The sequence below is a fragment of the Fundulus heteroclitus genome, chromosome 15, assembly GCF_011125445.2.
Source record: "Fundulus heteroclitus isolate FHET01 chromosome 15, MU-UCD_Fhet_4.1, whole genome shotgun sequence".
Taxonomy (NCBI): Eukaryota; Metazoa; Chordata; class Actinopteri; order Cyprinodontiformes; family Fundulidae; genus Fundulus; species Fundulus heteroclitus.
This window is the reverse complement of record NC_046375.1, coordinates 1,081-73,169: the sequence shown is the minus strand read 5'-3', so window position 1 is coordinate 73,169 and position 72,089 is coordinate 1,081. Positions and strand designations below refer to the sequence as shown.

Here is a 72,089-nt window from a genome sequence, read left to right as displayed (position 1 = left end):
ATAACTATTTAAGATATTAAGATATTAAGATAATCTGTAAAGCTTTTGCAAAAAGATTAGACAAAGTAACTCCTCTCATAATACATCCAGATCAAACTGGTTTCATCAGAGGAAGGCAGTCATCCACAAATACACGCCGATTACTTAATTTAATTGATTATTCCTACAGTAAAAACATTAAAACCAATATATTGTCTTTAGACGCAGAAAAAGCATTTGATAGAGTAAATTGGAAATTTTTATTCGCTACTCTTCATAAATTCGGTTTTGGCGATTTATTCATAAACTGGTTAAAAATTCTATACAATTCTCCAACAGCCTGTGTCAGGACAAATAATCAAATATCTTCCAGTTTTTGTCTACAGAGGGGCACCAGGCAAGGATGCCCTCTTTCTCCATCACTTTTTGCCATCTTTATAGAACCTCTAGCAGCAACAATCAGACAAACAAAAGCTGTAAAAGGTATAAAATGCATGAAAATAGAACACAAGATTAGTCTGTACGCGGATGATGTATTACTTTATCTCCAGCATTCAAATAATTCTCTTTTACAAGTAATTAGAATACTAGAATCTTTCTCTAAAGTATCAGATTACTCGTTAAACTGGTCTAAATCTACGGTACTGTCAATTAATTGCTCTCTCGAAAACTCCCTAGATTTACAAATGCAATCAGGAAATATTAAATATTTAGGTATTACTGTGTCGAATAAATTAACAGATTTACTTAAACTTAACCATGCCCCACTTTTAAACAGGATAGAAGAGGACCTTGAAAGATGGAAATCGCTTCCAATCACACTTATGGGTAGGGTAGCTTCAATAAAAATGATGGTCCTACCTAGAATTAATTATTTATTTTCAATGGTCCCCAATAAACCATCATCTGACTGGTTTAAATCTCTAGACTCTGCCATTTCTAAATTTCTTTGGAAAGATAAACCCCACGTATTAGCTTAAAGACAATACAGAAGACTAAAGACAGGGGAGGATTAGATCTGCCTAACTTCCATAACTATTACTTAGCAAATAGGCTACAATACATCTCTAAATGGATAAAAAATAGTCTTTTAGATGAGCCTTGGTTAGATATAGAACAGGAAATGTGCAATAATATCATGATTTCAGATCTGCCGTTTATTAGCTCAAATATAAAACGGCATACATGCTTCAAAAATATCAACATTAGTTCTACTCTGACAGCATGGTGGGAGTTCCTCAAAATGACAAAGTCATCCCTTATCCCATGCAGTCGTACACCTATCTGGAATAACCCTGATATCCTACAAAATAATAAAATGATAAACTTTACATACTGGAAGAATAAAGGTATTAAATATCTGGAACATCTACTTGACGGACCCGAGTTCATCAATTTTGCTAAACTAAATATGCAATATGGCATTAGTAAAAATAAATTCTTGGAATATGAACAACTTAAATCTATAATTAAAAATAAATATAAGCATATTAATGGTGGTTTACAAGTCCCAACTAATATATTAGAGTTCTTAGATTTAACCCCCCCAAACTACTGTCTAAATCATACAGGACACTGACTAAAATAGATGATTCGATATCTCTTCCTATAATGAAGTGGGAAAAGGATTTATCAGGCACCTTTGAACAAAATTTCTGGGCTCAGACATGTCTAAGAACTTTCAAATTGACTAGAAACACCAACTTACAACTAATACAATACAAAATCCTTCACAGAGTACACTACACAGGACAAAGATTATTCAAGATGGGTCTGGCACAATCTAATATCTGTCCACACTGCATAGGCAATCATCCTGATAATTATTTTCATGCGTTATGGTTATGCACACCAGTCCAGAGGTTCTGGACACAGATATGTAAGGACTTATCAAAGTGCTTGAGCTGTAAAATTACACCTTCCCCATCAGTTTGCCTGCTCGGTAATTTTGAGGAAAGTCCTCTGAAAAAAGAAATAGTTTACATGGTTTTTACTGCTTTATGTATCGCAAAGAAAACTATTCTCATGAATTGGAAAAGTATCTCAGTATCAATCAGTATAGAGATCTTTTGTTGGATCATATTAATCTAGAGACAGCATCTGCTTCCACATCTGATTGGTCTCTTTGGGCTCCTCTGATCAACACCATCACTTAGTGGAATAGGGGGCGGTAGGTTGCTTCCTGCAGGGCGCAGTGGCTGGATGGAGGGGTTCCTGGGGCCCTGGGGGCACTTGGAGTAGGGCGCCTGGTGGATCCGGCTCCGAGGTCTGTTGCCCCCATCTGGGAGGAGTTTGGGAGGCCTACGGGTGGCCTACAGCAGCCGCTTGCGGCGCTCTTTGGTAGCTGCGTGTTGACGGACGTGGGTTACTGACCTGGTAGCTGTGCTGCCGCTGGGTGGGGCCGGGGTGGGTCTGGGGGTCTGGGGTCCCTGGGGCGCGCCGCCCTCGGGCGGGGGCCCCGGCGGGGCCTCGGGGGTTCCGGTTCCGGGGGGTGTGCCGCTTTTGGTGTGGGCCGGCGCGCGCCCGGGTGTCCGCCCCTGCACGGGGCCTCTGGTGCGCTGGGGGGCCTCGGGGCCCGATGAGCTGGTAGGGGGGCATGGTCATTAACATCTCTGGGCAGATGCTCTTCTCCTTCATTGGATAGGCACTCTGCCAGTGGGGGGAGGGGGAAAGGAGGGGGAGTAGGGACCTGCCCAGCCTGGATGTCTACTGTCGAATGTATGGTGAGTTGTTTGAACGTTAGTGTTGGGGAGGGATTGAATCTACGGGTGGGGGGGGGGGGGGGGGGGGGGGGTGGACGTTCTGGTGGGCTTGTGTCCGGCCCCCTGTCCCGGTCCTGGTCCATGTCGTCTTCCGGTGCGGGTTTCACCTTGGGGGTGGGGTTTGGGGTGGCTCGTGCGGGCCGGCTGGCCAGGGTCCCCCCCTCTTATTATTATTATTATTATTATTTATTTATTTATTTATTTAGTTTAAGTAGGCTTGGTGGGTGGGCTGGGGGGGGTTGAGGTGTTGGTCCTGGTGGGTGGTTGGCTGGCGGGCCCTGCGGCCTCTCCCTGGCCCCCGGGCTACGGTGGTGCCGCTGGCGAGGCCCCCTTCTCTGGGTGGGGCTTTCGGGGAGCGGGGGTGCCTATTGGAGTCAGTAGGGGAGCTGGCTCCCTGGGTTGGCTTCCCAGTCATTTGCTCCCGATCCCCGGACTCCTCCCTCTGCCTGCTCCATCACGCCGCCACACATGTAGGTCCTGAGGGAGGGGGCGTTACTGGAGGTTGCCAGTTTCTGGTGACGCCCCTCTCCCCAATTTTATCATGCATCTTAGACACTTTCACTTCAAACATTTTTTCACATCGCACACTCATATAGGCCATGGTAGGGGGGGGTGGGGGGAAGACGTCTGGGGGGGGGGGCTTATGTTGTGTGGGCCTCACCTCGGACGGCTCCCTTCACCTCCTCTCCCACTTAGACATTGAGGGTTCTGGGCAGTCGCCCGGAGGGGGTGCGCTGGCAACAGCTACCTTCCGGAAGGGAGGTGGGCTGTGCTGTGCATCCCCTTCGGCGCTCCCAGTTTTTAAACGCACTTGAGAACAACATGCAACAACACAACATTTGAGCAGGCGTAGGGAGGATCGGGGTCTTCTGCACACCCCCGTTCTCCGATGGCGGCAAGGAGTCTGGGGCCTGGAGGAGGTGCGGGCCACTGTGTCCGGGGTCTTGGTGGGGGGCTGTGGTGTGTAGTCAGCGGCTTGCCAGGTCTGGGGCTGATGCCTCCGCTCCCCCCAGGAGGGGCGGGGGGCAGGGATGGCAAGGGTAAGGTGGGGCGAGGGAGGGGGTTTATTAGGTATTTAGGGGGAGGGGGGGGCTCTGGCCGGGTGGCTCGTGTGGGTCATGTTGGCCCGCCCTCTTGGGGGGGCCCGGTCCAGGGGGGCGTCTGGTCTGGGGCCGGGGCCGGGGGTCGGGCACAAGCAGTCATATAGTCGATTTGGGGTGACCCCCCCCCTTTGGTCAGTGTTGGATGTGAGTGGTATGTGGGAATGTGTGTACAGCGTCTTTTTTTTTATTTTTTTCTGTGTGTGGTGAGTGGGGCACAAGGGAGGGATGGTGTGAATGAGTTTTCCATTTTTTCTCCCAAGAACATCTCAAGTATCCGCTAGGTGCGGAGCCCATCCCCCCACGTCCTGCCCTCCTCCACTTCGTTGGCGGGCGCCTTGGCCCCCTGGCGCACTGGTTGGCTTCGGGTTTGGGGCGGGTTCCCGGGCGTACGCCGGCCCAGGGGCCTCTGGCCCTCAGGGCCCATGGCCGGGACCACTTCAGCGGGGCTAGCTGCCGGCGGAGCCCACGGGCTCGTCCCCGCGGCTCTTGAGGGCGTCGGCATTGCGGTGGCTGGGGGATTTCCTCGGGGTCGTCTCTGCTCCTTCCTGGGGGGGGGTTGCAGATATCCTGTGTCGGCCCCTCCTGGGCGACCTGCTTTAGGGACCCCTTTGGGAGTCCGGGGTTACGGGTCCCCTGACGCCTGCCTCTGTGCTCGGGGAAGGTGGGTCTTCGGTTCTCCACAATCACTATCAAGCTATTTCTGGATAATCTTCACCTAAACTAGTGCACTTTCACATCTCCCACAGGTGCTGGGTCCCAGGTATTAAGTGTTCACTTATATACAGTAATCTTATAATTTATTTATTTATGTTCTTTCACTTTCTTTTTTCAAATATCACATTACACATGTCAGCTTACATAATAATATATATGATTTAGCAATGGCATCTAGGTGTTATTCGAGTATATCTGTTGCTTTATGTCTGTTGGTTGTGCTGTTCCTTTTGTGTCTCTTTCCAGGTGATGGAGCAGACAAAGAAGGTTTTATCATTCTCTCCCTTTTATCTCCTCTTTCTTTCACCTCTACCCTTTTTTTTTCTTTTCTTTCACTTTTTGTTCTTCCTTTACTCTCCCATTGTCATGTCCATATAATTTGAAATTCTCTTTGCAGGAATCATAATAAAGCTATTTACAAGCATAAATCAAGTGGAGCACTATGGCGAAAGCTGTTTGCTCCACTTGTAAAAGCAAAATCTGTCGAGCTCTATCTGGCATTGAGACATCAATTCCTAATGCCATATTGCTAGACAGGACACTGGGAAGAAAAAAAAATTGTTTTAATTTAACTTAACCTCTTAAGACCATTATTGAGAGTTATTCATGCCCAAACCAAATTATTGTTGCACGACAAAGTTAGCAGCTTTGTTTCTGAAACTCTTATCAGTAGATTTAACAAATACCATAAATATTATGATAGAGTTATTAAAATACAATGGAGAAGAAACAATATATGAAGAGTAACATGCAATTAAAATTAAACATTGATATAGTCGCTACCTTTTAGTGAGTTTGATAAATCACTTCCTGTTGTGGGTTTGAGTGATGTTGGGTTTTTAGGCTCCACTGGTGTCATTCTTGTTGTAGTTGTTGAAGTAGGTCCGGTAGTCATAGTAGTTGTTGTTTTCATCATTGATTTTGTCGCACCTGGATTTTGTAAAATTTTATTTTAAAAATCACAAAATCCAAACATTTCCATGTTAGAATTTTCTTTCCAACTAGTCACAGTTTAATCCTGTTGAAGACTGTTATTTTTCTACGATTTCCAGACAAACTGTCATCTTTAAGTATAATTTTACCAAAGCAGCTTTTTTAATCAAAGGACCGAAGGAAGTTATCATAAACAGCTCATCATATTCTCACCTGGTTCATCTCTCAAAGGTGAAATCCTGAAGGTAAACTCCTTCATGTCTCCGTCAGGTGTAACTTTACAGCTGAATAACCCAGAACCCTCTGATGTGGAAACATGATGGAATGTTGAGAAGCTCACACTGGCTGAACAGGCAGACTGACGTGGATTTAAGGCTGGGATCTTTGCAGCATCTTTGTTATCATGCAGCCACTTCACTTTGTGTGAGCAACAATCAAATGCTGACACAGAGCAGGTCAGGATGGTTTCATCACTTTTCTGCTGTTCAGTCACTGATGAAGATGGAGATATTGTAACAACAACATTAAAGCTGACTTCATCTCTTCAGTTGTAGTTATTATATTGTATCAGTTTATTGTTATAACAAAATATTTGAAGTGAAAACATAATGATCTAATTACTCACAGTTAACAACAAACATATAGAGAACAGAGTCTGGTCCTTCCTGATGTCCTGCTGAGTTATACTGTCTGCAGGTGTACTGACCAGCATCCTCCACTGAGACCTTCTTTATAACCAGAGAACAGTCTGCTGTAACACTCAGTCTGTCTGATTTAGTTCTGGCAGCTTCATGAATCTTCCCCTTTTCAAACAGTGTTATGGCTGAACTACTTTGAGCAGTGAATAACCAGATAGTTTTATCACAGGTATCCATCATGTTTCTAAAGCATCCAGCAGGCAGAGTGACTTCATCTCCATCTCTGACAACAAAGTGAGAACTTTGTTCAGCTGCTGCTGCTGAAGAGATGAAGAAAAGTACTTCAGCAATGTAAAGTTTCTGTTATTAACATTATATAGAAATAGTTTTTCATCTTAAAAGATAGTTAGGCCCAGAAATATTTGGACAGGGACACAACTTTTGTTATTTTTGCTGGAGGTAGGCACCAGCAACCATCATGACCCCATCAGGGATAAGCGTGTTGGAAGATGGATGGATGGATGGACGGATGGATGGATGGATGGATGGATAGATGGATGGATGGATGTACGGATGGATGGATGGATGGATGGATGGATGGATGGATGGATGGATGGATGGATGGATGGATGGATGGATGGATGGATGGATGGATGGATGGATGGATGGATGGATGGATGGATGGATGGATGGATGGATGGGCTTAAAGTGCAGACTCTCAGCTGTAATTTGAGAGTATTCACATCCAAATTGGATCAAGGGTTTAGGAATTACAACAATTTAATATGTAGAAACCTCTTTTTCAAGGGACCGAAAGTAATTAGATAATTAACTCAAAAGACTGCAAAATAAATAACAAGGCTGCATGGGATCTTCCCTCGTTAACCTATCATCAGTTAAGCAGTTAAAAGGTCTGGAGTTGATTCCAGGTGTGGCGTTTGGAATCTGTTGCTGTGAAAACACAACATGCGGTTAAAGGAGTTCTCCATGGAGGTGAAACATTTTACTTAAGGTTATGTGTATTTGTCCAATTACTTTTGAGCTCCTGAAGGGAGGAGCGTTTGGATAAAAATAGCTATAATTGCTACATGCTTATATTTTCTGTCAATGCCTTGTATTACACCTTAAAGTCAGCACTTCAATTACATTGTAGTTGTTTCATTTCAAATCCAATGTGGTGGCATGCAGAGACCAGATCATATGAAGATTGTGTCACTGCCCAAATATTTCTTGGCCAAACTGTAGTATTATGAAATTCTTTAACAATGATCATATGCAATGAATGGATATAAATATTCTCACCTGTAAAGGTTAGCATCCATAAGGAAAACACTGTAATCCATGTGAATTCAGCCATCGAGCGTCTCTTGTTCTCAGTCTCAGTCCAACTGTGTGACTGACTCTGGTAGAGAGATGGAGCGTCTACTTCCTCTGACTCTCATGATGTCACTTCCTTAAACTGACAGATGGTTAGGCTTTAGCTTAATATAGATAAGACATGGTGGAAATGCAGTCAGAGATCACAGCAGCATAATGTAGAGACTTTAAACATGAACTGATTATTCAGAACAATCCAAAGGTTGATTAATTACAGAAATATAACTTTTAAAATGAATGTCTTTCCTGGTAAAACAGCTAAACATGTGACCAGGAAATGTTCAGAGTTAACAGCAACAGATGATCATTAAGTTTTTTCACAGTCAAAAAGAGGAAGATGATGAACGTGTAAAGAACATAATTTAAATATAAATGTGTGAATGTCCAGTTTTTCTCACCTGCTTGACGCAGTTAAGATGTGAACTGATCTCAGTTCCTCTTGGAACCATGAAAGGTTTATTTCTGAGAACTAATCGAGTGTTCTGTGAAAATATTCTAGCAGTAGAGGTTTGGGCTGTCAAACTCATTTCTATATTGGCCCACTTTGGCATCATGAAGTCATTAAAAGGGCTGGTTGCACATGAATAGATGATACTTTTTATCTCATAATTTCATTTCAGTTCAAATACAAATTTAAAAAATGCACTGTAACATAAAAGTAGCACCTTATGTCCAGTTTATACAGTTCACCTGCAAATAAAGTTGATATTGGGGTGAGTTACACTTTAAACTCATCCTTTTGCATCACTTTTTCTCTTTTTTGTAATGCGCTGTGGGAAAACTGACATCTAGTGGAACAATTCTGTTACTACATAATTAAGTAGATCGATATCTTTATTGTCATTTTGTATGCACAAAGTGCGTACAGAACGAAATTTCGTTTGCATACAGCTTGAAAAAAGTCACTCTAGAAATCACTCTAGAATCACAGTAGATTGCACTATTTTTCAGGATAAAGATGCAGCAGTGATTTATGTAAACAGTTGAAATGAAAAACCAATGTAACAATGTAGACAATGCATGGGAAATAGACGGTGTGCTATTCACGTGTGGTACAGAGTCCATTTGTGGCTTCAGCAATAGTTTTAGCTATTTTTAGTGAATAGTTTTGGCCAATTTATGCATTTTAAAAGGATACATATTTCTACTTTATGACATGATATGCCTTTTTGGCTCTTGAGGGCTGGATAAATTGCCTTGACAGGCCGGATTCTGATAGTTGCTTACGTCACCACCCAGGAAATCACAATTAAGAACCCACAGTTACGTTATTACAAAAAGCCAGAGACATAGTTTAAAACTTTAATATACAGTGTTTATTATTTAAAAAAAGTAGTAGTTTATGAAATTATTACAATAAAAAAGGTGATAAAGACCAATAATCTACCAACTACTGAGGCTTAGTGGTAGGTGCCAGTGAACCTGTTAAAAACATACAATCACATAAACTTTGTAAAAGAAGAAATCCCTGAGCTCCATCCAGCACAAGCAACAGTTAAACCTAAAGGAGAGAGTCTGGACTATTCCACTGATTTGTAGCAAAAAGAGATCAAACCTCTGCAGGCAAAGCAGCAGCAGGATGGTGGGCAGCACCAACAACAGCAAACACTCCTCCCTCATTGAGATGTGCAGGTAAATAACTCAGAATATAACAGAACTACAACAGCAATGACAGGAGGCACTAAACACAGACATGAATACGTAGACGCCGTGTTCTCGGTTGAGAGGCGTGCTGACAGAGCGGCCATCTTAGGTCAGACCAAGCTGCAGTCAGACAGAATACAAGTCAGTTCAGGTAAGTGGTGCTTTATGTTTTCAGACACTCTGAATCCGGTGAATTCTCAACCGATTTCCAGATAAATTAGCTGACTGAAGACGTCACCCCTTTAGGGGCTACATGGGACCAATTGATTGAATTAAAAGATTGATTGTCTAACTTAATACATAATTTCGATTTTGTATTGACAGTCAGCAAACTTCCAGAGCTCCATCCCAGGATGCCCGACTTTTGCTCGGCTTATGGGTGCGGAAATAAAAGGGCATTACAAACCAGATCCCGGGGAATTACCTTCCACAAGTAAGATTTTATGATAGTTAATCCTCATACTTTACAGTTACAGTTTTTTCCGGCATAAACACATTATGTGCTAATGGGTAGGGATGGAAGCGGAGAAAAGTACATTAAACACCCTGATTTCTAAAAGATCTGACTGAGTGTATATATATATATATATATATATATATATATATATATATATATATATATATATATATATATATATATATATATATATATATATATATATATATATATATATATATATATATATATATATAGGGGCGACTGTGGCTTGATGGGTTGAGTAGTCATCTGGCAACCAGAAGGTTGTGGGTTCGATTCCAGCTTCCCCTTGCTATATGTCGATGTGCCCTTGGGCAAGGCACTTAACCCCAAGTTGCCTACCGAGCTGCGTCTTGGTGTATAAATGTGTGTGCGTTAGTGAGAGCGACTGGGTGAATGTGGCTATAGTGTACAGCGCTTTGGGTGGTCAGCATGACTGGAAAAGCGCTATATAAGTTCAGTCCATTTACCATATATATATTTATATATGTATAGATAGAAAGAGAGAGATGTGTGTATAATTTGTGTTTATTATATAAATATGTAACTGAAAATATATAACTGTGAGTATATATATATCATCCCGTTAGACTTCAGTTTAAATTGTTTTTGTTCTGAATAAAAATGTGTAATCTGTCTGAAAGGTCACCAGCATTGTGAACATATGATTTAAATTCAATCTGAGCTGCCTCCTATTCATTTTGACAGCAGATGTCTGATCTGTGGTCTGACCCAAGATGGCCGCCCTGTTTGGCACGTCAGCCCAGCAGCCGGCAGCATACAATGGGGCGTCTACGTATTGATGTCTATGGCAATAAAGCCCAGCAACAGGGAAGTGCACAAGACAAGTCTCAGCTGCAAATGTCTGCACCAGTGATTTAGCCCTGCTTTAACAGAGCGCTCCCTCTACTGGCAAAGCTGAGTAATTACACCATCAGCAGGCGAGTCTCCATCCACTTCATGCTGCCACACTATGAATAAAAGCTCTGAAGGTTTTGACTGTTGATGATGAGCAGATGGTTCAACAGCTGGATGTGTCAAAGGTTAATAAATACAAATAATTCCATGTTTACTAAGCTGTGTGGAAAACTTAATTAATAAACGTAACTGGTTGTTAATGTCTGTATCCCTGTGTAACTTTTTAATTAATTAATTAATAATATTAATTTTGTTTCACAACACTTATCTTAATAGACTTCATTATGTTCTTAATATATTAAAATAGGTTGTAAGATGGTTTTTAATAACAGATACTGTTAGTTTTCTTAAAATATAGTCCTTTAGAGATGGTTGAATATGTAGGAAAACTGTATTAAAAGGAAACTAGAATCCTTTTGGAATCTACAGTTTACATTATTTTCTGTCTATGGAGGTTCAGGAAAGTTTTCTGATTTACCCATTTGGTTGACGTAGTGAAAAAATAAACTTTAGAGCCTCCATGTGCGAAGAGATGTTTCTAAAATGTCTTATTTAGGAAAAAAATGTTGTGTTTAGGACAGCCGATGTATTTAGAACCAACATAGATTAGATTTACCTGTTGCTCAATAGTTCATGTAGCTGCTGCAGAGACACGACTTTATTTAGTTCAGAATAGGGATTTATTAAGTAAATGTTATATTACACTCTTATAGTTACACAGCAGTGCCAGTATCTACAGTAGCATTATTAAGGAACTTTGATTTATTTTATTTAAGATAGCATAATAAAAACAGACCCTTAAATAAAACAAGAGCAGAGCTGCAACATGTTCTACATCCATTAAGCACCAATAACCTGACAGAGAGGGAAATATTCCTGAAAGTGACTGAAATCACCAGAAATAAAGCCTTAGATCACTAATACTGTTTGTCAACTTTTCTATTTAATTTAAAGCTTTGTTTCCCTATTCTGTTAACACTTGAGGTCATGATAAATGTAGTATTCTGTGAAATATATTTAAAATAAAAACAGATAAGACAGAAGCTGAAAAGCTTCATCTGGACTGTTTCATCTCCCCCTTCATTTAAAACAGGGAGACTGTGTTCCAGTTATTTACAGTAGGAGAATAATTTATGTATAGAAATAGCAAATAAAAAACATTAATTGTCAGAAAGAAGAGACTCATCATGTTTTATACTCAACAAGTCCATATGAATCAAAAGTTGGAATAATAAAAATGTCTTTGTCTCTTAACAAGATGATGCTCCATTAGCTTTTGCACCGGTCTTCCTCAGGTCCGGCATATTTGCAAAAAGTCGGTCAATCCAAAAGAGAAAAAAAAAGACGATCCTCCCAGATTAAAACAACGTACACAGTCGGCCTATCATCCTGGACGGTGGCTAACTTATCTTGTTGACTGACTGAATAATAAGGTCAGCATGGGGGAGTTCAACAAGCAGCGTCTACATCTCTTTGAGGCCCAACAGGAAACTTTTCTTGTTTTTTAATCTAGGTGAGTGAGTGTATGGGTCTGGGTCTGAGGCTCGGTGCCCTCTGGTCCACTCATGCTGACTTGGGCTCTTCCCCTCCTTACCTCTTGCTACTCCATCCACCTACGCCCAGATGGGCTCAGCTTATGCTGCGCTGGAGGGCGAGCTTTTGCATGCGGTGCCCTATTTATTTGGTACATGTGTGTTCTGAAACAATAAAGCTGTACTGGATATTTTAGGTCCAGATACCTCTACTATCATATTCCTAATTATTACATGTATAATTTAATACAGAGGTAGGGATAAATATTAAAACAGGCTTTTGTGGGCACTCTGGTGGCACAGACCCATATATGGAGGCCTTAGTCCTCGATGTGGCCATCCCAGGTTCACCCTTTGCTGCATGTCGTCCCCCTCTCTCTCATCCCCTCTTCCTGTCAGCTTCCCTTCATTAAAGGCCACTAGTGACAAAAAAGAGAATGAACAGGCTTCTGTAAATGATTCTGGTTTTTTTTAGTGATGTTTCTCTTCCTGAGCTTATTAAAATTGCCTCTTGTACTTTAAGGAGATATTTCTAAAATTATTAATCTCTGACGTCCATTAGAAGAGCAGAACAATCAGACTCCATCAGTGGCTCCAACATTTTCATAAGTCACTGCACTATTATCTTCATCACTGCACACCTGGGAACAAGAAAAACAGGACAATTACTTTAACTGAGGCAAACAGAAGGTTTGGATGTTTTGGGTCAAAGTCTAACTAACAACTCAATTTAAAGCAGATATTATTGATTTTTTCACTGTTCGGTTTTTGTAAAAAATAAACAATGCAGCTGCTGTAATGACGAGGTCTTCTCTAGTTTATGATGTGTACACCAGAGGGCGCTAAATCTCAATCGATAATTTTACTTTCTAATAAAACAAATGTTTAGTACAAGATTATATGTATAACAAAATTCACCGTATAATTAAGGATGGAAATATTTTTTTCCAGTCCTGTTTGAACAAATAAAACTAATAGAGTGCATTTATCAGCAAACCTCTGTACAGGTACTTGTCTTTGTTGTTGTGCACTGTCGTGCACATCTAGCTTGTGAAACAAGCTCTGAGAAGGTGGGGGCCAAGGGGGGGGGGGGGGGGGGGGGGTATGGGGGAGAGAAACGAAAAAGTAACGCAATAGTTACTTTTACTGGTAACTAGTTACTTTTATAGTGGAGTAACTCAGTTAGTAAATTAGTTACTTTTTGGGAGAAGTAACTAGTAACTATAACTAATTACTTTTTCAAAGTAACGTGCCCAACACTGATCATGGACAACACCTTCCAATCCCTGCACCAGACTGTAGAGGAGCTGAGCAGCTCCTTTAGTGCCAGACTTAGACATCCTGTCTGTAGAAAGGAGCGTTACCGCAGGTCATTCATCCCAGCTGCTATCAGACTTTACAATGCTGCACTATAACTGTAATAACTTGTGCAATAACTAATGTGCAATTACTATTTAATACCCTGTACAATAATCCTGTTAAATAAGATATTTCAGCTGTTATAGTTATCTCACTACCTCACTGTTGTTCTTTACCTGGTACTTTAATGTAAAACATCAAATCCATATGTGTATAAGTCACCTTGAATGTACATAAGTCTTCCTAAATCTCTGCTTTATTTCCTTTTTTATTTTTATTTTTTCTCGATCCACTGTATATATGTGGATGCACTTTATATACTTAATGCACCTTTTCTTCATTTTGGCACCTTCTTTTAATTATTGAGACATGACATGAGAATTTCTCCACTGTGAGGTCAATAAAGTCTATCTTATTTTATCTTACCTCCTCATCATGACTTCACTCTCTGTCCCATATCTGCCATTTATTATTTGGTATTTCTAAATAAAAATAAAACATAAAAAATTATCATCCACTTTTTAACTTATCCCATTGCAACTCTCCATTCAAATGCTTTACTTCTCTAGTTTTGAACTTTTGCTTACATATTTATTTAACATGCCTAACAACAACTCTTCTTCTCTATGACTTTTATATCTGTGGTCAGTGAGATGTTAGTTTTATCCAGCGGCCAAATCTTTACATATAAGCTGTTGTTCTGATGGTTTCTTCTTCCTTTGTTTTAAAACTAAGCCTTTGTGCAGAAAAGGTCAATCTTTGATATAAAACAACACATCTGTGGCTTTCTCTCAAAGGTAACTAAAGGATCTGCCTCCCATTCTACTTGTAGAGACTCTAGGAACCACCAGCAGACCTGCAGTCTGAGAGCGAAGTGCTCTGTTAGGAACATACGGGGTAATCAGAGCTCTGATATATGATGGAGCTTGATTATTAAGGGCTTTATACGTAGAAAGGAGGCAAGAAATTGGCAAAAAATTACATTTGAAAGCACTGAATTATATGTTAGAAGAAGAATTTTAAATTCTATTCTTGATTTAACAGGAAGCCAATGAAGGGAAGCTAAAATTGGAGAAATATGATCCCTCTTGTTGATTTTCATCAGAACTCTTGCTGCAGCATTTTGGATCAGCTGAAGACTTTGAACTACATTTTGTGGACTTTCTGATTAAAATTACAATAGCCCAGCCTTGAAGTAACAAATGCATGGACTAGTTTTTCCATGTCAATCCTGGACAGAATGTTTCTAATTTTGGCAATATTCCAGAGTTTAAAAGAAGAAACCCTGGAAACCTGTTTAATATGGGATTTAAATTACATGTCTTGGTCAAAAATAACACAAAGATTTTTTAACCTTATTAACAGAGGCCAAGTTAATGCCATCCGGATTAAATGATTAAGAAGTTTATTTTTGAGAAAACAATTTCTGTCTTGTCAGAATTCTAAAGCAGGAAATTTAAAGTCATCCAGGTTTTAATGTCATCAAGACAAGGATTCATCAGGATTTATGATACATATCTTTTCCCAAATATGTTTCCATAAATCCAGAAAGTTTACTTTCAATGTGATAAAATTCAAAGAAATAACCAAAAATGAATGTTACTATAGCATGGCACCACTAACACTGGGTTAGTTGTTGGAAAAATAAGTTGGATTTTCTTATTCATAATTAACAAGATTAAAAGGAAAGAATGACATTGGGTATTACAAGTTTTTAACAATGTTTTTTTATGACCTTACTTGGCAAAACCAGCAAAGACAAAAAAATGAGAAGAGTGTACAACTTAATATGTGGTAAAAAAAAGTTCTGCTAGAAGCAGAAACCATATTAGTTATAAAATGATGCTTGATGCTTCAACATGATCTAAACTACATAATCTAATCTCCATCAGTCATATCAGAGTAATAACAGACAGGTGTGTTGTCTGCTGCAGGTCAGCCACGTCCTCCAGCAGGGATCCTCTGGTCAGAGACTTTATAGAGAAACCAGAAGCAAACCAACACAGCAGGGTCATGAAAACTGGAGCTTCATACTGTCTGTCATCTGTTATTTTATCAGTCCTTTTTAATCTGACAGGCTTTTTATTACCAGTTTCATAAAAAAATCAATACCACATCCATCTAGTTCATCCTATATAAAAATATCTAGAGAAAATAATGGAATAAAGGGCTAAAGCTTGTGGGGTAGAGATGTCCCTGTGAGACCATACACAACCTGCAGGTTTTATTTTTCTCATGAACATTACGAACCTTTTAACCTTAAAGATGATGAGATGCAGCATGGTCTGTGGTTGGTGAGGTGATGGTTTCTGTTTATATCGCAGCTGGTTTAACTGTGGGAATGTGAGCAGCTCTGGGTTCTGGTCTGTTGGTCGGTTTCCTTTTAAAGATTTAACCTTCAACATGTCTGACGTTATTGAAATATATTCAGCAGCCATTTTAAAGTGTGAAACCACAAAGCTTTATAGATATTTATAACATTGCTGCCATGCATATTGTACAATAAAGCATTGAAGAACATTAAAATTGGACATTATCCTAAGAAGCCAGTATTACATGTATTGCTCAAGCCTTCAATTGTATTTAAACAGCATTTTAAATAAAATTTAAACCATTTTCAATTTATGTATTGAAAAAGTACATCACATACATAAAGGGTCTGTATTTTAGGCTCTTCTCCACTAGAGGGCCTAACTGCTCAGTGGTGGTATTTCCAGACTGATTCTCTGGAAAACAATCTGTAACTAGTCAGATTAATCTAAATCAAAGCCCTTTTGATACTGCTTGCTTACAATGAAAACAATTCACCTGATTTATAAAACATTTAATGTCACGTATTTACTGATGCTTTAGTAGAGACTGTCTGGATCAATGGTAGTCTGAGCAGAAGCTTATTCACAGAGCTGTATGTCAAAGTTTCGAAGACCTAAAAAGAAACATTAAACAAAAAAAGACACTTTAAGAGCAAAATAAGCCTTCTCACGTATAAAGCCCTTAGTGATCAAGCTCCATCATATATCAGAGCTCTGATTACCCCGTATGTTCCTAACAGAGCACTTCGCTCTCAGACTGCAGGTCTGCTGGTGGTTCCTAGAGTCTCTAAAAGTAGAATGGGAGGCAGATCCTTTAGCTATCAGGCTCCTCTCCTGTGGAACCAACTCCCAGTTTTGGTCATACAGACACCCTATCTACTTTTAATAAGCTCAAATCTTTCCTTTATCTTAAAGGAAATGTTTATAGTTAGAGTGGCTTAACTTATCCAGAGCTGTCTCTTTAATTATGCCGCTCTGGGCTTAGGCTGCTGGAAGACATCTAAAACACTTTCTCCCACACTGCTGTGTTCTCTTAAGAAGCTCCAGTTTTGTGTTATTTGCTGTTATTTCAGTTTTAACTTTCTGTTCTCTCTATCTTTTTTCTCCTCATTGTTGCCACATCTGGCCTGGTGTTCTGTTAGCTGGGACACCATCCTGGAGGGAGTACTCAGCTGGATTACTTCATGTACTCCTACAGATGATACAGTCCTACAGAAAAATACAGCTTGGCTCCTAGAAGTCACTTCTCACCCAGTGGGTGTGAGGGTCTGCTCATCTGCTCCACTCTCCCCTAGATGCCTGCTTCTTCTGGGTCAATGCTTGCATATTTACTGTGTGGAATTGGAAATGTTAAGATTGTGAGTTGTTTTTTTTGTTAAGACTCACAACTAAACTACAGCCTGGTTTAGCAAGGTACAATAGCTGGGAGCCGGTCAGAATCAGAGTGAGAGTCTGGGCAGATCAGGGCTGAAGGCTGCAATGGGCTGTGTGTGCGATTATTTTTAATCCCTGCTCTGATTCTCAATAAAATGCTGGAACTTGATAAATTCACTGTTTCCTTTTATTCAATAAGTAACTGGGGAATCAGTTATTATTTCCCACAACACAGTCCTACGTTTTATTCGGCTAATTAATTTACATTGGCTTGCAACAAGGTCAAGTGACTTCAAAGTTTCCCCCAGTAAAAAAAACAAACAATATCAACTAAACTCTGACTTTACAGTTGAAACAACTATATAATTATTCAGTGATTCACTCACTTGACTTTATTCTTCCTCTGTTGATTTATTTCCTGAAAAGAAGCAGATTTAGGTTCAGTTTTATGCTGTGAAAGCTTCATTCCTGTCTGTTTTCTAATGATCATCATTTACAAGATTAATGATCTGTGTTGGTGTGTGTATGTTAACAGTCTTAATGTAATAATTCCTTGTTTTTTATATAATCTTAAAATTAAAAAAATTACACCAGCAGGATGAATTTACAATGAACAAAATATGTTTTTACCTTTTGTTTTCTTCCATCTGCTGATCACCAGAACAGTTATTATCATCAATGCCAAACAAAAGGGACGAATGATGAACGACCAAAACCAACCTGATAGAAAAATACTTATTAGATCCACACAATCATTGATCAACAAAAAGGCCAAACCAAACCTGCAATGAATAATTTAATATTAAGGCTCTGAGCTTCAAGACATGATGGCCTCACCATGAAATTCTGATAAGTTGTTGATATTAGTAGATGGATTTATTTTCATAGAGGTCCATTTGTTTGATGGTTCTGCTGCTGCTGTTGTTGATGTAGTTGATGCTGGTTGTGTTGTTGTTGATGTAGTTGTTGTTATTATTGTTGACCTTCTTGTTGATTTAGTTGTAGGTGGTTGTGTGGTGGTGGTTGTTTTTATTGTGGCCTGTTTTGTTGTTGTTGATGTTGAATCTTTAAGGGAATTCAACAGAATAAAAAACAAATCAATGTTAACACTTAACCATTAGATAAGGAACCACAGTTCATGAAAATCTTCTCACCTGTTCTCCCACCAGAGGAGCGAAGCCTGAAGTCAAACAGCTGCACTTTGTTAGTGTAACGATTTGTCACTTTACACTTTAGGACTGGAGGAAGGTTTGACTCTGAGTTACGGACAGATGCTGGAAACGTCACAGTAGCAGAGCAGGACTGTCCTGATTCCTCCTGGTCTGAAAACTTTTCCTCTGTTCCCTCCTTCAGCCACTCCACTGTGTGTTTACAGTCACCATATTCCATCACAGAGCAGATTAAGAGGATTTTATCTTTCTGGTTTTGTTTAACCACTGATGAAGATGGAGATATGAGACAAAAGCAGGAAAAGAAAATTAGCTATATTGTTTTTATGTTTCTGATCATGTCTCAGTTTATTGTTGAATGTTTGATTCTGACCAGTGTGATGATATAAATACTCACAGTTAACAACAGACAGATAAATGTCAGAGTCTGGTCCTTGTTGATGTCCATTTATAAACTGTTTGCAGATGTAACGACCAGCATCCTCCACTGAGACCTTCTTTATAACCAGAGAACAGTCTGCTGTAACACTCAGTCTGTCTGATTTAGCTGCTGCATCTTGGTGAATCTGTCCAGTTTCAAACAGTCCTACTGTTTGGCTGTTATAACTGAACATCCAGGTGATACTTTCACAGTAATTCCAGGTATAAATCACATTTCCACAAGACAAAGTCACTATATCACCAACTCTGACTGTCAAGTACAGATCTTGTCCAGCTGCTGCTGCTGAGAGAAAGAGGACAGAAGAATAAAAATATAAATAATATAATGACTCTTCTGTCCTGTTAGTGTTGTGCTTTTAAATAGTGGGGTGCAGTCACTGGGGTGGGGGGGGGGGGGGTACAAAGCTATTGTGGAGGGCCCACAACAGCCTTGTTTTTTTGGCCAGATAATACAGGCCTTCTAAATCATTCCAAATGTGAGAAAAACACTCCCTGCTGTTTGGTCCGTATCTGCGGTCAGTAGTATGAGGAATACTTTTAACTCCTAAAAAGTACAAAACTTGATGTGATAGAAGTTTATTAATATTAATGGTTTCATATTTTTTGCCATATCAGGTTCATAGATAGTTAAAAGTTGACTACAGGTACAAGTCGGGCAAAAAGCGGTTTATATTGTTAATATTAAATTGTTAAAAAGGTGTGGCAATGTTGAAACAGTCTAGTTGACCATTGGTATGTAAAAACGTTTCAAAAGAGTTAAACATTTTTTACCAATTAATTTGGGATGGGGGGATTTTTCCTCCTGATAGAAAACATTTGTGAAGCACTGCCTTAGTGTGAGGATCATTTTAGACATTCATCTGCTGCTAAGTCTCTAGAAACATGATTGTCTTAGGAAAGATAATATATTTAGTTCTTACCTGTTAGGTGAAACATCAGTATCAGAAATAAAGATGTTTGTCTCTTTCTAGCAGTGATCATTGTTCCTCTCCGTCTCTCTGGCTGACAAGTTCACAAATGATTCAGAGTCTAAAGAGGAAACAGATGAATATATGAGGGGCTGTGTGGTTTGAGAGGTGTTACCTCCTCATCATGACTTCACTCTGTATCACATCCACCATTTATTATTTGGCGTTTCTAAATAAAAAAACATCAAAAAATATCATCCAATAGCAATTCTCCATGCAAATTTTTTTGTTTTTGTTTCAAGTTTTGTACTTTTGCATGCATATTAATTCCACAACTCTACAGCTTTTATATCTGTGGTCAGTGAGCTGTTAGTTTCATCCAGCAGTCAGAGCTGTAGGTAGAAGCTGTTGCTCTGGTGGTTTTCTTCTTCCTTTGCTTTAAAACCACGCCTTTGTGCAGAGAAGGTCAAACTCTTAAAGAAAACATGACATTTGGGACTTTTTTTCTAGAAATGTTGTTGTCCTATCAGAATTTAATTAATTAAATATATTTCAACCTTACTTTTCTTTAAATGCTAATATACCAGCAGACAGTTTACTTTCAGTTTGATCCACTTCTCAGAAATAACCAGCAGTGAACGTTACCACAGCATGGCACCACTATCACTGGGGTAATTATTAGAAAAGGTTTTGGTTTTCCTCATTTGTCCTTTCATCCCTAGTGCAGTTTTTTATCATGAGATTAAACAGATTAAAAGGAAATAATGACAGCAAATGTTTAAAGTTTTAAACAATTGTTTTATGAACCTCCTTAGCATAAACCAGCAAACAAAAAAATAAACATTTAATGTAAATAGTGTGAAACTAAATATATGGTAAAAGGATGTTTTCTATATTTACTCTATAATATGCAAACCAACAAAAAAGATTAAATTAGCTGGAAACTATAGGAGTTATATGCTCATGCTTGTTTCCTCAACATAAGTACTTAAGTACTGAAAGCTAGTGATTAACAGTCCCATCTTCCTAGAAAACATGAACATTGGTTTGTTTTTATAAATTTTGGTATATCTTTACATTTCAATAGGCACTAAGTGAAACAATCAGGAATCCTTCAGCAGCTTCCAGTTCTGGAGAGAGCAGAAGCTTCAAAGCCACATCTGTTTTTGTCCCTTTGACATCTTACAATCTTAATGGCAATAAATAATACTATTACTAATATTACTCTGCATACAATTTTCAAATTGTAAATAATTGGAGTCTAAAGTCAGTATAGACTCAGATTCTCATGATTTAGATCAGGGGTCACCAACATGGGGCCCGCGGGCACCAAGTAGCCCTCGAGGACCACATGTGGGGCCCATTAGCCTGTTCTAAGAAAAATCACAACCCACCAGTGAGCTGCGTCTAAAGCTTAATTTTATTCCGTTACTCTTCTTTATTCACACTTGCATTTATGTAGATTTAAAAACAACAATATCTATAACATGTTATGATTTGTCTTTGTGAACCCGGGTAGAGCACACACAGAGCTCATTTTGACAGTTTATTGGAAGAAAAGAGTACTGGAAAGGGAAAGCCAGAGTCTGTTATCGGACTGGAGGAGGTGGTGCAGGAGCTGACGGCCCGGAGAGAGTTCATGGAGAACAGGTAACTGCAGCAGGAATTTTTGCGGCACGACAGCGAGGGAACCAGAGCTCAGCAGAAGAATCCACGGCAGGGAGGTAACCAGAGCACGGCAGAAGAACTCACAGAATGGCTGAAAGCGAACCTTGAGGAGAAGCAGAGGCGGCAGGGTTCCAGTAGCAACAGGTAACACAGGAGTAGGGTAGAATGATGACGGACCGGCAAAGGAGTGACAGCAGAGTGAGGCTTAAGTAGGGAAGCTGGCAGGTGAAGTGAGTCTGGCTAATTAGTGGCTGGCAGGTGTGACTAACTGCAGTAGAAGGCTGAGTGGGAGTGGTAGGAGGAAACTGAACTAACCAAAATAAAAGCCAGAACCTAACTAAACCCAGACAGGAGGAAGAACTGAAACTAGTAAATAAAAACCCAAATCAAAACTGAACCCTGACATAACAAAGCATGAAAAATATGCCTATTTTACATAAAGTTAAGGTAAACCCCGACTTTTCAGGTCAGAGGTCAGTACTGGCAGCCCTTTGTATGACACAACACCAATGATGTAGCTTTTAGTTTCAAAAAGGTTGGTGACCCCTGGTGCAGATGATGTCCTGATTCAACACAGTTGTTGGAGAGAGGAAACATCTAAAACCTGCAGGACACCAACCCTGGTCTAGATCATAAAGTTGGTTGAATCACTTGACATTCAACACCTTGCCATACATTTGCACTGTTAAAAATGGTATATGACCTGCACTCGTATATTAATCAAGTCTTAGGATTCATAAACGCTTGACATTACATTCAGTCACACGCTGGCGGTGGTGAGCTACATTGTAGCCACAGCTGCCCTGAAGCAAGATGATAGAAGTGTGGCAACCATACAATCAGTGCCACCATGTCCTCTGACCGTCAGCGGCATGCAAGGTGAGCGAAGTGTGCTGACCATGGACAAAATGATTGAGACAATCAGAGCCAGGATTTGAACCGGCCACCCACTGGTTACAGGAGAAGCTCCTCAGCCACTAATACATTCACCAAGTGTCTGTACAGCAGGGTCCTCCAGTCTGCTGGGGTCATCTTGAACTAACTTTCAACCCTTTAAAAACTAAACAAATACCACATCAGCACAGGTCTCTAATCTAAAACAGTTAAACTTGTGGATTATTGATCTGGCAGGTCAGTAGAAGAGGCGGTTGGTAATCAGTGTTGGCTGTTCTAGTGTTAATAAAAAAACAACAACTGGGTCACTGAAAGGGGAACAATGAGCTGATCCCCAAAAAGGGAAATTATTTTACAGGTGGAGGTCATGTACATTTCCCTCCTTGTGGTTTTTTTGACAGCTCTTCAGTAGTTTTGCATTTGACCAGGGTCAGAGTCACTGCTGGTAGCATGTGGCAAAACCTGGACCCTACAGAGGTTAGCAGGCAGGCCAACTCCACCAGGATGGCTCATCAATATGTGCCATTATCAGTTGGTTAATTGTGTCTCTCAGCAGTCTCAACAGCATGCAGGCGATTCCTGGAGACAGGAAATTACTCTAGGAGAGCTGGTCAGGGTAAAAAAATCCTAGGCTGATCATTAGGGCCCTGTCCCAATACTCACACTCCACCCTACGACTACACCCCTCTATGAAATGTTCATCTAGTGGAAGTGCACATAAGGGTTTGATTGCACAGGTTACAAATTTGCAAATTTGGAGAATTGGAACACAATAGGTTATTTTTATATATTTATTACACTGAAGGCCACACGAGCAGGCTGCTTGTGTCAGTGGCTTTGTGTATTGTCTTTTTTTACTATAATTTTTTATACTTTTATCTATTTTATTAATCTAGTTGTGTGTGTATGCTCCTACTCTTCTCTTCACTTTTTTCAGTTATGGATGCAACCGCTTTATGGACTATTTTCTAATTCTTCTCTACATGGATTTGCTCTCGGCCAGCGTGAGACCATTGTTTACTCCAGGGACCAGCTACTAGCTCCGCCAAACAATCCATCCAGAATACCGGGAATTTGACCAGAGAAACCCAAGGAGATTCAAAGGAAGGACCGGGTCAGATGGTCAGGGAGAAGCTGACATGCATGGAGGAGGAGATATAGACCTGTGCTTCTGTCTATCATCATGGGAAATGTTCGATCCCTGGAAAACAAAGCGGAAAAATTTAATGCTATAATGCAGGGGTCACCAACATGGGGCCCGCGGGCACCAAGTAGCCCACAAGGACCACATGTGCTGCCCACGAGCCTGTTCTAAAAAAGTGAACAATTAAGCAGTTAAAAGGTCTGGAGTTGATTCCAGGTGTGGCATTTGGAATCTGTTGCTGTAAAAACACAACATGCGGTTAAAGGAATTCTCCATGGAGGTGAAACATTTTACTCAGGGTTATGTGTATTTGTCCAATTATTTTTGAGCCCCCTAAAGAAGGAGCGTTTGAATAAAAATGGCTATAATTGCTACATGTTTAGATTTTTGTTCAACCCCTTGTATTACACCTTAAAGTCTGCACTTCAATTACATTGTAGTTGTTTCATTTCAAATCCAATGTGGTGGCATACAGAGCCCAGATCATGAAGATTGTGTCACTGCCCAAATATTTCTTGGCCAAACTGTAGTATTAATGAAATTCTTTAACAATGATCATATGCAATAGATGGATTTAAATATCCTCACCTGTAAAGGTTAGCATCCATAAGGAAAACACTGTAATCCATGTGAATTCAGCCATCGAGCGTCTGTTGTTCTCAGTCTCAGTCCAACTGTGTGACTGACTCTGGTAGAGAGACGGAGCGTCTACTTCCTCTGACTCTCATGATGTCACTTCCTTAAACTGACTGATGGTTAGGCTTTAGTTTAATATAGATAAGACATGGTGGAAATGCAGTCAGAGGTCACAGCAGCATAATGTAGAGACTTTAAACATGAACTGATTATTTAGAACAATCCAAAGGTTGATTAATTACAGAAATATAACTTTTAAAATGAATCTTTCCTGGTAAAGCTAAACATGTGACCAGTAAATGTCCAGAGTTAACAGCAACAGATGATCATTAAGTTTTCTCTCAGTCAAAAAGAGGAAGATGACGAATGTGTAAAGAACATATTTTAATTATAAATGTGTTAAAGTCCAGTTCTTCTCACCTGCTTGATGCAGTTAAGACGTGAACTGATCTCAGTTCCTCTTGGAACCATGAAAGGTTTATTTCTGAGAACCAAAGGGGCTTTCTGTGAAAATATTCTAGCAGGAGAGGTTTGGGCTGTCAATCTCATTTCTATATTGGCCCACTTTGGCATCATGGAGTCATTAAAAGGGCTGGTTGCACATTAATAGATGATACTTTTGATTTCATAATTTCATTTCAGTTCATATAGAAATTTAAAAAATGCACTGTAACATAAAAGTAGCAACTTATGTCCAGTTTATACAGTTCACCTACAAATAAAGTTGATATTGGAGTGAGTTACACTTTAAACTCATCATTGTGCATCACTTTTTCTCTTTTTTGTAATGCGCTGTGGGAAAACTGACATCTAGTGGAACGATTCTGTTACTACATAGTTAAGTGAATAGTTTTAGCCACTTTATGCAATTTAAAAGGATACATCTTTCTACTTTATGACATGATATGCCTTTTGGTGCTTGAGGGCTGGATAAATTGCCTTGACAGGCCGGATTCTGATAGTTGCTTACTCCACCACTCAGGAAATCACAATTTAGGACCCACAGGTACGTTATTACAAAAAGCCAGAGACATAGTTTAAAACTTGAATTTACAGTGTTTATTATTTAAAAAAAGTAATAGTTTATGAAATTATTACATTAAAAAAGGTGATAAAGACCAATAATCTACCAGCTACTGAGGCTTAGTGGTAGGTGCCAGTGAACCTGTTAAAAACATATAATCAAATAAACTTTGTAAAAGAAGAAATCCCTGAGCTCAATCCAGCATAAGCAACAGTTAAACCCAAAAGAGAGAATCTGGACTATTCCACTGATTTGTAGCAAAAAGAGATCAAACCTCTGCAGGCAAAGCAGCAGCAAGATGGTGGGCAGCACCAACGACAGCAAACACTCCTCCCTCATTGAGATGTGCAGGTAAATAACTCAGAATATAACAGAACTACAACAGTAATGACAGGAGGCACTAAAGCCCAGCAACAGGGAAGTGCACCATTACAAGTCTCAGCTGCAAATGTCTGCACCAGTGATTTAGCCCTGCTTTAACAGAGCGCTCCCTCTACTGGCAGAGCTGAGTAATTACACCATCAGCAGGCGAGTCTCCATCCACTTCATCCTACCACACTATGAATAAAAGCTCTGAAGGTTTTGACTGATGATGATGAGCAGATGGTTCAACAGCTGGATGTGTCAAAGGTTAATAAATACAAGTTATTCCATGTTTACTAAGCTGTGTGGAAAACTTAATTAATAAACTTAACTGGTTGTTAATGTCTGTATCCCTGTGAAACTTATATTAATTTTGTTTCACAACACTTATCTTAATAAACTTCATTATGTTCTTAATATATTAAAATAGGTTGTAAGATGGTTTTTAATAATACATACTGTTAGTTTTCTTAAAATATAGCCTCTAGAATTGGTCGAATATGTAGGAAAACTGTATTAAAAGGAAACTAGAATCCTTTTGGAATCTACAGTTTACATTATTTTCTGTCTATGGAGGTTCAGGAAAGTTTCCTGGTTTACTCATTTGGTTGACACAGTGAAAAAATAAACTTAAGAGCCTCCATGTGTGAAGAGATGTTTCTAAAATGTCTTATTTAGGAAAAGTGTCGTGTTTAGGACAGCCGATGTATTTAGAACCAGCATAGATTAGATTTACCTGTTGCTCAACAGTTCATGTAGCTACAGCAACGAGACGACTGGATATATTCGACCTAAATTATTTAGTTCAGAATATGGATTTATTAAGTAAATGTTATATTACACTCTTATAGTTACACAGCAGTGCCAGTATCTACAGTAGCATTATTAAGGAACTTTGCTTTATTTTATTTAAGCTAGCATAATAAAAACAGACCCTTAAATAAAACAAGAGCAGAGGTGCAACATGTTCTACATCCATTAAGCACCAATAACCTGACAGAGAGGGAAATATTCCTGAAAGTGACTGAAATCACCAGAAATAAAGCCTTAGTTCATTAATATCGTTTGCCAACTTTTCTATTTAATTTAAAGCTTTGTTTTCCTATTCTGTTAACACTGAGGTCATGACAAATGTAGTATTCTGTGAAATATATTTAAAATAAAAACAGATAGGACAGAAGCTGAAAAGCTTCATCTGGACTGTTTCATCTCTCCCTTCATTTAAAACTGTGTTTCAGTTATTTACAGTAGGAGAATAATTTATGTATAGAAATAGCAAATAAAAAACATTAATTGTCAGAAAGAAGAGACCATATGTCCATATGAATTAAAAGTTAGAATAATAAAAATGTCTTTGTCTCTTAACAAGATGATGCTCCATTAGCTTTTACAGCTTCCTTCCTCAGGTCCGGCATATTTGCAAAAAATGAAAAGACGGTCAATCCAAAAATGACGATCCTCCCAGATTAAAACAACGTACACAGTCGGCCTGTCATCCTAGACGGTGGCTAACTTATCTTGTTGACTGACTGAATAATAAGGTCAGCATGGGGGAGCTCAACAAGCAACATCTACGTCTCTTTGAGGCCCAACAGGAAGCTTTTCTTGTTTTCTTGTCAAGGTGAGTGAGTGGATGGGTCTGGGTCTGAGGCTCGGTGCCCTCTGGTCCACTCATGCTGACTTGGGCTCTTCCCCTCCTGACCTCTTGCTACTCTATCAACCTACGCCCAGTTGGGCTCAAATTATGCTGCGCTGGAGGGCGGGCTTTTGCATGCGGTGCCCTAATTATTTGGTACATGTGTATTCTGAACCAATAGGACTGTGCTAGATATTTTAGGTCCAGATTCCTCTACTATCAGATTCCTAATTATTACATGTATAATTTAATACAGAGGTAGGGATAAATATTAAAACAGGCTTTTGTGGGCACTCTGGTGGCACAGACCCATATATGGAGGCCTTAGTCCTCGATGTGGCCATCCCAGGTTCACCCTTTGCTGCATGTCGTCCCCCTCTCTCTTATCCCCTCTTCCTGTCAGCTTCCCTTCATCAAAGGCCACTAGTGACAAAAAGGAATATAAACAGGCTTTGGTAAATGATTCTGGATTTTTTAGTGGCGCTTCTCTAGCCTCGTGAGACCACCCTGATCTCGCGAGCTTTCAAGGTTTCACTCGCAGATCAGTCTGGATACTCTCCACACTGTACGTCGTGTCCCCTCTGGGACCGCTCACTGTGGTGGCAGAGGCAGGCGAGCGACGGTAGGTGACAGGGACCCAGAGCAGGGGTTCGAGCCCAGCTCTGGCGAAGCCCGCAGGAGGCACCGGGCGTCAGGGGAACGGAGGGGAGAGAGGAGGGACGAGACGCACCGGCGGCCGCGCGGCACGGCAGGTCGCCCGGCCCGCCCCCCCAACAAGCGGAGGAGTGCCGAAACAGGCGGCCAGCGCGTTGCGGACCGCGGAGGAGTGCCGAAACAGGCGGCCAGCGCGTTGCGCGGACCGGACGGCTCACCCTCCCCAACACCGGCCGGAGGTTGCTTCAGGGACGCCCGCTTCCCTCCCTCCGCTGGCGGGGACGGAGAGGAGGGGAGGGCGCCCCCTCGTAGCTCTGCTTGAACAGCAGGATGCGCTCACGAAAACCTCACGACAGCCGACTGAATTTCAAACATGTTTGATTTTCACCGATCGTCCGATTCCTGATCTGGAGGTAGTCGTGAGAAGCCAGTCCCCCCTCCTCCCCCCCTCTACGATCAAGCTGAAATTCGGCCGATTCAAAAAATGCTCGCACGGCTGAAGAATCGGCCCGAAAAGGGGAAAAACTCGTACAGTGTACGCCCGGCTTAAGCAGTCCGGTCTCGTCCGAGCGTCGCGCTGCACAGATCGTGAGCGGTGAACTTTTAAACCCCGCGGTTCCCTCGCACAGTTTGAGATGTATATAAGTACCACGACTGAAAAACTCGTACAGTGTACGCCCGGCTTTAAAGAAAATTTGGAGCCGTTCACCAAACGAACGTCCAATCAGCGTTGGCTTTGAGGCGGGTTGAGGTGTGACGCAACGAGAAGCGCGACAGTTCAGTCTAAAGAACATGGCGGCTTCAGCCGATGAAACTAGCGTTAGCGTGGCTATCGAGCAAGTTTTATCGGAATTACAGAGTATTTCTTTGCTGAGCTAACAAGCCTTTACCTGCAGCAGCAAGAGTAGCTTGGCTTGTGGTTGTGTTTTCGTCGTCGCTCGTAACAGAGCGACGACGAATCTGATTGGTTTATTTGGCCCGTCTATCACCAACATAGGCCAATCAGCTAACCAGTATTTTCGCCCCTTCCCAAAATTACTTCAACGGAAGGTTTCCAGATGGATATGCGGAGCAAATCTATCTGGCGGAGTCAGGTAAGCGCTTCTCTTCCTGAGCTTATTAAAATCGCCTACTGTACTTTGAAGAGATATTTCTAAAGTTATCAATCGCTGACGTCCATTAGAAGAGCAGAACAATTAGACTCCATCAGTGGCTCCAACATTTTCAAAAGTCACTGCACTATTATCTTCATCACTGCTCACCTGGGAACAAGAAAAACAGGACAATTACTTTAACTGAGGCAAACAGAAGTTTGGATGTTTTGGGTCAATGTCTAACTAACAACTCAATTTAAAGCGGATATTATTGATTTTTTTGGAGGCTTTTTTGCGGCTCTTGTGGAGTATGAAAGTAGGCTGACAGGAAGGGGGTGAAAGAGGGGGAGAGACATGCGGCAAAGGACCACAGGTTGGATTTGAACCTGGGTTGACTGCATTGAGGACTAAGGCCGGGTATATATATATATATATATACATATATATAGCGCGACGGGTAGCGCTACCCGTCGCGCTATATATATGTATTATATATATATATATATATAGTATATATATATATATATATATATATATAGATATATATATAGATATATATATATATATACTAGATATATTTAGATTTATATATATAGATTATAGTAAATAAGATATAAGATATATTATAACACACTGTCATACCTATATATACTGTTATACATATACATATACATATATACATATATATATATATAAATATTTGCATGGTATTTAACATATATATATATAATATTTATATAGATATAAATATATATATATTTCTATATAATAAGTATATATATATATATATATTTATATATATAATATATATTATATATATATATATATATATATATATATATATATATATATATATATATATATATATATATATATGTTAAATACCATGCAAAATATTTCAGCACCTAATTTCCTAGTAGTTGATAGTGTTAGTACATCCACTGACTGTAGAATTACCTGTAAAACGTTTTCCCACAGCCAGAAAACTGCTTGTTTTTGCAACCAAATCCTATGGAGTTCTGTGAGAGTAGGGAGTAGCAAGATATTTGAACTCCTCCACTAGGGGCGGCACATCCTCCCCAACCCGGAGAAGGCACTCTACCCTTTTCCGGTTCAAGACCATGGTCTCGGATTTATATGCACTGATTTTCATCCCGGCCGCTTCGCACTCGGCTGTGAACCGCTCCAGTGAGAGCTGTAAATCACGCCCTGATGAAGCCAATAGGACCACATTCCCCACAAATAGCAGAGACGCAATCCTAAGGCCACCAAAACGGATCCCCTCAACACCTTGGCTGCGCCTAGAAATTCTGTCCATAAAAGTTATGAACAGAATCGGTGAGAAAGGGCAACCTTGGCGGAGTCCAACTCTCACCGGAAACGAGTCCGACTTACTGCCGGCAATGCGGACCAGACTCTGACACCGGTCGTACAGAGACCTGACAGCCCTTATTAAAGGGCTCGGTACTCCATACTCCCGGAGTACCCCCCACAGGATCCCTCGGGGGACACGGTGGAATGCCTTCTCCAGATCCACAAAGCACATGTAGACTGGTTGGGCAAACTCCCATGCCCCCTCCAGAATCCTGCTGAGGGTATAGAGCTTTATTTCCTTTTTTATTTTTATTTTTTCTCGATCCACTGTATATATGTGGACACACTTTATATACTTCATGCACCTTTTCTTCCTTTTGGCACCTTCTTTTGATTATTGAGCCGATGTGACACGTGAATTTATCTTGAAGTCTATCTTATTTTATCTTACCTCCTCATCATGACTTCACTCTCTGTCCCACGTCTGCCGTTTAATATTTGGTATTTCTAAATTAAAATAAAACATGAAAAATTATCATCCACTTTTTAACTTATCCCATTGCAACTCTCCATTCAAATGCTTTACTTCTCTAGTTTTGAACTTTTGCTTACATATTTATTTAACATCCCTAAACACAACTATTCTTCTCTATGACTTTTATATCTGTGGTCAGTGAGATGTTAGTTTTATCCAGCAGCCAAAACTTCACATAGAAGCTGTTGCTCTGATGGTTTCTTCTCCCTTCATTTTAAATCTAAGCCTTTGTGCAGAAAAGGTCAATCTTTGATATAAAACAACACATCTGTGACTTTCTCTCAAAGGTAACTAAAGGATCTGCCTCCCATTCTACTTTTAGAGACTCTAGGAACCACCAGCAGACCTGCAGTCTGAGAGCAAAGTGCTCTGTTAGGAACATACGGGGTAATCAGAGCTCTGATATATGATGGAACTTGATTATTAAGGACTTTAAACGTTAGAAGAAGAATTTAAAATTTTATTCTTGATTTAACAGGAAGCCAATGAAGGGAAGCTAAAACAGGAGAAATATGATCCCTCTTGTTGATTTTCATCAGAACTCTTGCTGCAGCATTTTGGATCAGCTGAAGACTTTGAACTGCATTTTGTGGACTTCCTGATAGTAAAGAATTACAATAGTCCAGCCTTGAAGTAACAAATGCATGGACTAGTTTTTCAGCATCACCCCTGGACAGAATGTTTCTAATTTTGGCAATATTCCACTGGTTAAAAGAGGAAAACCTGGAAACCTGTTTAATATGGGATTTAAATGACATTTAGTGGTCAAAAATAACACCAAGATTTTTTACTTTATTACCAGAGGCCAAGTTAATGCCATCCAGATTAAATGATTAGGAAGTTTATTTTTAAGGACTCTGGTCTAAATATGATTCATTCTGTCTTGTCAGAATTTAAAAGGAGAAAAATGAATGTGACAAACCTGGATGGCAATTCTTTTGACATGCCTGTCGAAGAAATTGATTATCCATACATCCTGATGAAGCCAAATATTTTATTCCAAATATTTATCCAGAAAATGTACTCTCAATGTGATACAATTCTTAGAAATAACCAAAAATGTATTTTACCACAGCATGGTACCACTAACACTGGGCTAGTTAGAAAAAGGAGTTGTTTTTTTCTTATTTGTCATTTTGTCACTGATGCAACTTTTTCTCACCAAATTTACATGATATATAAGGAAATAATGACAGTGGGTGTTAATAGTTTTAAAGTTTGTTTTTATGAACCCTTCTTGCTAAAACCAGCAAAAAAAGAAAATGTGTTATGAATTTGGATGGACCCAAAAGACAACCCGAAAACAGGTCAGTGACGCTTTGATATTTTATTAAAAGAAGGGGTTGCACGGCCCTTGCTGCGTGCGGCTCACGCTCGGCGGCTGGCAGCTCCTGGAGACGAGACGTCAGGTTAGTGATCAGCGGAGCCAGATAGAAAGGTGAACTAGAAGCTGGATCACTAACCTGGTGGAGGGTGGGCTTGTCGGTGTTTCTTCTGGCCCCTGAGGGCGGCAGAGTCCGTGCGGGATTATCCAAGGTCGTTTGTCCGAGTCCGGTCCGGGTCCGATATCGTGAGGGCGATTGACTAGGCAGAGGTTTCCAAGGGCAAATCCGAAAGGGGTTTCCAGGTCCAGGTCCGCGTCAGACTCCAAAGAACAGACAGTTTAGGGGGACAGGCAATCTCAGGTACTCACAGGCTGATAAGGTCGGTACACGGGTGAGCAATCCAAATCCAGAGACTGACAGGCAGAACTCAGGGCGGGCAAACAGGATCCGAAAAGGGCAGAGCTGGCTCAAAAAACAGGGCAAAAACAGGTCGGGCTTCAGACTGACAGACAGGTTAATTCAGAAGGCTGGAAGTTCTCACCGGGTTGGCTCGAGACGTTCTGGCACTGGAGGCTGAGAGGCAGGAGACCTTTATACTGGAGAGGTGGAGCCGGAACAGGTGACAGCAATTAACAGCCCCAGTGCCAGGAACGTTACAGAGCCCCCCCCTCAAGGGCGAATTCCAGGCGCCCTGGGCTGGTCCGGACGGGCCCTGTGGAAGTCGCTAATTAGAGACTTGTCCAGGATGTTGCGGGAGGGAACCCACTGGCGTTCCTCCGGCCCGTAACCCTCCCAATCAATGAGGTACTGGGTACCCCGACCCCATATGCGAGACTTCAGAATCCTCTTTACTGTGAAGGCGGGAGAGCCATCAACAAGCCGGGCGGGAGGTAGGGGCGTGGAGGCGGGAAGCATGCTGGAGGTCTTGACCGGCTTGACCCGGGAAACATGGAACGTGGGATGGACCTTCATGGCCAGAGGCAAACGGAGGCGAACCGCCACAGGATTAACCACCTTGGTGATGGTGAAAGGGCCGATAAACCGGGGTGCCAGTTTTTTACTGTCGACCTTCAGGGGGAGGTCTTTAGTGGACAGCCAAACCCTGTCACCAACCTGGTACTGAGGGGCAGGACTCCGTCGACGGTTGGCTGCGCGGGCCTGATTACTGGAGGCAGCAAGAATGGCCTTCTTGGCCCTCCTCCAGGCGCGTTGGCACCTTATGGCCGAGAGACGAGCAGACGGGACCCTGGACCTCACCTCTTCAGTGGCAAACACTGGCGGCTGGAAGCCATAAACCACGTAGAATGGGGAAAGACCAGTGGAGGAGGATGGTGTGGCATTAATGGCGTGCTCCACCCAGGGTAAATCTCGAGCCCATTTAGAGGGGTCAGACTGGCAGAAGAGGCGAATCTTAGTCTCAATCTCTTGGTTCATTCTCTCTGACTGGCCATCTGTTTGAGGGTGGAAGCCTGAGGAGAGGTTTACAGAGATGCCAAGCATGGCGCAGAACTCCTGCCAATACCGGGCCACAAATTGTGGACCCCTGTCTGAGACAATATCGGAAGGCAGACCGTGGAGCCTGAACACCTCCTTGGCTAGGATCAGTCCCATCTCCTTGGCTGAGGGGAGCTTAGGTAAAGGGACCAAATGAACCATCTTTGAAAAACGGTCTACAATGGTGAGGATTACAGTGTAGCCGTCAGAGGTCGGGAGGCCAGTAACAAAGTCCATCGAAAGACTGGACCAAGGCCGGGAAGGAACAGGCAGGGGACGGAGCAGACCTGCTGGGGGACGACGGGATGCCTTAGCCTGGTTGCAGGGTGAGCAGGCGGAGACAAACTGGCTGACATCTGTGGTCAGGGAAGGCCACCAAAACTGGGAGCGGATGAGCTTAAGGGTCTTACTGATGCCGGGATGACCATATAAGCGGGAGCTGTGGCAAAAGTCGATGACTTTAGGTCTGAGGTGATGGGGAACGAATAACCTGTCCTTGGGGCAGGCCTTGGGTATCTGAGCAGACCCAAGAGACTCCCTTACCTCTCTCTCTAGCCCGAGGCGGGAGACAGCACACCTTACCGTGTCGGGTAAGATGAACCCCCGTTCTTGGTCAAGGTCCTTTTCTGAGGATTCGAACACCCGGGACAGAGCATCGGGTTTGCCATTCTTGGAACCGGGTCTGTAGGAGAGGGTGAAATCAAAACGACCAAAAAACAACGCCCACCTGGCCTGTCTGGGGTTGAGCCTCTTGGCAGTCCTTAAGTATTCAAGGTTACGGTGGTCAGTCCAGACCAGAAACGGGAGCTTGGAGCCCTCGAGCCAGTGCCTCCATTCCTCGAGAGCTAACTTTACAGCCAAAAGTTCACGATTGCCCACATCATAGTTCTGCTCAGCTTTAGACAGCCTACGGGAAAAAAAGGCACAGGGGTGAATACGGCCGTCAGTGGATTCTTGGCTGAGGATCGCTCCAACCCCGGAACTTGAAGCATCCACCTCCACTATAAACTGCCTCTCAGGGTCAGGAGAAACAAGCACCGGGGCAGAGGTGAAAAGACCTTTTAGGCGCTTGAAGGCCTGGTCAGCCTGCTCGTTCCAAACAAACCTAGTCTTGCTGGAGGTGAGTGCGTGAAGTGGGGAAGCAACTTGGCTGAAATTTCGAATGAACCTCCTGTAGAAATTAGAGAACCCCAGGAACCTCTGGAGCTGCTTTCGATCTACAGGCGTGGGCCACTCTGTGACGGCCCGGACTTTGGCCGGGTCCATTGAAATCTGACCGGGGGATAGGATAAAGCCGAGGAAGGAGGTTGATGATGAGTGAAACTCACATTTCTCAGCTTTAACATAAAGCTGGTTCTGGAGAAGCCGGAGAAGAACTGAGCGGACATGTTGCTTGTGGAGGGTTAGATCTTCTGAGTAAATGAGGATATCATCTAAGTAGACAAAAACGAAACGGCCAATCATATCCCTCAGAACATCATTCACCAAGTTCTGGAAAACCGCTGGGGCATTGGTTAGGCCAAAGGGCATCACCATATATTCATAATGGCCCGTTGGTGTGTTAAAAGCGGTCTTCCACTCATCTCCTTCCTTTATGCGGACCAAATGATAGGCATTGCGTAGGTCCAGCTTAGTAAACACCTTTGCTGCTTGGACCTGGTCAAACGCAGTGTTCATTAAAGGGATGGGGTATCGGTTTTTAACCGAAATGCTATTGAGCCCCCTATAGTCAATGCAAGGGCGAAGGGAGCCATCCTTCTTACCGACAAAAAAAACCCCCGCCCCTGCAGGAGATGAGGAGGGGCGAATGATGCCGGCCCTTAGGGACTCATTAATGTAGTCCTGCATGGCTTGGGACTCGGGCGGTGATAACGAGTAAAGACGCCCTCTGGGCGGAACGGTGCCGGGTAATAAGTCAATGGCGCAGTCAAAGGGACGATGAGGAGGAAGGCTCGTGGCTTTGGCCTTGTTAAAAACCTCCTTCAAATCATGGTAACAGGAAGGAACCTTGGACAAATCAGGGTAGTAATCAGCATCCTTACCCTCAGGAGAAATGGGTGGCTGAGCAGAAAGCAAACACGATTCAGAACAGGAGCCTGCCCAGCCCGTAACTTCTACCCGTCGCCAGTCAATCTGAGGGTTGTGTCTTCGGAGCCATGTCGCGCCCAAAATCACTGGGACCTGCGGGGAGTCGATAATCATAAAAACCAACTTTTCTCTGTGATTACCTCCCATAGTCAGTTCCACAGGTTCTGTGATGAGGCGGGAGTGGTTCAGTTCGTGGCCATCCAGGGCAAGCACGCTGCGGGGGGAGGAGCCTTGAAGCAGAGGGATGTTCAATTTCCTGGCCAACGCCTCATCCATGAACTCAGTGTCCGCTCCAGAATCGATGAAAACGGATACCCTGTGGGACTTAGTAGGAGTGGTTAGGGTGGCCGGAAGTAACCGGTCGGAGGGGACAGAGAGTCTGGTGTAGCTCAGCAGGGACCCCTTACCCCCTACTGAGCTTGGTCTTTTTACCGGACAGGAACGGGCTCGGTGACCAGTTCCTCCACAGTAAAGGCAGAGGCCCAACTGTTGTCTGCGCTGGTGCTCCTCCTTGGACAGCCCCGCCTTTCCAATCTGCATCGGCTCTGGTTCTAGGAGCTTAGGAGGAGCAGATGATGAACCAGAGGGAACAGCAGAAAAACGAGGGTGAGTAGTTGAGACTGAGCGACGCTCCCTCCTTCGCTCCAGGAGACGGAGATCCACCCGTGTGACCAGCTCCTCGAGCTGTTTTAAAGATCTGGGATACTCCCGGGTGGCTAGTTCATCCTTGATCTTATCATTAAGACCGTGAATAAAAACATCCATGAGGGCGAACTCATTCCATAAACTCTCTGCTGCCAGTAAATGAAAATCAATAATGTAGTCTGAGACGGACCTGTCCCCCTGTCTCAAGGATAAGAGCCCCCTAGAGGACTCCTTGCAGGGCAGCACGGGGCTGAAAACTCGAGTCAGTTCTCTAGAGAAGTCATGATACGAGTGGCAAATACGTGCATCATTTTGCCACTCGGAGGTGCCCCATAATCTGGCTTTACCGGCCAACAGAGAGATTACATAGGCCACCTTTGATCGTTCAGAAGGGAACGAGGACGGTTGCAGCTCGAAGTGAATTTCACATTGTGTCAAAAAAGCCCGGCAGTGCTCCGGATCGCCGCTAAAAGAGCCTGGCGGGGTGAGATGCGGCTCAGGTACGGACGACGTAACCGGAAGTGACGGGCCGCTCAGAGGAGCTGTTTGCGGAAGTGGCGGGGACGGGCTGGTCGGGTTGCGGAGATGATTGAGAATCTCCGACACACCGGATTCTAGCTCTGAAATCGATTTTTCAACCCCCACGCGCCACTGAGCCTCGGGTGAAGGATCCATTTTACTTTGGCCAGAACGTACTGTTATGAATTTGGATGGACCCAAAAGACAACCCGAAAACAGGTCAGTGACGCTTTGATATTTTATTAAAAGAAGGGGTTACACGGCCCTTGCTGTGTGCAGCTCACGCTCGGCGGCTGGCAGCTCCTGGAGACGAGACGTCAGGTTAGTGATCAGCGGAGCCAGATAGAAAGGTGAACTAGAAGCTGGATCACTAACCTGGTGGAGGGTGGGCTCGTCGGTGTTTCTTCTGGCCCCTGAGGGCGGCAGAGTCCGTGCGGGATTATCCAAGGTCGTTTGTCCGAGTCCAGTCCGGGTCCGATATCGTGAGGGCGATTGACTAGGCAGAGGTTTCCAAGGGCAAATCCGAAAGGGGTTTCCAGGTCCAGGTCCGCGTCAGACTCCAAAGAACAGACAGTTTAGGGGGACAGGCAATCTCAGGTACTCACAGGCTGATAAGGTCGGTACACGGGTGAGCAATCCAAATCCAGAGACTGACAGGCAGAACTCAGGGCGGGCAAACAGGATCCGAAAAGGGCAGAGCTGGCTCAAAAAACAGGGCAAAAACAGGTCGGGCTTCAGACTGACAGACAGGTTAATTCAGAAGGCTGGAAGTTCTCACCGGGTTGGCTCGAGACGTTCTGGCACTGGAGGCTGAGAGGCAGGAGACCTTTATACTGGAGAGGTGGAGCCGGAACAGGTGACAGCAATTAACAGCCCCAGTGCCAGGAACGTTACAAAATGGGAAGAATGAAAAAATGTATATTTGTGAAAAGAAAAATTCTTCTAGATTTACTGTCAGATATCATGTAAACCAACAAAAATAATGTTTTTTTAGCACAGTTTTTTCTCAGATTAACAAGATTAAAGGTTAATAATATTTTAAACATTTGCTTGATTGACCTCCCTAGCCAAACCAGCAAACAAAAAGAGACATATAATGAAAAGAGTTTATACATAAGTATATGATAAAATAATGTCTTCTTGAAGAATGAAAACCAGCTAACGAGGAAACTGTAATAGTTATATAATTATGCTTGATGCTTCAACATGTTCTAAACTACATGATCTAATCTCCATCAGTCATATCAGAGTAAAAGCAGACAGGTGTGTTGTCTGCTGCAGGTCAGCCACGTCCTCCAGCAGGGATCCTCTGGTCAGAGACTTTATAGAGAAACCAGAAGCAAACCAACACAGCAGGGTCATGAAAACTGGAGCTTCATACTGTCATTTTATCAGTCTCTGTAACGTTCTGTTGTGGTTCAGGTTATTTTCTTTCAGTTTAGCCACTTTTCTGTCTTAGGTTTTATTTCTGTTTTCTTGTTTTATATTGGATTTATCCTTAGTCGGTTTTAGTCGTTATTAGCTTTTATTTCAGCTAGTGTCTGTTCAGTCTTTGTCTTGCTTTGTACCTTAGGTTTATTAGTCTGTGTGTTCCTTTTATCATTTCCACCTGTTTTGGTTAATTAGTCCCGTCCTGCTCTCCTGTTCCGTTCGCCTATTTAAGCCCGCTTTAGTTTTCTGTTTGTTGCCAGGACGTCTCGTGTTATCTTCATGTGCAAGTTCCCCGGTAAGAGTACTTCACCCTTGACTGTTTTAGTTTAGCCTGCCTGCCCGTTTTGCCCGTTTAGCTTTCTGCTCGTCTGTTTTTGGAGTTTGCTCTTTTGTTTTGCCTGAAGCCAGTTCTTTTGTTCTCCTGGACCTTTTTGTTAATAAACCCCCTTTTTTAAGCTTCAGCTCTGTGTCCGGCTAACATTTGGGTTCTCCATATTTAATTCATTACAGTCTCTCATTGCTCCTTTTTTCTCTCTGACAAGGTTTTTATTACCGGTTACATAAACAATTCAATACCACATCTATCTAGTTCATCCTATGTGAAAATATCTGAAGAAAATAATGGGGAAAGGCCTAAAGTTTGTGGGGTAGAGAGATCTCCTTGTGAAACTATACACAACCTGCATGCTTAGGTTTTCCATTGAACACTAAAAAACCATTTGACTTTAAAGATGATGAGATGCAGCATGGTCTGTGGTTGGTGAGGTGATGGTTTCTGTTTATATCACAGCTGGTTTAACTGTGGGAATGTGAGCAGCTCTGGGTTCTGGTCTGTTGGTCGGTTTCTTTTTTAAGATTTAAACTTCAACATGTCTGACGTTTTTGAAATATGTTCAGCAGCCATTTTAAAGTGTGAAACCACAAAACTTTATAGATATTTATACCATTGTTGTCATGCATATTGTACAATAGAGCATAGAGGAACATTGACATTGGACATTATCCCAATAAGCCAGTTTTACATTTATTGCTCAAGCCTTCAATTTTATTTAAACAACATAAGTAAACTATTTATTGAAAAAGTACATCGCATACATTTAGGGTCTGTATTTTATGCTTTTCTCCACTAAAGGGCTTCACTGTTGACGATGAAAATAATTCACTTAATTTATAAAACATCCAATGTCACTTATTTACTGATGCTTCAGTAGAGGCTGTCTGTATCAATGATAGTCTGAGCAGAAGCTTTTTTCACAGTGCTGTATGTCGCAGCTTCAGAGACCTAAAAAGAAACATAACAAAAATAAAGACACAATATGTGCAAAATAAGAGTCAATATTTGTCAGAGTTTCAACACATCCTGTCTCATATAAAGATTCTTTGCAAATTTACTGTTAGTTCATGAACTGAAATGTATCACAGCTGCTGAAAACCTGGGTGGTTCCAATGTCTAAGACCGCACAACCCAAACACTCCAACAGCTACAGGACGGTAGCACTAACATCACATCTGATGAGGATAACTGTTTACATCATGCTAATGGTTCCACAGGCTCTGATCTGAACAAGAATAATTTGCACGGTCTCCAAGATGCTAATGTCCATTTGCACACTGTTTAGATTTTAAGGGAGTGTTTGTTTGTACGATCATCCATACTGCACGGTTTTCTGACGTAATTTTTTAAATTGGAGGCTATGTTTCTTTTATTATAACTGAAATATTGCATTTGTTCCTGCATATGCCATATTATTAAATAATTATGGGTCAGTACATTTGTCCTTCCTGATAAGTTCTTTCTCTTTTGCTCTACAACTTAACTTGAAAATTAGTTTATTATTCACCATATTTAATCTATGGTGTCACACCCGAATTTCCCCACCGTTACAAAATAAAGATAGTTCTATTTTATTCTATTCTAATTTCTGATCTGTAAAGATCGTCAATCGTCTTCCTTACTTGCATGCCATGTTCTCTTATCTTTATCATTTTGAAGAATATTAAAGAACAGTTGGCCTGTTGGACACATTTTCCTAACACCACAATGAAGCAGAAATACATAATTACCAATTAAAAGTAGCTTATTATGCAAAACATAACATCTTAGGTAAAACTTTAAAACCTGTCTGATGAATTTATTTCATAAGATTTGTTGAGATTTCAATGTTTGCATTCTCTGTAATATTCCTTAAAATAAATATTTCCAAAAGTGGATTTTTTTTATTTATTTATTGGGTAAATGTACTCATATGAAAGCTGATTTTTTTCCAGAATTGTTGGAGATTAGACTACTACGGCAATGTATTAAAATCAAATATTTTTTTACAAGTCTTTACCAGGGGTTCCAGTAAGAGTGGAGGACATTAAAACTCTGACATTACTAGACAATAAGGAATTCCCTCAAAACCAAAAAAATATTTTCAGGGAAATATTTTACGCCTTATAAATATCAACTAAACTGTGACTTTCCAGTTGAAACAAGTATGTAATTATTCAGTGATTCACTCACTTGACTTTATTCTTCTTCTGTTGATTTATTTCCTGAAAAGAAGCAGATTTACGTTCAGTTTTATGCTGTGAAAACTTCATTCCTGTCTGTTTTCTAATGATCATCATTTACAAGATTAATGATCTGTGTTAATGTGTGTATGTTAACAGTCTCTTAACATGATAATACCTTGTTTTGTATATAATCTTAAACTTAAAAAAACGACACCAGTAAGATGAATTTACAATGAACAAAATATGTTTTACCTTTTGTTTTCTTCCATCTGCTGATCACCAGAACAGTTATTATCATCACTGCCAAACAAACGGGACGAATGATGAACGACCAACACCAACCTGAGAGAAAAATAATTATTAGATCCACACAATCATTGATGAACAAAAAGGCTAAACCAAACCTGCAATGAATAATTTAATAGTAAGGCTCTGAGCTTCAAGACATAACAGCCTCACCATGAAATTCTGATAAGTTGTAGATATTTGTAGATGGATTTATTCCCATAGAGGTCCATTTGTTTGATGGTTCTGCTGTTGCTGTTGTTGTAGTTGATGTTGGTTCTGGTGTTGTTGTAGTTGTCGGTTGTGGTGTTGTGGCTGTTGTAGTTGTCTTTGTTGTTGACCTTCTTGTTGATGTAGTTGTAGGTGGTTGTGTGGTTGTGGCGGTCTTTATTGTGGCTGATTTAGCTGTTGATGTTTAATTTTCAAAATATTAAATAATGGTAATTAACTGTTAAGTATTAGATAAGGAAACATACTGCTGTTATAGTGAGAGTTCATGAAAATGTTCTCACCTGTTCTTTCACCAGAGGAACAAAGCCTGAAGTCAAACAGCTGCACTTTGTTAGTGTAACTATGTGTCACTTTACACTTTAGGAGTGGAGGCAGGTTTGACTCTGAGTTAAGGACAGATGCTGGAAACGTCAATGTAGCAGAGCAGGACTGTCCTGATTTCTCCTGGTCTGAAAACTTTTCCTCTGTTCCCTCCTTCAGCCACTCCACTGTGTGACTACAGTAGTCATATTCAATCAGAGAGCAGATTAAGAGGATTTTATCTTTCTGGTTTTGTTGAACCACTGATGAAGATGGAGATATGAGACAAAAGCAGGAAAAGAAAGTTAGTTATATTGTTTTTATCTTTCTGATCATGTCTCAGTTTATTGTTAGATGGTTGGTTCTGACCAGTGTGATGATATAAATACTCACTGTTAACAACAGACAGATAAATGTCAGAGTCTGGTCCATGTTGTTGTCCATTTATAACCTGCCTGCAGGTGTAATGACCAGCATCCTCCACTGAGACCTTCTTTATAACCAGAGAACAGTCTGCTGTAACACTCAGTCTGTCTGATTTAGCTGCTGCATCTTTGTGAATCTGTCCAGTTTCAAACAGTTTTAAAACTGCTACTCGGCTGTTATAACTGAACAACCAGGTGATGCTTTCATAGTAATTCCTAGTATAATTCACATTTCCACAAGACAAAGAGACTTCATCACCAACTCTGACCGTCAAGGTCAGACTTTGTCCAGCTGCTGCTGCTGAGAGAAAGAGGACAGAAAAAATAAAAATATAAATAAAATAATGACTCTTCTGTTCCGTTAGTGTAGAGCTTCCAAATAGTGGGATGTAGTTCGTGTGTGTGTGTGTGTGTGTGTGTGGGGGGGGGGGGGGGCACAAAGGTATTGTGGAGGGCCCACAACTTGCTTTTTTTCTGGCCAGATAAAACAGGCCTTCTAAATCATTCCAAATGTAAGAAAAGCCCCCCCCCCCCTGCTGTTTGTACCTGCAGCCAGTAGTATGAGGAATACATTTAACTCCTAAAAAGTACAAAACTTGATGTAATAGAAGTTTATTATTATCAAGGCTTCATATTTTTTGCCATATCAGGTTCATAGCTAGTTAAAAGTTGACTTCAGGTACCAGTCGGGCTAAAAGCGGTTTATATTGTTAATATTATATTGTTAAAAGGTGTGGCAATGTTGAAAAAGTCTAGCTGTCAGAAACCATTGGTTTGTAAAACGTTTCAAAAGAGATAAACTTTTTTTTTACCAATTAATTTGGAATGGGGGGTTTTTACCTCTAATAGAAAACTTTTGAGAAGCACTGCCTTAGTGTGAGGATCATTTTAGACATTCATCTGCTGCTAAGTCTATAGAAACATTTTTGTCTCAGGAAAGATAATATTTTTAGTTCTTACCTGTTAGCTGAAACATCAGTATCAGAAATAAAGATGTTTGTCTCTTTCTAGCAGTGATCATTGTTTCTCTCCGTCTCTCTGGCTGACAAGTTCACAAATGATTCAGAGTCTAAAGAGGAAACAGATGAATATATGAGGGGCTGTGTGGTTTGAGAGGTGTTACCTCCTCATCATGACTTCACTCTGTATCACATCCACCATTTATTGTTTGGCATTTCTAAATAAAACAAGCATAAAAACTTAACATCATCCAATTGCAATTCTCCATGCAAAATTTTTTTTTTTTGTTTCAAGTTTTGTACTTTTGCATGCATATTAATTCCACAACTCTACAGCTTTTATATCTGTGGTCAGTGAGCTGTTAGTTTCATCCAGCAGTCAGAGCTGTAGGTAGAAGCTGTTGCTCTGGTGGTTTTCTTCTTCCTTCATTTTAAAACCACGTCTTTGTGCAGAGAAGGTCAAACTCTTAAATAAAACATCACATTTGTGACTTTGTTTCTTGAAATGTTGTTGTCCTATCAGCATTTAATTAATTAAATATATTTCAACCTTACTTTTCTTTAAATGCTAATATACCAGCAGACAGTTTACTTTCAGTTTGATCCACTTCTCAGAAATAACCAGCAGTGAACGTTACCACAGCATGGCACCACTAACACTGGGGTAATTGTTAGAAAAGGTTTTGGTTTTTCTCATTTGTCCTTTCTTCACTGATGCAGTTTTTTTTATCATGAGATTAAATAGATTAAAAGGAAATTTTTAAATTATTTAAAAAATTTAAAATTTTTAAATAATTGTTTTATGAACCTCCTTAGCATAAACCAGGAAACAAAAAAATAAACATTTATTGTAAAGAGTGTAAAACTAAGTGGTAAAAAGATGTCTTCTAGATTTACTGTATAATATGCAAATCAACAAAAAAGATTCAATTAGCTAGAAACTATAAGAGTTATATGCTCATGCTTGTTTCCTCAACATGATCTAAAGTACTGAAAGCTAGTGATTAGCAATCCCATGTTCTTGAACATTGATATGTCTTTTATACATTTTTTGTACATCTTTATGTTTAAATAGGCACAAAGTGAAACAATCAGGAATCCTTCACCAGCTTCCAGTTCTGGAGAGAGCAGAAGCTTCAAAGCCACACCTGTTTTTGTCCCTTTGACATCTTCCAAGCTTAATGGCAATAAATAATACCAGTAATACTAATATTACTTTGCATACATTTTTTAAATTGTAAATAATTGGAGTCTAAAGTCAGCCCTATAGACTCAGATTGTCAAGATTTAGATCAGGGGTCACCAACATGGGGCTCGCAGTTAAACTTGTGGATCATTGATCTGGCAGGTCAGTAGAAGAGGCGATTGTTAATCAGTGTTGGCTGTTCTAGTGTTAATAAAACAACAACTGGGTCACTGAAAGGGGAACAATGAGCTGATCCCCAAAAAGGGAAATGGTTTTGCAGGAGGAGGTCACGGACATTTTTTCCTCCTTGTGGTTTTTTTGACAACTTTTCAGTAGTTTTGCATTTGACCAGGGTCAGAGTCACCGCTGGTAGCATGTGGCAAAACCTGGACCCTACAGAGGTTAGTAGGCTGGCCAACTCCACCAGGATGGCTCACCAATATGTGCCATTACCAGTTGGTTAATTGTGTCTCCCAGCAGTCTCGACAGCATGCAGGCGATTCCTGGAGACAGGAAATTACTCTAGGAGAGCTGGTCAGGGTAAAAAAATCTTAGGCTCATCATTAGGGCCCCTGTCCCAATACTCAAACTCCACCCCTTGACTACGTCCCTCTATGAAGTGTGCATCTAGTGGAAGTGCACATAAGGGTTTGATTGCACAGGTTACAAGTTTGCAAAATTGGAGAATGGGGTAATGAGCTATTTTTAGAAACGTAACGTCACGATGACGTCACATCACGTGGTACGCAGTGGGGCAAACTCCGGAAACCCGCCACTGTTTTGCTTTAAAACAGACGTGCGTTAGCCTAGGTTTTACTCGTTAAACGACTGCTTTTTCCAAATCTAAGACCATGGTTTTTAAACATTGTTGCTATGGAACGTGCAACAGCGAATCGAGTTACGCTGATCGGCCGCATATGAAGGATGTTTTCCTCAAGACTGCCAAGGAGAAATGTGTGCCCTTGGTACACCGGTGCGGTCGGCCTATATATGTAGCAAGCATTTTGTTGGAGGAAAGGGCCCAACCGAAGAACATCCTGACCCAATTCCAGCGACATCAAGTCAAGGTAAGAGTATTTTGGTGGCCGACATGTTAATAAAGAAGCGCCTGCTACCATGATCGCATATAGGCTATCATGGTAGCAGGCGCTAACATGATAGCCTGCTACCAGGATAGCCTACTCAAAAACATTTCAAATGAGACAAACATTAAACATATACCCATTCCTGGACGGTGATTGCAAACAACAAAAAAAAAAAAACGGCCGACGCTGCCATGATCGCCGCGCAGGAAAAAAAAACAAAGCTTACCGTTCATCAACTCGGCCAGTTTTCCAGTCTTTTTAAGCCCTCAAACCTCAAGCCATCGTTTGAGCTGAAGGTTGGTGTGTTCTTCGACAGTGCGACCAGTAAACCGTGTGCCTGGGACATTGTCTTGGGAAAGTTTAACGGCTGCAAAGTCGGTCATATCGCTGGTTCTGTTGTGGGTGTATTAGCTGGGTTATCCGTGCGTTCTCTCCTGTGTGCCCTACCTAAGCGGTAAAAGGGGCGTTGCTCTTGAGACGGTGACGTCACGTGCGCGGTACCCCATTGGGACACTATAGGTTATTTTTATCTATTTATTACACTGAAGGCCACGCGAGCAGGCTGCTTGTGTCAGTGGCTTTGTGTTTCGTTATTTTTACTATAATTTCCTATATTTTATCTATTCTATTAATCTAGTTGGGTGTGTATGCTCCCACTCTTCTCTTCACTTTTTTCAGTTATGGATGCAACTGCTTTATGGACCATTTTCTAATTCTTCTCTACATGGATTTGCTATCGGCCAGCGTGAGACCATTGTTTACTCCAGGGACCAGCTACTAGCTCCGCCAAACAATCTATCCAGAATACCGGGAACTTGACCAGAGATACCCAAGGAGATTCAAAGGAAGAACCGGGGCAGATGGTCAGGGAGAAGCTGACATGCATGGAGGAGGAGATATAGACCTGCGCTTCTGTCTATCGTTATGGGAAATGTTTGATCCCTGGAAAACAAAGCGGAAAAATTGAATGGTCTAATGCAGGCGTCACCAACATGGAGCCCGCGGGCACCAAGTAGCCCGCAAGGACCACATGTGCTGCCCACGAGCCTGTTCTAAAAAAGTGAACAATTAAGCAGTTAAAAGGTCTGGAGTTGATTCCAGGTGTGGCGTTTGGAATCTGTTGCTGTGAAAACATTACCTGACTCCGCCAGATAGATTTGCTCCGCATATCCATCTGGAAACCTTCCGTTGAAGTAATTTTGGGAAGGGGCGAAAATACTGGTTAGCTGATTGGCCTATGTTGGTGATAGACGGGCCAAATGAACCAATCAGATTCGTCGTCGCTCGTAACAGAGCAACGACGAAACCACAAGCCAAGCTACTCTTGCTGCTGCAGGTAAAGGCTCGTTAGCTCAGCAAAGAAATACTCTATAATTCCGATAAAACTTGCTCGATAGCCACGCTAACGCTAGTTTCATCGGCTGAAGCCGCCATGTTCTTTAGACTGAACTGTCGCGCTTCCCGTTGCGTCACACCTCAACCCGCCTCAAAGCCAACGCTGATTGGACGTTCGTTTGGTGAACGGCTCCAAATTTTCTTTAACGGAGAGTAGCCAGACTGATCTGCGAGTGAAACCTTGAAAGTTCGCGAGATCAGGATAGTCTCACGAGGCTAGTGAAAACACAACATGCTGTTAAAGGAGTTCTCCATGGAGGGGAAACATTTTACTCAGGGTTATGTGTATTTGTCCAATTATTTTTGAGCCCCCTAAAGGAGGAGCGTTTGAATAAAAATAGCTATAATCGCTACATGTTTATATTTTTGTTCAACGCCTTGTATTACACCTTAAAGTCTGCACTTCAATTACATTGTAGTTGTTTCATTTCAAATCCAATGTGGTGGCATGCAGAGCCCAGATCATGAAGACTGTGTCACTGCCCAAATATTTCATGGCCAAACTGTAGTATTAATGAAATTCTTTTTGATAAACTGAGTTTAACAATGATCATATGCAATACATGGATGTAAATTTCCTCACCTGTAAAGGTTAGCATCCATAAGGAAAACACTGTAATCCATGTGAATTCAGCCATCGAGCGTCTCTTGTTCTCAGTCTCAGTCCAACTGTGTGACTGACTCTGGTAGAGAGATGGAGCGTCTACTTCCTCTGACTCTCATGATGTCACTTCCTTAAACTGACTGATGGTTAGGCTTTAGCTTTATGTAGATAAGACATGGTGGAAATGCTGTCAGAGGTCACATCAGCATAATGTAGAGACTTTAAACATGAACTGATTATTCAGAACGATCCAGAGGTTGAAGGATTACAGAAATATAACTTTTAAAATGAATCTTTCCTGGTAAAACAGCTAAACATGTGACCAGTAAATGTTCAGAGTTAACAGCAACAGACTGATCATTAAGGTTTCTCACAGTCAAAAAGAGGAAGATGACGAACGTGTAAAGAGCATATTTTAAATATAAATGTGTGAATGTCCAGTTCTTCTCACCTGCTTGATGCAGTTAAGACGTGAACTGATCTCAGTTCCTCTTGGAACCATGAAAGGTTTATTTCTGAGAACTAAAGGGGCTTTCTGTGAAAATATTGTGACAGAAGTTTTAATACACATGATATAGAGTTTGATGGTAGCTAACAACACCATCACCAAGGAAATCCCAATTTAGACTCCACTAGTACATTATTATAAAGACAGAGAGAGACATTATTTCAAACTTGAATCAACAGTTTATTATTAAAAAAAAATTGGTATAGGCAAAGTGTCAGGATGCAGCTTATTGGCTGCATGCTGAACCTCTCTCCCTCTCTCTCGTTCCTGCGCAGCCTGATCGGTTTCACCTGGCAGGCTGCAATTAACCCACAACTGCTTCCACCTGTTTCCACCGCTTTATAATACTCACCTCTTTCTGCTCCCGTCGCCGGTCCATAGCGTTCACTCCCGCTCAGTCCCTGCCAGTATTCTTGTCAGCTCCGTTTGTTACCGTCAGCCTGAAGACTCTTTTCACCAGGTCTTGTTACAGTCAGCCCAAAGACTTTCCGACAGTTTGTTTTCTTCAGTATTCGGCTCTGACGTTCTGCTCGCCACTGCTCGGCTCTGAGGTTCTGCTCGCCTCTGCTCGGCTCAGACGTTCTGCTCTCCACTGCTCGGCGCTGACGTTCTGCTCGCCACTGCTCGACTCTGATGCTCTGCTCGCCACTGCTCGGCTCTGACGTTCTGCTCGCCACTGCTCGGCTCTGATGCTCTGCTCGCCACTGCTCGGCTCTGATGCTCTGCGCTCCACTGCTCGGCTCTGACGTTCTGCTCTCCACGGCTCGGCTCTGACGTTCGGCTCGCCACTGCTCGGCTCTGATGTTCTGCTCTCCACGGCTCGGCTCTGACGTTCGGCTCGCCACTGCTCGGCTCTGATGTTCTGCTCTCCACGGCTCGGCTCTGACGTTCGGCTCGCCACTGCTCGGCTCTGATGTTCTGCTCTCCTGTGCTCGGCTCCAGAGTTCCTCCCGGTCAGTCTCTCCACACTCCTCCTGCCGGCCAGCTTCTACACCCTTCACCTCCGTCCGTTGAAAGACTCTGGTCTCATCCTCCATCTTCCACACTATTCAATAAAACTCCCTCATAAGAACTGACTCTGTGTGTGCGTGCTGTGTCCGGGTTCATCCCAGAAAAATATATCATAACATTATGGACCGGCCAAGGGATGAACCCGAGCACGCACAGAGCCTGGTGTAGAAGCTGGTAGGATCTGCCTCGCCTCCGGTTCGTCTCGCCTGGGTCGCAAAGTTGCGACGCCACGCTTCTGGATTCATCTTGCCTGGGTCGCTGAGTTGCGACGCCACGTTTCCGTCTCGTCTCGCCTGGGTCGCAGAGTTGCGACGCCCCGCCTCTGACTCTGTTTTCCTGGTCCGCCTTCCCCGCTGCTCAGCATTAAGGACGGCGCTCCTCGCCGTCGCTGCCCAGCGCTAACTTTTGCTGCTGCCCAGCGCCTTCTGGTTTTTGTTTGGAGTTATTTTTTGGTGTTGTGTTCTAGATCTGCTTTAGTTTCTAGTCTTTTTGTATATTTTTTATTGTTTTAGAAGAATTATTTCCGCCTTCTGTTCTTTGTTTTGGCTCAACCTTAGTTTTTGCTTTACTTAGGATTTTTTTTTAGATTTATGTTGCTTTTGAGTATTGTGTTTTATTTTGTTTTTGTCCGGGTTTTTGTGTCCCAGGTTTATTCTAGTCATTCGGGTTTTTCTTTAGTAGTCTAGTTTTTGGTTTTCTTAGTCAGCTAGTTCGGGTTTTTGTTCTCCGTCTTCTTGTTTTAGCCATAGCCCTGATTTAGTGTTCTAGGTTCGCCTTAGTCTTCTGAGTTTTGTTTTTGAGTTCCAGTTTTTTTTACTTTAGACTTCTTGTTTGCTTTCTGTACAGATTTCTAGCTCTAGTTATCTAGTTTTTCATTAGTTTAGTCGTACTTGCCCTCATCTCCCTGTTCTGTTTCGTTTCATAGTTTTGCTTTAGCGTTTGGTTCCTTTCCTAGTTGTCAGTCTTGTTTGTAGATCCGGTTTTAGCCCTGTAGCTTCGTCAGCCCTGTAGTCCCTGTCTAGCCCCCGTAGTTTCTGTCCTAGCCCTGTAGTTTTAGTCTTGTTCTGTATTTGTTTTTTCTTTATTTAGTTTTGTTTGTCTTTATTTCCCCCCCCCCCCCCCCCCCCTTAGTATTTATGTTTCTGGGTTCCTGCGCTGTATGGGTTCCTGCGTTGGATGGAGTCCAGCGCTTTTAAAGGTCCCTGCGCTCTCTAAGGTCCCTGCGCTTTCTAGGTCCCTACACCCATCTGTTTTCTTTGTTTGTTTTTGCTCTGTTTAGGTTAGTTTAGTTCCCTTCAGTAGTTGTTTGCTCTGTCTTGCCCTAGTGTCTCTGTGTTGTTCCCCTGTTTAGGCGCATGCAGGTCGCCGCCAGAGCCCTCCGGCGCACCTATGTCGCCGGCTGTGCCCTCTGGTGCGCCAGACTGTCGCTGCCCTGCGCATGCAGGTCGTTACCAGAGCCCTCCGGCGCTCCTATGTCGCCGGCTGAGCCCTCTGGTACGCCAGCCTGTCGCTACCCAGTGCACGCAGGTCGCCGCCAGAGCCCTCCGGTGCTTTAGTCGCTGTCTGTGCCCTCTGGCGCGCCTGGCCTGTTGCGGCCTAGCTCACCCTCTTATTCTTATTATTCCCTTGTTTAGGCGCTGCCAGAGCCCTCCGGCGCTCCTATGTCGCCGGCTGAGCCCTCTGGCGCGTTTGGCCTGTTGCTGCTTAGCTTACCCTCTAGATCCTGGTGTTTACGTTCATCTTGAGTCCTCGATGTCTTTAGGCGCCTTTTGTTCTTGGTTTCCCGGCGTGTTTAGACGCCGTTTGTTCTTGGTTCCTCGGCGTGTTAAGACGCCCTCTGTCTCAGTTCCCTGGTGTTTAGATTCCTGGCGTTTTAGAAATTCCTTTATTCCTTGTGCCCCGGCGTTCCCCTTGCGCCCCGGCAATCTCCTTCCTCGCGCCCCGGCGTTCTCCCCACGCCCCGGCGTTCTCTTCCCCAAGCCCCGGCGTTTCCCTCACGCCCCGGCGGGTTTTCCCCTGGCGTTTCTGTACACCAGTCGTGTTCCAGCAGGAGTTGTTGAGCCTTGGTGTTTTCGTACGCCTGTTCTTCCCTCTGGCGTTGTCGTACGCTTATTCTTCCCTCTGGCGTTGTCGTACGCCTGTTCTTCCCTCTGGCGTTGTCGTACGCCTGTTCTTCCCTCTGGCGTTGTCGTACGCCCGTTCCTTCCCTTTGGCGTTAAGTACGCCCGTTCCTTCCCTTTGGCGTTAAGTACGCCCGTTCCTTCCCTTTGGCGTTAAGTACGCCCGTTCCTTCCCTTTGGCGTTAAGTACGCCCGTTCCTTCCCTTTGGCGTTAGGTACGCCCGTTCCTTCCCTTTGGCGTTAAGTACGCCCGTTCCTTCCCTTTGGCGTTACGTACGCCCGTTCCTTCCCTTTGGCGTTAAGTACGCCCGTTCCTTCCCTTTGGCGTTAAGTACGCCCGTTCCTTCCCTTTGGCGTTAAGTACGCCCGTTCCTTCCCTTTGGCGTTAAGTACGCCCGTTCCTTCCCTTTGGCGTTAGGTACGCCCGTTCCTTCCCTTTGGCGTTAAGTACGCCCGTTCCTTCCCTTTGGCGTTACGTACGCCCGTTCTTTCCCCTTGGTGTTAAGTACGCCCGTTCTTTCCCCTTGGCGTTGTGTACGCCCGTTCTTTCCCTTTGGCGTTAAGTACGCCCGTTCTTTCCCCTTGGCGTTGTGTACGCCCGTTCTTTCCCCTTGGCGTGGTGTACGCCCGTTCCGTCCCTTTGGCGTTTTGTACGCCCGTTCTTTCCCTTTGGCGTTAAGTACGTCCGTTCTTTCCCTCTTGGCGTTTTCGTACGCCTATATTTTCCCCTTGGCGCTGTCATGCGTCCGTTTCGCCTCGGCGTTTTCCTCACGCCCTGGCGAACTTCTCCCTTACGCCCCAGCGAACTTCTCCCTTATGCCCCGGCGGTTCCCTCACGCCCCGGCGATCTCGCCCCTTGGGCCCCAGCGCTCCTCTCACGCTCCGGCGTTGTTTCTCCTTGGCGTTTCCACACGCCCGTTCCTTGCCCTTGGCGTTTCCATACATCCGTCCCTTCCCCTTGGCGTTTCCATACGCCCAATCCTTCCCTTTTTGGCGTTGTGTGCGCCCGTTCTTTCCCTTTTGGCGCTGTGTTGCGCCCGTTCCTTCCCTTTGGCGCTGTGTTGCGCTCGCTCTTATCCCCGGCGCTGTCAAGCGCTCGCTTTATCCCCCGGTGCAGTCAAGCATTCGTGCCTTTCCCTGATGTGCCGCGCCCTGGTTGTGCTTTGGCACATCAGTGTTCACTAGCTCCTTGGTTCCCCGTGTTCTCTAGCTCCTTGGTTCCCCCGTGTTCTTTGGCTCCTTGATTCCCCGCTGTTCTCTAGTTCCTTGGTTCCCCAGTGTTCTCTAGTTCTTTGGTTCCCCGTGTTCTCTGGCCCCTTTTGGTTCCTCATGTTTGCTGGCTCTTTGGTCCCTCAGTGTTCAGTTTCGACTCTTGCCCGCCTTCCTGGGCCCCCTCCACCCGCCCGGCGTGGGGATTCTGGGCCGTCCGGTGTCCGGCCTTGGGGGGGGGGTACTGTCAGGATGCAGCTTATTGGCTGCATGCTGAACCTCTCTCCCTCTCTCTCGTTCCTGCGCAGCCTGATCGGTTTCACCTGGCAGGCTGCAATTAACCCACAACTGCTTCCACCTGTTTCCACCGCTTTATAAGACTCACCTCTTTCTGTTCCCGTCGCCGGTCCATAGCGTTCACTCCCGCTCAGTCCCTGCCAGTATTCTTGTCAGCTCCGTTTGTTACCGTCAGCCTGAAGACTCTTTTCACCAGGTCTTGTTACAATCAGCCCAAAGACTTTCCGACAGTTTGTTTTCTTCAGTATTCGGCTCTGACGTTCTGCTCGCCACTGCTCGGCTCTGAGGTTCTGCTCGCCTCTGCTCGGCTCAGACGTTCTGCTCTCCACTGCTCGGCTCTGATGCTCTGCTCGCCACTGCTCGGCTCTGATGCTCTGCTCGCCACTGCTCGGCTCTGATGCTCTGCGCTCCACTGCTCGGCTCTGACGTTCTGCTCGCCACTGCTCGGCTCTGAGGCTCTGCTCGCCACTGCTCGGCTCTGATGCTCTGCGCTCCACGGCTCGGCTCTGACGTTCTGCTCTCCACGGCTCGGCTCTGACGTTCGGCTCGCCACTGCTCGGCTCTGATGTTCTGCTCTCCACGGCTCGGCTCTGACGTTCGGCTCGCCACTGCTCGGCTCTGATGTTCTGCTCTCCTGTGCTCGGCTCCAGAGTTCCTCCCGGTCAGTCTCTCCACACTCCTCCTGCCGGCCAGCTTCTACACCCTTCACCTCCGTCCGTTGAAAGACTCTGGTCTCATCCTCCATCTTCCACACTATTCAATAAAACTCCCTCATAAGAACTGACTCTGTGTGTGCGTGCTGTGTCCGGGTTCATCCCAGAAAAATATATCATAACACAAAGATTATAATAAAAAAAGAGATGAACAATAAACTGATACCTATAATGAGGCTTACCGGTAGGTGCCAGTGAACCTGTCCTCGATGAGAGGCTGTCGAAACAGAAGAGGAGAGGCCACTATCCAGGGCAACAGCACCACAATATGAATTAAAACTTTATCAGAATCTGAATAAAACATAGAACCAATGCAAAAATGTAAAATAATAAATCCCTGAGTTCCGTCCAGCACAAGCAACAGTTAAAGCCGGAGGAGAAAGTGCTGGATGATGCGCCTCCTCTTCTTCCACTTCTTGGGGGACGTAGGTGTGGATAGCTTTGTTTTCCTATTCTGTTAACACTGAGGACATGACAAATATAGTATTCTCTGAAATATATTTACAATAAAAACAGATAAGACCAAAGCTGAAAAACTTCATCTGGAGTGTTTCATTTCTCCCTTCATTTAAAACAGGGAGACAGTGTTGCAGTTATTTAGAGCAGGAGAATTATTTATGTATAGAAATAGTACAGAAAGAACATTAACGTTCAGAAAAAACTAAGCAGAGAATCATCATGTGTATAGTCAACAAGTCCATCTGAATTAAAAGTTAAAATAAAAATGTTGTCTTTGTCTCTAACAAGATGATGCTCCATTAGCTTTTGCAGCTTCCTTCCTCAGGTCTGGCATATTTGCAAAAAATTAAAAGACGGTCAATCCAAAAGAGAAAAAAAAAATCATTTTTTTTCCGTTGTTTTAATCCTCCCAGATTAAAACAACGTACACAGTCGGCCTGTCATCCTAGACGGTGGCTAATTTATCTTGTTGACTGACTGAATAATAAGGTCAGCGTGGGGGAGCTGAACAGGAAGCTTTTCTTGTTTTTTTAATCTAGGTGAGTGAGTGGATGGGTCTGGGTCTGAGGCTCGGTGCCCTCTGGTCCACTCATGCTGACTTGGGCTCTTCCCCTCCTGACCTCTTGCTACTCCATCCACCTACGCCCAGTTGGGCTCAAATTATGCTGCGCTGGAGGGCGGGCTTTGGCATGCAGTGCCCTAATTTGCTAACTTCTTTACTGAGAAAATCCTAAAAATTAGAGGATCAGTTTGTACCTCCATATCAACTCCAGAACCAAAGCAGTATCCAACTGGAATTTATCCTGACCAAATGTCCGAATTCAGCCAAATAAACCACAACAGCTTAGAGCAGATCATTCAGCAGCTAAGTTCCTCCTCCTGCTTCCTTGAAGTTCTACCCACAGTTTTCTTTAAGAAAGTTTTACCTGTCAAAGCGTCTGATTTGACTGAGATAATAAACACGTCCCTTCTGTCAGGTGTTTTCCTCCAGTCCCTAAAAACAGCAATTATCAAACCACCTCTGAAAAAGAACAATTTAGACAAACTTCTACTCCAGAACTACAGGCCCATCTCAAACCTCCCCTTTATCAGTAAGATTATTGAAAAAGCTGTGTTTCAACAATTGAACACCTTCTTAACAACGACCAGCCGCTTTGACGTATTCCAGTCTGGCTTCCGTGCTCACCACAGTACAGAGACCGCCCTTATCAAGGTGTTTAATGACATCCATATAAATACAGACTGTGGAAGAACCACCGTGCTGGTTCTATTGGACCTCAGTGCAGCATTCGATACTGTCGATCACTCCATTCTGTTAGAACGCCTGGAGAACTGGGTCGGCCTCTATGGTACAACTGGTTTAAATCCTACTTAAAGGACAGGAAATATTTTGTGTCAGTAGGTAACTTTACATCAAAGATGACAAAAATCACATGTGGGGTTCCCCAAGGGTCCATCCTGGGTCCCCTCCTTTTCAATATCTACATGCTCCCTCTAGCTCAGATAATAAAAAACAACAACATCAGCTATCATAACTATGCAGACGACACACAGCTCTACATCACCATGTCACCAGGTGACTATGAACCAATTCAGGAACTAAGTAAATGCCTAGAAGAAATCAATACGTGGATGTGCCAAAATTTTCTTCAGTTGAATAAAAACAAAACAGAAGTAATAATATTTGGACCAATAGAGGAGAGATCAAAAGTTAGCACACAGCTTCAGTCGCTTCAGCTAGGAACCACTGATCAGGTCCGAAATCTGGGTGTAGTGATGGACTCCCCAAAAGCATCTAAAGACAATTACAAGGTCGGCTTTCTATCACCTGAAGAACATTTCCAGGATTAAAGGACTAAGATGCAGAAGTGAATTTCTACATTGTGAAATCAATAGTTAAATTATTATTATTATCAACCCTCCAGACCACTAAAGTCTTCTGGCTCCAGCCTACTCTGCATACTGTGATTTATTTATTATTGGCCTAATCCTGCTTCGCTACTAAAGGCCCATTTTTACCCCGGTTTAAGATTTGACAATACAATAAGGAATCATTGATCAGAGGTAGAACGGTTCAAATACATATTTAATTCTTAGAAATTAAATATGGAGACAGAGTACATACCATTACAAGATGTTGTTCTCACCGGTGGATAAGTCTGTCTGTCTGAAGTAAGTTTTACCAAGACATTCCTTTTATCAACTTTTAAACTCCTCCTGCATGGCTCAGAGGGAGGATGACTGACCCCCTCTCCTTCTGACCACCCCCTCAGGACAATAAAACTCCATGTTTATCTTACGCTGAAGCAGGAAAAGACAGACCCAACTCTGCTTTCCTCAGTAACCCCAACTAAGATATATTTTTAATTCTCAACAACCCCTCTGTTTTGATCCCTCAAAGATCAAACCAATAACTAGGCTAAACTAAGTCTATGTCTTGAAACCCTTAAACAAAATGTAAATAGTAAGATGTAATATTGTAACCCACTGTCCCCTCTGTTGGCGACTTATGAAAGCAAATGAAGTTCAAATGTTCCCCTTAAATGTAAAATAACCCAAGTATAAGCTAAAAAGCTACTAAACCTATCTAAATCTCTAACCTACTAGAATTAAGAAAAGTAAGCACCTTTATCCGAGAGGTGCAAAGCTAAGATAAATGTGCAACTACCAGAAACTATTATATGATCTAAATATGACTTTAAGAGTCCTAACCTAGATTAACAAAATGTCTTCTTAGAAATAAAGATAACCCATGAAAGCACTACACTCAGATCAAACCACAGAATAAAAAACAGATTTTCATGCAATGCAAAACCAAGAGTCTAACAATACTAATATTGAACACCTTATGAATATGGAACTTATAAGACATATGCAGTGGTTACAAAACTCTCATTTTCTTTTTTCTTTTTTACACAATGCATTCAATTGTTGTCATGATGTCTTGCATCTCGGAGATGTCTTCTTCTCGCCTTTAAAGAAGATGGTGTAAAGAGTCAGTGTTCCAACCGCGGTCTCCACAGAACTGTATGTTAATCTTTATTAAAAAAGAAATAAAAAATAAAAAACGAAAACAAAATAAAATTCCAGCTGCCCCTCCGTGGGTGGCTATCGGCGCCTCGAGCTGCCCCGTTGCCGGATGGCACGGGTGGGTGATAGTTGAAAACCCTTCCAGTCAGCCAGTCTGACCCGAAAGCTGGTCCGGTGTTGTTCCCCTTGGATCCTCTAGTTGGCTGGTACACATGGCTCTGGAATCAGATAGGTCCCTGACCTCTGGCCCACCACATCTGCTTGTCGATAACCTTAGTGGCACTCCGTCGAAGTCGGGGGTCAGTGGACTCCCCCTCCCATTCCTGAACTCTCCTAATTTTATGTCTCCAATACAACCTGAAACTTACACGACAATCGTTTAAATATCAAATGTCGTGTGCTACCTGTAATTCCGGAGGTTGACTTCGGTCCCGAAAAGCTCCTTTCAGTCATATGGAATCATATCCTGTAATGAAATTAACTGAACACTCCCACAAGAAAACACTTCACAGCTTTTTCACCCCATTTCCAATTTCGTCTGTGCACAGAATTATAGTCAATTGTGTTTAGAATTCTCCCCATTAATCTGAACCAACCTTCTTGTTGTTTCCCCTCCAGCCTATGAGAAACCTATTTTAGAAATGTAATAGTTAATGAGACATTTTATTGCAATTCCTCTTTCCTCGTCCTTACGCTGTCCTGTAAGAAAATGCAACGACCACACAAATACGTTAATCTCTGGTGAAGATTCCCCTGTCTGTAAAATAAAAAATTAGTTAATGCAGTTGTGAAATCAAAGTATAGTAACGAGACGCATTTGGGGCCCGTTTGTGCTGGACCAACCTTTTGTCTAAGTTTCCTTGAGACAGTGAGTCTGCTGCCTAACCTTTGACCGTTAAATTTAATCTAGCTTGGTTCCTGGCTTGTTTCCTGGAAGTTAACTAAAACAATGAAAAGCCTCATGTAAGCATTTTTAACAGCGTTATCTGCTCACAAGACTGTCATATGGCCTCTGTGCATCCTGGGATGTACACATGCCCACTGAAGTGTGAATCCACCCTTTGTTCTACATACATCCTCAACTGTTCAGGTCACTGGGTTAAGGTTAACATCTATATTACTTTAAACTACATTATTATATGTAAGTGATTATATTTCCATAACACTGTTATCCTGTAAGAATGTCAGAATGTTCTCTGAATTAAAGATTAAAGATTACCATCCATCACACCACTTCACGTAAAACCTTTCAGCACGTCACCACACTTTGCTTCTGTACCCTTTACTCAGATGTCTATGCTGTAAAAAAGTTCCTATTTTTAATCTGAGAGGAAAAGCAAACCCTCATTTTGTTTTATCCAGTTGTTACAAATCCTGATCCAGTTTACTGCAACAGATATACGTGGCTTTGAATCCTTAACTAACCTACCTGACACACCAATGATTTTAAAGTAAACTAAATATGCATATAAGTTACCCTCTGTTTATCTCTGTTTTATCCATTTTTTGTAGTTTATGTAGTTTTTCTGTTTAATTTAACATTCACTTTATTGTCCTGCTTAAACTGTTTAAGCCTTTATCCAAGAACCCCCTCATAGAATCTGTCTCTAGCAGATACGTGGTGTCTGACACTCCGTCCATTAAATGTAATGTATGGTTCCGGTCTGTTTTGGGAGTCACTTAACAAACATTCCAGAGAGCCATGGGTAAGGTCTTTTGTGGGGGTTTTCTTTTTGTTTAAACAACCGTTATCTGATTTACAACGCAGTTACATACCTCCGTGGGGTCCTGCACAAGAATCCTTCCCTTAAATTACTTGTGCCAAGGGTTGATATAAAGTTTAAGATTTGTATGGCTTTACAATATAGTGTTATCATATAAATGTTTATGTCATATCCCTCTGCTTGGAACAAAATTAATTTTGTTACAAAACATTAACAAAGAATAGTATTAGTCACCACAGGGAATTAATTAACTGCAAATAATTATCTGAATTGAAGTATGAAAAACACTGCCCTATATCCTGGATTCAGATCAAAACATAATGCAATATCATAATCCCACAGATCTACAAGAAGTCCTCCAAAAGTTGTGTAAGATCAGTGTACCCATTGAAATAATGATTATTCTAATGTGCTCACAGCAAGTTGATGGTATGAAAATGCTGAACGTTCCAAGGTACTTACATACTGATAAAATATTGGGTTTTACCTGAATAAAACACCTGGTAACGGCAAAATCTGGTGGAAATCTGATAAGTTTTAGCATGCAACAGTTATATTGTACAATAGAAAAATCTCAATACTTATGAGTTATCAAGAAATAGCCTAACAGATCCGTTTAACCTAAAAAGTGTATCTCTGCAATGAATAGGAAACAAGACGTCTCACCCAAATCACCCCTTTGCCTGCTAGTGAGAGGCCCCCTGCGTCATAGAAGCTGATAAGAACTTCCAGTCTGTAAATTTATGACATGCAGCTGTGAGCTTGCAGCATCACAGAACCCTAAATGTGAAAAATATCCCCACCCCAGTGGATTTTCTGCTAATAATTGTGATGGTAAAATACACCTTCTGCTGTCAATTATGAGCAATACGGTCCTGGACATAATAGAATTAAAACTCATGTTTAAAAGGAACATATCAGTTATATAATAAAATTTTTTTAGAGACAGTAGTATATTTTTCAAAACCGCAAACCTGTAGTGTTCGTATCTGCCCAATCGGCTGCCTTAAAAAGTTATTACCTGCACCAATCCATTTGCCTAGAAGCTCAAGAGTTGGAGACACAGAAAAAATATTAGAAATCACATTCCATTAAATTTGGTCAAAAGTATATTGGTAGAAAAATCAGTCTGAATTACCTTAAAAAAATGTTTGATACCAGGCTGCGGCACCTGAGATGGACCCGGAATGACATGTGACAGATCAAGCAAACACGAGATGGAGGTGAGACTTCATATTCAAAGGCTTCCATGCATGGAACTGTACCTCTCTTCCCCCAGTGTGGCAGTAGGTCGCTGCAACGTCTCTGCAAGCACCTCAGTGACAAAGTCTCAGTCCACAACTCAGTGTTTGATGAAACAGGTGGCTCCAATGTGTGCAAAAATTCATACAGTCACTTCCCTTGACAGCTTGCGATCTGCGCTGTTCATGAGCGCTGGCCTTTCTCCAGGGTGAGGAAACATTGTTCATGGGAGCGTTATCCCTTTTCTGGGGTACTGACCTTCCGGATGGGAGCTCATGCCAGGATTTCATGCCAGGATTTAGTGATGCGAAACAGTCCCCGGCCCAGTGCCCAGAGAGACCACATTTAAAGCAGATGTCTGTAGATGGTCGAAAAGTTCTGACATGTCCGCCCCGTCTACTCGGTCTCCTGGGCCTGTCTCCATGTCTGCACTGACTGTCACAATGAGATCCGCGTCCATACACAGGAACAGCAAATCTGGAATCAAATACAGAACAGAAAAGCGGAGGAGGTGGCCCCCCTCCTTGAATGAAATTAGACTGTGGTGGAACCGTCAGGGTCTGAGCACCACATGATGCACCCGCAGAGACAGTTCTTTGTGTCATCTTCTGCTTTCTCTTGGTCACTTTCCGCTTTGCTTCTAGTAACTGTAATTTAAGTAATTGAAGTTGCAAGTCCTCTAAGTCCTGCTTCGACTTCCTGTCCTCCCTTTGAGCCACATGCAAATAGTCGATCAAACAGGTTTCCCAGCGAGCATACGAACACCCAGGTATATCAGGATTTTGTTTCATAAGCAGGGACACTAAATAAGGAACCCAATCCAAAACTGCCCCTCTAAATAATTCACCCAGATTGGAGCAATTTGTTTTAGGATCCACACCCGTGTGTTTGATTTATGTCTCTGCAGCTTGAGGTATGTAATCTGCAGGACGCTGTCATGGGTCACAGTCAAATTTAGGAAGCTCAATTGATGTGGACAATGGAAAGTGTTGTACAATTGCAACTTCCAAGGAAGAAATTACTGAAGACAATAAAGTTTCATCAGGCATATGAAACGTTTGAGCAACCTTTTCAATATCCGTTATTACAGGCGCAGACACAGAAAGTCTTAAAATGGCTCTAAACTCACCGAGAGCCAGTTGTGAGCCTTTGGTTAAATTTTGTAATTCAGCCAGCCATGTTCGACCACCAGCACTGATACTGGGGAGTTTATTCACCAGAAGTTGCATGTTACCAAGTGAACAACTAGAAAACTCCTGTGTTCTTAAATAACTGTGTGACAAGGGCATCTGCATTTCGTGGGACTATGAAAATGTGATTACATACAATGAATAATGTGGGGACCGTCCTGCGATGATCCCGTAATATTTTCTGAATCTACTAGTTTCTGCCGTTCTGCAATATCAGTATCTATAATAAAACAATGCAAACCAATAACATTAGTCATAAATTCCTCAATTTTAGCTGCTTCATTTGAGGATAACTTCAAAACTGACTCATGACTAAATGCAGTGTTAACAAAATCTGTCAAATTAACCGCAATATCAGTTTGCACACACTATTAAGGTACAGTTTAACCTTAACTTCTAACTCTGTGTAGTTCTGCTTACTTGTGTTTTTTCCGAGGCCTGCAAGCGAGCAAAAGTTTATAGGGTGGCTATTTTCTGCTCCCTATTAATCAGCCAGATTTAAGTCTGATGAATTATATTTATTTATTTATCTATTATAACTAGGGCTATCAAACAATGAAAACCATTTAATCACTATTTAATCGCAAATTATATTTCATGTCTGAAAGTATATATATTCATTAGGCATTTTAAAACGCTATTTTGCAATAGATAATGCTAGTTAAAATTACACTCTAACAGAAGGCATTTTCCCTTTTTTGTGTTTTCCCAATTTATAATGCCTCAAACAGATGTTCAATGTTCAGCCAAATTTTCAACAACTTTTCCAAACTTCTAACCACTTTCTAACTTTTAGGCTACAGTTCAAAATAAAAAGTTTTCTCCAGAACTCACCAAAATGCAGCTGTTCATGCTCTCCAATGCAACTCACCCATACAGCTTGCAGCCAATACCTCAAACGTTTTACTGCATTGAAAGTTCTCCTGCACTTCAACAAACATCATTAATGCATCAACCCTTTTTCCAATGATTTCCAAATTCCCCTTTAGTTTTTATTTTCACCCATATTTTTACTTATCACTTTTACTTAACAAAATTAAACTGCACCCCAGTCACTGCTCTTATCTTCAGGCCCATGCACGCGGAGAAATTCACACCCTCATGAAGACACACACACACACATACACACCCCCACTCTCCGCTGAGTTGCAGGGTCCAACCAATCTCTCCTTCTCTCAAAACCATGGATTCCATATTACCGAGACATTCAAAACATCAGACAAGACATAACAAATATAACATTTAAGACAGACAGCCTGGCGCATCACAGAGAGACCCTCGTCCCTTCCGTAGTCGACAAAACGTTTCCTTATGTTAAAATCTCCTCGTCTGATCGTCGTGTTCTCAAAAAACCCCGTTTTTCGAAAACTAGAAAACAAACTTCTATTGTCTTCCTGGGGCCCCTTTTTAATTTCTTATCTTTCTTTCTCTATTACAAACCTATCCCCTGCTTCTTTATGAGTGTCCCAAGTTCTCAAGAGGTAGCGCAACACCTCAGCCATAAAATTACCAGTTTGTCAGTCTGGTTGTCGTTTGGCCAATCCCCGAACATATCCCTTTTTTTTGTCTATGTTTTTATCTTTTTTATTTCGTTTTATTTTATTTTTCGCCTCACCATTTCAAGGCTTCTTGGCATTTAGGTTAATATCCAATTCTAAGTTTTTCTGACGTAAACAAACACATAAATCCCATTCAGTCATTTCTCGGTTTCAACATAAATTCCATTCAAACCTAGTTATACCGTTCAGCCTCTGATATTTTGAGAAGAAAGCTTCTCATTTACAGCAACACTTGATTTAGCCTACATCTAATCTTTAGCCAATAGGAGAATCAAAATCTCCTTACTTTTTTTCGGGTCGACCTGTTTTGCTGTAAGTGATTACTTCTTCGTGCCCAAATTCAAAATGTTCCTCCGCTTTAATGTCAAATCCGGGTCACGGCTGACCAAATTGTGATTTATTTATTATTGGCCTAATCCTGCTTCGCTACTAAAGGCCCATTTTTACCCCGGTTTAAGATTTGACAATAAAATAAGGAATCATTGATCAGAGGTAGAACGGTTCAAATACATATTTAATTCTTAGAAATTAAATATGGAGACAGAGTACATACCATTACAAGATGTTGTTCTCACCGGTGGATAAGTCTGTCTGTCTGAAGTAAGTTTTACCAAGACATTCCTTTTATCAACTTTTAAACTCCTCCTGCATGGCTCAGAGGGAGGATGACTGACCCCCTCTCCTGCTGACCACCCCCTCAGGACAATAAAACTCCATGTTTATCTTACGCTGGAGCAGGAAAAGTCAGACCCAACTCTGCTTTCCTCAGTAACCCCAACTAAGATATATTTTTAATTCTCAACAATACCTAAAACCAGAACTAAACACGGAGAAGCAGCATTTAGTTCCTATGCTCCACTTATCTGGAACAAACTTCCAGAAAACTGTAAAAGTGCGGAAAGCCTGAGTTCCTTTATTTCAAGATTAAAAACACATTTGTTTAGGATTGCCTTCGATTGCTCTAGTTAAACTGTTTTACTGAAACATCACTAGTTCAACTTTTTTAGTCCAACTGTTTTTAATGTTCTATTTTGTTTCTACATTTTATCCCTACTTGCTTTTATTCTGTTTAATTTTCCTATATTTTAATCATGTAAAGCACTTTGTTTCTGTACTGAATTGTGCTATACAAAAAAATTAGCCATGCCTTAATTATTTGGTACATGTGTGTTCTGAACCATTAGAGCTGTACTGGATATTTAAGGTCCAGATACCTTTACTATCACATTCCTAATAATTACATGTATAATTTAATACAGAGGTAGGGATAAATATTAAAACAGGCTTTTGTGGGCACTCTGGTAGAACAGACCCATATATGGAGGCCTTAGTCCTCGATGTGGCCATCCCAGGTTCACCCTTTGCAGCATGTCGTCCCCCTCTCTCTCATCCCCTCTTCCTGTCAGCTTCCCTTCATTAAAGGCCACTAGTGACAAAAAGGAGAATAAACAGGCTTTTGTAAATGATTCTGGGTTTTTTAGTGATGCTTCTCTTCCTGAGCTTATTAAAATCGCCTCTTGTACTTTAAGGAGATATTTCTAAAGTTATTAATCTCTGACATCCATTAGAAGAGCAGAACAATCAGACTCCATCAGTGGTACACACCACAGCATGGTACCACTAAGACTGGGCTAGGTGTTAGAAAAAAGGGTTGGTTTTCCTCATTCATCCTTTCGTCATGGATGCATCTTTTTGTCAGCAAATTAACAAGATTTAAAGGGAATAATTACAGTTAGTGATAAAAGTTTTAAGCATTGTTTTTATGAACCTTCCTGACCAAAACCAGAAAAGAAAAAGAAAATGAGCATACAAAATAAGATATCATGTAAACCAACAAAAAGAAGCCAGTTCACTTATGTTTTTTGTTATTTTTATTTTTTTACCAAAGCAGCTTTTTCTCAGATTAAGAAGTTTAAAAGGAAAGAATGACAATAGATCTTTCAAGTTTTAAACATTTGATCATTAACCTCCCTAGCTAACCAAAAGAGTGTATAACTAAGTATATGGTAAAATAATGTCTTCTTGAAGAATGAAAATCAGCTAAAGCAGAAACTATAATAGTTATATAATTATGCTTGATGCTTCAACATGATCTAAACTACATAATCTAATCTCCATCAGTTATATCAGAGTAATAACAGACAGGTGTGTTGTCTGCTGCAGGTCAGCCACGTCCTCCAGCAGGGATCCTCTGGTCAGAGACTTTATAGAGAAACCAGAAGCAAACCAACACAGCAGGGTCATGACAGCTGGAGCTTCATAATGTCTCTCACATCTGTTATTTTATCAATCTCTCCTTTGTCCTTTTTTAATCTGACAAGCTTTTTAGTACTGGTTACATTCAATTCAATTCAATTCAATTTTATTTATATAGCGCCAAATCATGAAACATGTCATCTCAAGGCACTTTACAAAGTCAAGTTCAATCATATTATACAGATTGGGTCAGATTATACAGATTGGTCAAAAATGTCCTATATAAGGAAACCAGTTGATTGCATCAAAGTCCCGACAAGCAGCATTCACTCCTGGGGAACCGTAGAGCCACAGGAAGAGTCATCTGCATTGTACATGGCTTTGCTGCAATCCCTCATACTGAGCAAGCATGAAGCGACAGTGGGAAGAAAAAACACCCATTAACGGGAAAAAAAACCTCCGGCAGAACCGGGCTCAGTATGAACGGTCATCTGCCTCGACCGACTGGGGTTACAGAAGACAGAACAGAGACACAACAAGAGAAACAAAAAGCACAGAAGCACACATTGATCTAGTAATCTGTTCTACATTAGATGGTAGTAGCGGGTGAGCCGTCTTCTCTGGATGATGTCACAGTTAACAGAACGCCAGACCAGGTGTACCTACTATGAAGAGAAAAGAGAGAGAACAGAAAGTTAAAGCAGAAATGACAACACAAAATGCATAATTGAAGAACAGTAGAACTCAATATAGTGAGAAAATTAGATCCTGATATACTCCAGTAACCTAAGCCTATAGCAGTAAAACTATAAAGGTAGCTGAGAGTAACATGAGTCACTAGTTATAATTTTTGTCAAAAAGAAAAGTTTTAAGCCTAGTCTTAAAAGTAGACAGGGTGTCTGCCTCACGGACCAAAACTGGGAGTTGGTTCCACAGGAGAGGAGCCTGATAGCTAAAGGATCTGCCTCCCATTCTACTTTTAGAGACTCTAGGAACCACCAGCAGACCTGCGGTCTGAGAGCGAAGTGCTCTGTTACATAAACAATTCTATCTAGTTCATCCTATGTAAAAAAAAATCTAGATAAAATAATGGAAAAAAGGTCTAAAGCTTGTGGGGTAGAGATGTCCTCGTGAGACCATACACAACCTGCAGGTTTTATTTTTCTTATGAACATTAAGAGTCGTTTGACTTTAAAGATGATGAGATGCAGCATGGTCTGTGGTTGGTGAGGTGATGGTTTCTGTTTATATCACAGCTGGTTTAACTGTGGGAATATGAGCAGCTCTGGGTTCTGGTCTGCAGGTCGGTTTCTTTTTTAAGATTTAGACTTCAACATGTCTGACGTTATTAAAATATATTCAGCAGCCATTTTAAAGTGTGAAACCACACCCTAAATAAGTTAGTCCTTAACCATCTTCACCCCCTGGTGAGGTCTTCGTTGGATCCACTGCAGTTTGCCTACCAGCCTGGCATTGGGGTGGATTATGCCATCATCTTTCTACTATACTGAGCTCTGGTCCACCTGGAGAAACCTAAGAGCACCATTAAGATTAGGTTATTTGATTTTCCAGCACTTTCAACATCATCCAGCCACAACTGCTGAAGGACAAGCTGGAATGGTCAGGGGTGGAACACCACCTATCGCAGTGGACACTGGATTACCTCACTGGTCGGATGCAGTATGTGAAGACATTGGGCTTTGTTTCAGATAGGTTGATCTGCAGTACAGGAGCACCACAGGGAACGGTGCTGACACCATTTCTGTTCAAATAATACAGACTACAGACTAATACAGACTTCCCCATCAGCTCACCAGGCTGTAGACGTTCTCTGATGACTCTGCTACAGTCGGTCTCATTACAGATGAGGATGAGTCAGTGTACAGACAGTGGATCCAGAGCTTTATAGACTGGTGCCAGCAGAACCACAGCCGGGGGCGCTCCTGAAGACCTTCTTTAAATCTGTGGTGGCATCAGCCATCTTCTATGGTGTGGTCTATTTGAGCAGCAGCTTAACTGCAGCTGAGAGGAAGCAGCTAGATTAACTCATTAGAAGAATCAGCTCTATCCTGGGACGCCCCCTGGACCCAGTGCAGGTGGGGGGAGACAAAAGGACTGTAAGAAAAATACCATAATTGATGGATAATGCCTCCCACCCCCATACATGGAGCTGTTGCAGAGCTGCAGATCTCTTTCAGGGACAGACTGATGCATCCCAGGATGCTCAAAGTAGAGCGTCTGCAGGTCCTTTACCCCAGCTGCTGCTGGGCTTTATAATCTCTGCTGCTCAAAACATACTCAATAACTGTTTACATCGTGCTAATGGTTGCACAGGTTCTGATCTGATCAAGAATAATTTACATGGTCTCCAAGATGCTAATGTCCATTTGCAAACTATTTAGATTCTCAGGGAGTGTATGTTTGTACAATCATCCATACTGCACAGTTTTCTTACATCATTCTTTAATTGGCTGCTGTCTTTCTTCTATTATAACTTGAGTATTGCATTTGTTCCTGAATATGTCACATTATCTACTTATTATGGCTCGGTATATTTGTCCTTTCTGATAAGTTCTTTCTTCTTTGCTTTTAAGCTTAACTTTAAAAATAGCTTATTACTAATCACACCTGAATTTACCAGCTGTTGGAAAATAAAGATATTTCTATTCTTATTCTAATTTCTGATCTGTAAAGATCATCAATCTTCTTCCTTACTTGCATGCCATGTTCTCTTATCTTTCTCATTTTGAAGAATATTAATGAAAAGATGGCCTGTGGGACACGTTTTCCTAACACCACAATGAAGCAGAAATACATAATTGCCAATTAAAAGTAACTTATTAAACAAAAATATCTTAGGTACAACTTTAAAACGCATCTGCTGGATTTATTTCATAAGAATTGTTCAGGAGTTCACCGTTTGCATCATCTGTAATATTCTTTAAAATAATTATATCCAAATTTATTTATTTATTATTTATTGAGTAATTGTTCTCATATCAAAGTTTAATTTTTCTAGAATTGGTGGAGATTAGACTACTACAGCAATGTTTTAATTTTAAACTTTTTTTTACAAGTCTTTACCAGGGGTGCCAGTAAGAGTGGAGGACATTAAAACTGTGAAATTAATAGATAAAAAGGAATTCCCTTTACTCTTTATAAATATCAACTGAACTCTGACTTTCCAGTTGAAACAACTATATAATTATTCAGGGATTCACTCAGTTGACTTTATTCTTCTTCTGTTGATTTATTTCCTGAAAATAAGCAGATTTAGGTTCAGTTGTATGCTGTGAAAACTACATTCATGTCTGTTTTCTAATGATCATCATTTACAAGAATAATGATCTGTGTTGGTGTATGTTAACAGTCTTAATATATTAATTCCTTCTTTTTTAAAATAAAAAAAAAATCACACCAGCAAGATGAATTTACAATGAACAAAATATGTTTTCACCTTTTGTTTTCTTCCATCTGCTGATCACCAGAACAGTTATTATCATCAATGCCAAACAAAAGGGACGAATGATGAACGACCAAAACCAACCTGATGGAAAAATCATTTTTAGATCCACACAATCACTGATGAGCAAAAAGGCCAAACCAAACCTGCAATAAATAATTTAATATTAAGGCTCTAAGCTTCAAGACATAACAGCCTCACCATGAAATTCTGATAAGTTGTTGATATTTGTAGATGGATTTATTTCCATAGAGGTCCATTTGTTTGATGGTTCTGCTGCTGCTGTTGTTGATGTAGTTGTTGTTGGCCTTCTTGTTGATTTAGTTGTAGGTGGTTGCGTGGTGGTGAATGTCTTTATTGTGGCTGGTTTAGCTGTTGATGTTGAATATTTGAGATATTAAATAATGATAATCAACTGTTAAGCATTAGATAAGAAACATACCGGTGTTATAGTAAGAGTTAATAAAAATCTTCTCACCTTTTCTCCCACCAGAGGACTGAAGCCTGAAGTCAAACATCTGAACTTCATTAGTGTAACTATGTGTCACTTTACACTTTAGGACTGGAGGTAGGTTTGACTCTGAGTTACGGACAGATGCTGGAAACGTCACAGTAGCAGAGCAGGACTGTCCTGATTTCTCCTGGTCTGAAAACTTTTCCTCTGTTCCCTCCTTCAACCACTCCACTGTGTGTCTACAGTAGCCATATTCCATCACAGAGCAGATTAAGAGGATTTTATCTTTCTGGTTTTGTTTAACCACTGATGAAGATGGAGATATGAGACAAAAGCAGGAGAAGGAAGATTAGTTATATTGTTTTTATATTTCTGATCATGTCTCAGTTTATTGTTAGATGGTTGGTTCTGACCAGTGTGATGATATAAATACTCACAGTTAACAACAGACAGATAAATGTAAGAGTCTGGTCCTTCTTGTCCGTTTATAAACTGTTTGCAGATGTACTGACCAGCATCCTCCACTGAGACCTTCTTTATAACCAGAGAACAGTCTGCTGTAACACTCAGTCTGTCTGATTTAGCTGCTGCATCTTTGTGAATCTGTCCAGTTTCAAACAGTGTTAAAGCTGCTACTTGTCTGGTATACCTGAACAACCAGGTGATGCTTTCACAGTAATTCCTGGTATATTTCACATTTCCACAAGACAAAGTGACTTCATCACCAACTCTGATTGTCAAGTACAGACGTTGTCCAGCTGCTGCTGCTGAGAGAAAGAGGACATAAAAAATAAAAATATAAATAAAATAATGGCTGTTCTGTTCTGTTAGTGTAGTGCTTTTAAATAGTGGGGTGCGGTCCCTGGGGGGGGGGGGGGGGCACAAAGGTATTGTGGAGGGCCCACAACAGCCTTTCTTTTTTTCTGGCCAGATAAAACAGGCCTTCTAAATAATTCCAGATGTGAAAAAAACACCCCCTGCTGTTTGGTCTGAACCTGCAGTCAGTAGTATGAGGAATACTTTTAACTCCTAAAAAGTACAAAACTTCATGTAATAGAAATTATAATAATAATTATTAATATTAAAGGTTCATATATTTTTTTTTGCCATATCAGGTTCAATGCTAGTTAAAAGTTGACTACAGGTACGAGTCGGCTAAAAGCAATTTATATTGTTAATATTACATTGTTAAAAAGGTGTGGCAATGTTCAAAAAGTCTAGTTGTTAGAAACCATTGGTATGTTTAAACGTTTCCAAAGAGTAAAATATGTTTTACCAATTATTTTGGAATGGATGAATTTTTACCTCCGATAGAAAACATTTGAGAAGCACTGCCTTAGTGTGAGGATCATTTTAGACATTCATCTGCTGCTGAGTCTCTACAAACATGATTGTCTCAGGAAAGATAATATATTTAGTTCTTACCTGTTAGGTGAAACATCAGTATCAGAAATAAAGATGTTTGTCTCTTTCTAGCAGTGATCATTGTTCCTCTCCGTCTCTCTGGCTGACAAGTTCACAAATGATTCAGAGTCTAAAGAGGAAACAGATGAATATATGAGGGGCTGTGTGGTTTGAGAGGTGTTACCTCCTCATCATGACTTCACTCTGTATCACATCCACCATTTATTATTTGGTATTTCTAAATTAAAATAAAACATGAAAACTTATTATTCACTTTTTAACTTATCCCATTGCAACTCTCAATTCGAATGCTTTTCTTCTCTAGTTTTGAACTTTTGCTTACATATTTATTCAACATCCCTAACAACAACTCTTCGACTCTATGACTTTTATATCTGTGGTCAGTGAGATGTTAGTTTTATCCAGCGGCCAAATCTTTACATAGAAGCTGTTGTTCTGATGGTTTCTTCTTCCTTTGTTTTAAAACTAAGCCTTTGTGCAGAAAAGGTCAATCTTTGATATAAAACAACACATCTGTGGCTTTCTCTCAAAGGTAACTAAAGGATCTACCTCCCATTCTACTTTTAGAGACTCTAGGAACCACCAGCAAACCTGCAGTCTGAGAGCGAAGTGCTCTGTTAGGAACATACGGGGTAATCAGAGCTCTGATATATGATGGAGCTTGATTATTAAGGGCTTTATACGTTAGAAGAAGAATTTTAAATTTTATTCTTGATTTAACAGGAAGCCAATGAAGGGAAGCTAAAACAGGAGAAATATGATCTCTCTTGTTGATTTTCATCAGAACTGTTGCTGCAGCATTTTGGATCAGCTGAAGACCTCAAACTGCATTTTGTGGACTTCCTGATAGTAAAGAATTACAATAGTCCAGCCTTGAAGTAACAAATGCATGGACTAGTTTTTCAGCATCACCCCTGGACAGAATATTTCTAATTTTGCCGATATTCCTGAGGTGAAAAAAGGAAACTCTGGAAACCTGTTTAATATGGGATTTAAATGACATGTAGTGGTCAGATTTTTTTTACTTTATTACCAGAGGCCAATTTAATGCCATCCAGATTAAATGATTAAGAAGTTTTTTTTGAAGGACTGTGGTCTAAAGATGATACATTCTGTTATGTCAGAATTTAAAAGAACAAAAAAGAAGGCCATCCAGGTTTGATGTGATCAAGACATGCCTGTCGAAGGAATTGAATGGATTCATCAGGATGCATGGATAAATATTTTTTTCCAACTATTTATCCATGAACTAGAAAGTTTACTTTCAATGTGATAACATTCTTAGAAATAACTAAAAATGTATTTTACCACAGCATGGTAACACTAACACTGGGCTAGTTAGAAAAAGTTGGTTTTCCTTATTTGTCATTTTGTCACTGATGCAACTTTTTCTGAGCAAATTAACAAGATTAAAAGGAAATAATGACAGTGGGTGTTAAAAGTTTTAAGTTTGTTTTTATGAACCCTTCTTGCTAAAACCAACAAAAAAAGAAAAGAAAATGGGAGGAGTGTAAAAATTAATATGTGGAAAGAAAATTCTTCTGGATTTACTGTAAGATATCATGTAAACCACCAAAAAGAAGCCAGTTCACTAATGTTTTTTTTTTTTTAACACATCTTTTTCTCAGAATAACAAGATTAAAAATGAATCATATTTTAAACATTTGCTTGATTGACCTGCCTAGCCAAAACCAGCAAACAAAAAGAGACATATAATGAAAAGAGTTTATAGATAAGTATATGATAAAATAATGTCTTCCTGAAGAATGAAAACCAGCTAACGAGAAAATTATAATATAATTATGCTTGATGCCTCAACATGATCTAAACTACATGATCTAATCTCCATCAGTCATATCAGAGTAATAGCAGACAGGTGTGTTGTCTGCTGCAGGTCAGCCACGTCCTCCAGCAGGGATCCTCTGGTCAGAGACTTTATAGAGAAACCAGAAGCAAACCAACACAGCAGGGTCATGAAAACTGGAGCTTCATAATGTCTCTCACATCTGTTATTATATCAATCTCTCCTTTGTCCTTTTTTTTAATCTGACAAGCTTTTTAGTACCGGTTACATAAACAGTTATATCTAGTTCATCCTATGTAAAAAAAAATATCTAGATAAAATAATGGAAAAAATGTCTAAAGCTTGTGGGGTAGAGAGATCTCCTTGTGTGACTATACACAACCTGCAGGTTTTATTTTTCTCATGAACATTCCGAACCTTTTAACCTTAAAGATGATGAGATGCAGCATGGTCTGTGGTTGGTGAGGTGATGTTTCTGTTTATATCACAGCTGGTTTAACTGTGGGAATGTGAGCAGCTCTGGGTTCTGGTCTGTTGGTCGGTTTCTTTTTTAAGATTTAAACTTCAACATGTCTGACGTTATTGAAATATATTCAGCAGACATTTTAAAG

The 72,089-nt window shown here is 41.5% G+C and overlaps 2 long non-coding RNA genes across 2 annotated transcripts; both read right to left on the bottom strand.

Moving 5' to 3' along the window:
* Nucleotides 1-31,915: 31,915 nt before the first annotated feature.
* Nucleotides 31,916-32,153, bottom strand: LOC118566119. The gene is made up of 2 exons (XR_004932814.1): nucleotides 32,067-32,153; nucleotides 31,916-31,994 (listed from the first exon to the last, which is right to left on the bottom strand). It is a non-coding gene; the product is annotated as an uncharacterized LOC118566119 (long non-coding RNA).
* An 8,418-nt stretch (nucleotides 32,154-40,571) lies between these two features.
* On the bottom strand, nucleotides 40,572-68,086 carry LOC118566121. The gene is made up of 3 exons (XR_004932816.1): nucleotides 67,997-68,086; nucleotides 40,857-40,946; nucleotides 40,572-40,643 (listed from the first exon to the last, which is right to left on the bottom strand). It is a non-coding gene; the product is annotated as an uncharacterized LOC118566121 (long non-coding RNA).
* Between the last annotated feature and the right edge of the window lie 4,003 nt (nucleotides 68,087-72,089).